At 40.7% G+C, this 72,089-nt stretch overlaps 1 protein-coding gene across 1 annotated transcript; it reads left to right on the forward strand.

Annotated features, from left to right (window-relative positions):
* The first annotated feature begins 13,087 nt into the window (after window positions 1-13,087).
* Window positions 13,088-50,160, forward strand: LOC142104317 (receptor-interacting serine/threonine-protein kinase 2-like). The gene is made up of 12 exons (XM_075188911.1): window positions 13,088-13,126; window positions 20,203-20,456; window positions 25,959-26,112; window positions 34,506-34,661; window positions 36,169-36,302; window positions 37,289-37,338; window positions 38,606-38,776; window positions 39,810-39,892; window positions 44,215-44,274; window positions 45,370-45,475; window positions 46,286-46,387; window positions 48,450-50,160. The coding sequence occupies exons 2-12, from the start codon at window positions 20,311-20,313 to the stop codon at window positions 48,752-48,754; spliced, it is 1,467 nt and encodes a 488-aa protein (XP_075045012.1). The 5' UTR covers window positions 13,088-13,126; window positions 20,203-20,310; the 3' UTR covers window positions 48,755-50,160.
* Window positions 50,161-72,089: the final 21,929 nt, after the last annotated feature.

A 72,089-nucleotide genomic window follows, 5' to 3' on the forward strand; every position in this document is an offset into this window, starting at 1 on the left:
GGCTTATAGTAAGCATACATCCAAAAGGGGTGCTGTATACATAAGGAGACACGGGTGATTCATGGTGTGACCATTGTGTGAAATATGGGACTATACATTTGATGTTTTCACTGTTTGCATTAGTGTCAATATTTGTATCAAACATGCTACACCATTAGAAGTTTTTTATTGTAGGCCAGCTATGTCTTATGTTCCCAGAAAGATCGCCTACAAGGTCCCTACAATGCATAAGAAGTAAGCGCCATAAAGTATGTAATATTTCCATTTGCATTATTGTTATCACAAGCACAGGTGGTTGCTTGTATTTACATACTAGGCTGCATACCTAGTAGAGCGCCGTTGTGACAATTTATTTAGTAACTGTATTCCACAATAGTGAATAATATCTAGCGTGAATCACGGTATTGGGTGGATGATTGATGGGTAACCTTGAATGGTGCACAGTGTGCCCTATTTATAAGTGATAAGTAGTATTAAATGGTACAGTGTAACATTGTATGACACAGTTGTGAGCAATTAATAAGACAATGCAAGATATGCTTTGAGGAAAAAATGCACATAAGTATGGAAGAACGTGGTGTTGGGAGAGGAGGATGGTTGTGTTAATGTCCGTGCCCGTTAGAGAACAGAAATGAGCACGGGTATTGTCTCTATTAGTTCTATTTATTCTATTGGTTCTTCTCCGGGAACTTGAATAGTGCAGTCAGGGATGTGTTCAATATGATGTATAGATAACTCGTTCAGATGTGACAATCATGTGCAATTACCTTCTTAAACGAGGTCCTGGTGTGGTAGGTCGACGTGGTGTTGATGTGTCTGATCTGCGCGTTGATGATTTCATGAGTCTGATCTCCGTGTGTGTACTCCGATATAGGTGGTGAGATCAGGTGGGTATTGCTGGCTTGTCCCGGCGGCTTACACGTCGGCGCTAGGCGTTATTTGTTCCACTGCTGACAGTCCCGATCTGTGTGCTGGACCACGCATGCGCGGGTGGTAGCGCTCGGGGAAATCCATTGCTTACCTGTACATTAAGATTTTCTGAATCTATACTCTCATGAATGAGACAGCATAGGGGTATTATATTTGCAGAGAGCCCAGACACGGCTCTCTGCACCGCACAGGTGCAGAGAGTGTTACCGCCGATATCGCTAGTCAGGTGTTCCACGTAAGCTCCGCCCTAACAGCGGAGGGTGGATAGTCCGGCTGCCCGGCAGGCCAGTCCAAGGCTGCCCACAGATATTTTAGCTGCAAATGGTTAGGTCACATTAATGCACGTCAGCACAATAGGCACTGGATTGGTGTTGATGGACCCATTCACCTCCCTAATTTGAGGGAGGTGCCCAAAGTACAAACAGATAATTAAACCTTTGTAGTTTTCGTGTACTGGTACTTAAAGTTCAACATCTGCTAGGGAGCAATGACATGCATAGATATATACATTCACTAGCATGAATTTCCCAGAAAGTGCAGAAATAGCAGATATTACTCTGGTTTAACCTGGTTGTTGAAAAAAAATAATTGTGAACATTTTTTGGGATTTTTTTTTTAAATGCAAATTGTACACAATTTCATATTAACCTCAGTCTGAGGAATTCCTTTGCATACATATAAATGTTATAAAGCCAAAGGCAACTATAACAGATGGTCTAGTATATAGCTGACATCTAATTTGTAGATTGGGACTTTCCATTAGTCATACTGCACCTTTTTCAGTGTTGAGTGAATCTAAACATTACTCCACACAGTCATGGGGTTTATAGGTTCATAATAAGCTACTTTCTACTCCTTAAAAATAGAGTGCTACTGCTTACTGTAGGAAAGATATCCTTTTATGAAATGGCCAAACCTTGGTGTAACAGACGTGTCCCCAGCGTGCTGGGATGAGATCATTAAGGAGAAGGAATGCTATAAGACAGGTCTGGCCAACCTGTGGCTCTCCACATGTTGGGGATACTACAAGTCCCAGCATGCTTTGCCAGTAGATAGCCAGCCAGACAATCATATTACCTGGAGAGCCATAGGTTGGCCAGGCCTGCTATAAGTCAACCTCACCGGTTCATTAAGCAAAGTCATGTTTCAGGCTGACATATCTGCCAATAGTCCCACATGTCCCAAAATAATTCTAGAATTTTATGATCTGAAATATCTGATATATATATATATATATATATATATATATATATATATATATTATACTTTCTTTTGGGGGGGTGATACCATTTGTTTTAATATCGGTGAAAAAACAGTGTCATTTTATCTCACAATTCCGTTGCACTGTATTGAAAAGAAAATTCAGTTTTTAAAATGTGTGCCTGCTCCTGTCTGTCAATATGCTTCTGGGGGGTAAATGTATGAACCTCCGATTTCTGCAAGTCGCCGGAAATCGGCGACTCTGCAGAGAAAATTGAAAGCGGCGATGGCTTGTACAGACAATCGTGCCTTTACAAGCCATCACCACTTTGAATTTTCCCTGCAAAGTCGTCGATTTACGGCGACTTGCAGAAATCGGAGGTTCATACATTTACCCCCTGGTCTTGCTCTACAAGTCAGCCTGTAGAATAATGAGCCGAGACAGAATGGCTAATGTGTAGCATATGTGCCTCCATTGTCTACGTATATTGGGCCTGATTCATCTACGGACATAAGTCCCTTTGTGTGCAGTATCTTGTGTGAAACTGCTCTCAACATGCTCAGAAATGGACTTTACATCAATAAACACACTTGTATCTAATTAATGTCTGAACGCAAAAGACACGACTGCCTACGTCTTGTAGGGTAGAACAGAGGAAGGAAGAGGCGGATGAATGTAGGCAATAAGGACATTTTATCCATATCATTTGCACCAGCTACAATGCAGGTGTAAGTGCCAGCTGATAGTTATGACTGACTGTGACGCATCATCTTTGTATTACAAGCTACACGTATGCATGTCACTAGATAGCACAGAACATGTGAATGCAAGTAAGCAAAACTGTAAAATTGGATTGAATGTGCAGCAAGCGAAAATGTGTCTTGAGATCCACTTGGATTTGAATGTGGGCACAACATACGCTAAGTTTCATGCTCGCTCTAAAAACGCTACTTGCGTTCACATCACGTTCGAAGATGAATTAGGCTGGTAAGGTCTACTGTGTGCATTGCAGGATTATTTAAGGTCCTCACAAGACAAATGCCATAGCCTGGACCAGGAAAATAAAGGTTAAATTGAAACCATAGGAAGTCCTCCGATGTAGGCAGTAGACTTTTCAGAGCAGATCAAGAAAACAGAGAGCGGCAACACATAGCCAGCTTAATATAGCTTATGGCGTAAAGAGAAACACAGAATGGGTAACAACACTCAAGGTGATGATGATGATGACTAACATCTCTCTGCCACATGATACGCTAAAAGCGTATCATACATTTTAAGTATATGTTATGCTTTAAACGTACATAATGTGACGCATGACACAATCTACGCCCCTCAGACATAGCTACTAAAAGCATGTATTCATTTTATTAAAGAAATTCAAACTTAATAAACTCCTATTTTTTTTTATAATATGCTAAGACGCTGATTCATTACAGCATGTACTAGCGTGTAACATTATATTATGAGATGTATTTTTGGGCAGACGATGACTTTGTCACAAAGATTTTATTCAGATATCTGTGTCTTCTATACAGGAAATAATTGTTGCATGGTACATTAGATGGCACTAATCTATTAGTGTTATCTACACATGATGGTTAAGAGGTCTTTTACTTTTTAAAAATACCAAGCATTCCTAGTAGTGATAATAGCAGATTGAAACACGTTGATGTCTATTTCACTACCTTGGGCAACTAAGAAAAAATATTTCTGGTTATTGACGTAAGTAAACTGGATTTCCCAGACACTGTCCCTCCCAGCAAGTGTTAAACACAAGTTTCCCTTTTTACAGTACCGTTACATAATAAAGGTCAGTCATACACTACAATGGTAGGTTAGTTTCAGGTAAATATTTTAAATGTTCAGGAGTGTCTAATAAAAACAATCAGGCGAATATGGAATTCAGCCTAAGAGACACAGCGCCCCAACTTAGCTGCTGTTGTTTTAGCATACAAAAAATGAGAATTACTTTCTTATTCCTTGATCTAGATGATTTCATTCCTTGAGGTTTCAAGTAGCTCAATGTCCTTTCATCCAACATGGTGCTAGCTTAAGTGTTAGGCATCTGAGGCAGATGCCTTAGGCCCCCAAACCAGCAAGGACCCAACTAATGAGCATTATACACACTGGACCTAATTCATTAAGAAAAGGAAAGCTGCCCTGCTACACTATCAGGAGCCTCGCGCCCCACTAAATCAGAGGTCTGTCCCTCTCTACACCTCTGGGCCGGCGCACTGATGTCAGTTGGCGTCGCCGCGAGCTCTGATTGGCTTGCCGTGTCGTCAACAATTCAAATGGCTGGAGGCGAGCCAGGATTGGCTCACCTATCCGGCCGCCGATTGGCCAGCACCGGAAGGTTAGCCCTGATTGGCTCACTTGCCCTCTGCTGGAGAAGAAGAGAAGTACTCACCGATGGAACGCAGGGCCGGTGAGTAATTTCCAAACTCCTCTCTTCACGCTTTTCACAGGCACTTCCTCGGGGCACCTCTTCTTCGCCCTCTACCTGGGCACGGCAGCTGCAGGGCACATCTCCACACACATAAGGAAAATACTGGCTGTTTTTTTCATATAGGATGCAAATACTTGATAGCTTTATTTTTACACTGACATTAAAAGTTGATCTAGGTTATGCCCTACCCCAACTATAAATCTTCCATCACATTTTAAATTTACCTTGCCAAGGTTCAATGTTACTCATTTTTTTGCCTTACTTTCCTTAATGAATCAGGCCCACTGTGTACATAAAATGTGATGTTATGTGTTGCGTGAGTAAACAGGAGGTGGTGTATGCTCGTGGTTCAGCGGTCCTCATATACAAAGTGCAAAAACTCCAAGGCCAAGTTCACCTTGGTAGTCCTTTGTGCCTTAAAGCGCATATTTAAAAGTTAGCAGAATTTACGGAGGAATGAATGCACTGACTGAGGATTTGGGCAGAGTGAGGGTGTTCCTTGCAAATTATTCTAAGGAATAGTGGCACCCAAAGCTGTAGCAATAACCATAGCAATAGCATAGTGAATGCTATGGGGCCCAGAAAGACAAAGGGTACTGTGCCAGGGCAAAAATGTGCTTCAAAGTACACACTTAATGTGGCTTCATGAAAAATGTATCCAGGCAATTATGTCAATTGGAAAATAATGATGATAAAATGGCTGTATATATAATTTAGAAGAAGGTGCCAGATTGCTACTAATGCAGTTAGCACTCTGCCTTACTGGACACTGACGGGGAATGGAGCAGACGTGCTGGTGGTATGGCTTTGTGATGATGTGTCGAATGTCCTACCATAATATTGCTATTTGCAGTAACGACCTTGGGCACATTGCTGGGCAGTACAAAAATGAGGTTTCAGATTGCAGAGCAAGATAAGTGAAATGAGTGATATGTTGGAACAGCTGTTTCACCTGTACAAAGGACTTCATTTCTGCACTGTCTGCCCACTGTGTGAAGGTTGGGTCTTGTCCTATACTTTGAATTGAATTAATTTCTGTGCTTGCCTCACACTTTCTCCTGCCAGGTGCAGTTTGGCACAGAAGTGCATGTCTAGGTTCACTTTGTAAAACAAAGGTTTAAACACGGAAAAGTACCACATGTAGTAAAGACAGTCACGATGTCCCCCCACACAATTAATGTAAGCCATAAATGATGGTAAATCTGACATTATTTTCAATATGGAAAGACTTTATTTAATCAAAGGGGTCGTCCTAAAGTGGTAGGACATTGGACATTGAATGTTGTTGAGCCATCCCTGCCCTCAAAGAGGGTCTGATGGATTTGGGGTGGTTACGGAAGCTGGCTTGGGAAAAGAAAGGGTCTCCAAATGCTTGATAAATCCAGAAAACAGCTTATTCCATTTTTGTCCCCTCCTGCGGTTCTGGAAGGTGCAGTGAGTAGATGCAATGTGTTCCTTAATAGATTACTAGAAGCTGCGTTTAACATTTTGTTAACATACTTCAAAATAACTTGAACCAATATACAACCTCCTGTGAGTACATACACTTACTGTGATTACACAGGAACCTTGCACAGCAGTCAGTCACTGATATCTCTTGCTCCATTCACTCAGTTAGGCTGGGTACACACTACAGGAAATGTGTCCTGGTGCAATATCATTAACTATTTTACCAATGACTGGAAGCCCCGATCAGCATGCTGATTCATGTGTACACTACACGATTTATAAGATTTACCTTCAGATCTGTGGTCTTCATCTGTCATAACCATCTGCAAAAAAGATTTGACTCTGTAAACTCTATGGAGATCTGCCTAGATTGCTGGTCTTGAGGGCATCCAGACTGCAGATTTTCCCTGACATCATTCTATCATTTCAAGAGTTTTTTAGTCCATTTATAAAATCAAATCAAACCATACAATGTGCTTTGGAATGATAAAACATTATCGCTGGAGCCCACACACGAACGGTCTCTTATCATGTTATTGGCCCTATAATCAGGTGACAAATCTCTAGTGTATACCCAGCCTTACCATGGCTCATGTTGCTATAAACCACACTGAGTTGCAAAATGTGACCACACAACACAATTGGCATGATCTCTTCTGCTGTCATGTCATGATATCATGAGACAAATAAGACTGGAATGACCTTTATTTATGAGAAAGAAATGATACCCTGTAATTTATTAAGGAGGAGCTCCAAGAGGGAAATTTGGCAAGACATTGAAGAGGCGTTTTTCCGTCATACACACTCAAATATCACATCTTTGAAGGCTCTTTAAAAAGAGTCGGCAAGTACCACACACAACTATTACAAACACTGTATTTTATATTTTCCACTGAAGAAACGCGTCAGCTGGTTGGGATACTGGTCAGACTGATGCACAGGAGTTCTCTCAGAACTCATCTATACAGATGATTTATTTCCTCCTAAGCTGGAAACCAGAAAGCAGGATTGATCCTTCATCATTGAGTATTATACCAGCACCTGAAGAGTCTACAGTAGGTTCCTGAGGATAAAAAAACATTGGCAATCTGTCGGCTGGCTCCAAATCTGGGGGCCCAATTTAGAGAAGGAGAGATGGAAGATAGGTATAGAAGTTTATTTGCTAGTGTGTGTTTTCATTTTGCTACTGAAGCGGAATATATGCTGCTACTATGATGTTATATCTTACCATTTATTTTGTCAACAAAGTGCCGGCACTACACTATAGTCTTTGTTACTAGATTTCAGACAGTCCCCAGGTTTTATATTTTTATTCCCACAAGTTAAGAGGTTTATAATCTTTGCCTAAATAAAATGAATACATCCGCTTTAAGGAAATATGAACTCATGAAGTTTTATGACTTATTATAAGATACGGAAGATGATTGATAGTATTATATTATCACCATTAATTTTGGTGACGTGAGAATTTATCTGTCTCTGTGTAGTCAATCTGACATGATATGAACAGTGAGTTAATATTTATTGTGTGTTTTAATAAAGTTGTATGGTACTGAGACTTCCATGGAAATATTTTTAGCATATGACAAATAAGAAAGAATTTTAAAAGTGATCACTCCACTCAATGTGCTGACGCAAAGTGAAATGAAGGACTATCACTCCACCCAACTTCCAAACCATATACACAACATATATATTATAATATCCCAACAGGCGCTACAAAGTATCACATACATATCAAATCCAATAAATGTGGGTCCAGAACACTTGTGATTTTGCTTTGTTCGAGACCTCCTGTTAGTATGTATCAACAATATGTGTATTACACATTAAATAATATAATACTGTATATAATCTCATACAGATACACGTGCCACCACCAAATACTGGTTATAATAAAAACAAAATTAGAAAATTCAGTGAGCCACCTTATTATAGTGAGGTGAACCACCAAGAACACTATTGCAGATCTGATGATCCTTTCACTGGTCCTTTAATAAATCAGTTTATAGTTACCATTTATTTAGTACAATCTACAAAATGACAATCTGATTGGTTGCTATAGGCAACATCTCCACTTTTTCAAACCCGCAGTTTAGTAGATACGGCATTTTGTGTAGTTTATAAATAATGCTTACTGACGGCTATTTTGCCATCATACAGCTACCTCTTGTTTGCACAGTTAATTTGTAGTTGGTTAGAATTCTACGAATTCTCCATAAATATCCCCAAAACTGTGCTGTTACCACTCTTATGTTATACTTAAAAATAACAGTAACCACTTTTACTAGCGTTTAGTTACATTTGATATGTGACTAAAGGGAAGTTGGCACTTTGACAACTTTAACACAAAATCCAACCAGCAAAGGGAACAAAAATGTTTGCATTTCCCTATTAACTACTGTGGTGGAGACACATCAGTAGTCAATTTTGTAGAATGACAGTGACAATGACAAGGGCCGGTATACGGTAGTATGCCATACGGCCACTTCTCCTATGGCCTTCATTGTAAAACTATCTGCCATTTAAATTTCCATATGGCCACTTAAAAAATTCCACTTTGAGCACTGTAAGTGATCATAACAATAGTGTTATTATATAATAGCATAACATAAAAATCTAAACAAAATAAATATATTTATCAAACGCAGTCCTTCAGCTGATATTACAGCAAGTAGATTAAGAGACATTTAAAATATCTAATATTTTAAAGCTATACCTTTTTTTCAATTCTACTGTAACCCCCGAACCCACACACAGAGAATTATATCATAGTCCACCAGAGGAGTGGACATTGGCACCACAGGGAGAGGAGGAACAGAGGAGTGCAGCAGAAGAGGAGGGGACGGGTGACATACCCTGAAGAGTCACCAGGGCTGGATTAAGGGAATGGAGGTACTGTGAGGCCCCCCCCATGTGAGCCACCACCCCCCCCCCCCCTACTTACCTCCTATTCCTGATCTGTCCTGGCTGCAGGCGTTCTTCCACTCCCTGTAGTGCTTCCGCGGCGCGCAGTAGTCTCCTTACTGAGGAGATCTCGTGAGAGTGATACTATGACTCAGTCTCACTCTCATGAGGTCTTCTTAGTAAGGAGATTACTGCGCTCCGCGGAAGGACTACTGTGACAGCATAATATTTGCTGTTAGCTACCTGCCATTGTCTGTGACCAGCTGACAGTCGGAGCCGGACAGATGAATAAGTCCGTCGGCCGCGCTACAACTGAGCAGCTCTAAAGAAAAAAACAAATAACCAAACACTTTCAAGGGCCCCCTAGCTCTAGCCCAGGTAGACCTCGGGTTAATCCGGCCCTGAGAGTCACAGAAGGATAAGATTTTACACTGGTTAAAACTTTGGAAGCAAGTTCCTCAAAGCCAGGCAGAGAAGCGGAGGGAGTTCACTGCATAGAGAAACTGTCGGAGATGAGAAGGGTTACCTATCTTTTAGAAAGAGCTGCAAGTCTCTCAGAGGAAGCTGAATCTATAAAAGAAAAAACTGACAACCTTACAGGGATAAATGACAGTGTGGTTCACCTACTGCTGAAATCATAACACCTTGATTAATACTCATCAACTCATTTGGGTGTTGTTAGTAAACACTTGCAATGATCCATATGTTTATCCAAAGAGTTCCCAGTCTATCAGGAAAAGCTGCCCGATTGCTAGAGCTAGCTGCTAGAGGGAACTTGCAATCTCAGTGGGGAGTCTGTTACTGCCAAACAGTAAGCTGCCGGGGATCCTGTACATGCTGCCAGTTTAGTTTTAGTCTGTCTCGCATTTTACTTTTTACACCACCAATTTTCAATTATAACTAAATTGTGACTTTTTTGCCAAATTCATAACGTTGTCTGTGTGTTATTTTCAATGTTAGAGTTTGTTTTAAGAGGTTTATTGTGCAGAAGAGAGAAGCATCAACATTATGCAGTTCAAGATTTTCCTACATATTTATATTGCTTCACTTGCAACATGCACAAAGCACATACATGGGCTGCCAAACACACACACACAGCCATTGTACAATATAAAGGACCAAATATTTGTACTTTATTAAATGCACAAATATCAATAATCTGTGTGAAAACCCCACACTGCAGGGCATCTGGACCCCCAAAATGCCCTGCATAGGAATGTTCATCAGGGCTGCAGGAAAATATGGTCAGCTAATGATTGCATTATGCAAGTGTGTGTGGTTGTTGATCAATCCCACTAACTGGCATAGGCGTGATTGCCAGTTCTCAATGCAGAAGTGAATTTGCCCAATTTGATGTAATGCGCTCTCCCCTCTGGCTTTGTTATTCACACCTCCCAGTGACTGAATATGTAACCCCAGCACTAGGACCCAGAGGAGACGCACTAGGAACAGTTTCTTAGAACATAAGGCTGGTATGAGCTGTGTGGTGAGCGAGTGACAGCCAGGGACTCTCATGGCAAATTTGGGAGCTGCTGCGTGGACTGTTGCCACAAAGGGTCAAAGTATTTCATGACTGAGAGAATATAAGTGAGGGGAAGAGAGGAGGGAGTCCCCAAGTTCAGAGAGCCACAAGATGGGGGAGGAGTCCCCATAATAATAACAAAGATCATCTGAGAGGAAAAAAAAGAGGGACCCCAATATACAAGCGGGGGGATCACTGCCAAAGCAGTGTGGCTGTAGTGAATAAGGCATACTTGCCAACTCTCCCGGCTTGTCCGGGAGACTCCCGCATTTTGCGAGAGTCTCCCGGACGAGTGTGGCAATCTCCCTGATAGGAAGTGGGAAAAATTCAGTTTAAACGCCGCGATTCACCCGGAATCGCGGTGTTTAGCCCCGCCCCCACTGTAAAATGACGCGATTTGCGTCATTCAGTCACGGGGGCGGGGCCAAAATGACGCGATTTCGCCGCCCGCCCCCTGCACGCCCACGTCCCAGCCGGCATCTCCCGGAAAAAGAAAAAGAAATGTTGGCAAGTATGGAATAAGGGGAGAGAGACCCATTTAGAGAGAATCCCAAGAAAGAGGCGATGTAGCAGTATGACTGCATTAAAGAAACCTGTCCTGAGTGAGGATAGATCATACTTGCCTACTTTCAGGCAGTGAAGTCTGGGAGAGGGACGTGACAAGAGGGCCGGAGGGGAGGGGCACTGACAATTGCATCATTTTGGCCCCACCCCCTGCGACGCAAATTATGTTTTGTCGCCAGGGCCAAAGCGATTCACCACGAAACGCGTCATTTTGGCCAGGGAATTGCGAGATGAAGGAGACTTGCCTGCTCTCCCAGGAGTCTCCTGGAAGAGCCAGGAGAGTTGGCAAGTATGGGATAGATCTGGGAGACCATATGGAGAGGGAAGCAGAGGAGCAGTATTTAATGTGTCCCAGAAGGGCAAAGAGGATATGAGAGAGGGTGTTATAAACTGAGGGCGATTAACTGTGCTGGCGTGAGAAAGGAGATGTACATATTTATTTTAGTTATTTGCAACTCAAGTATTGTGCTGCAGTGAAGAGGAGTGTAAACAAAGAGTTTATTTTTATAGAGATGGTCTGGCGCCCAAATCATTGTGACTTATGTTTGCACTTCACCCTAAGTTACATCACCTGTGTCCCAACACCTTTAAAGAGACTTTGTTGAAACCTGCATGTGCGGGGATCACCCTCCCGTATAACTGAGAGAGCGATTTAGTAAAATGGGACGTTAATGGTAATCTTCTATCACCTATGACCCCAATTTACTATTAAAATATCTCCCATAGCTGAGTATCGGCTTTACTGACCTGGAGCGGAAAGGGTTAGCTAACCGCTGCTCCTGGGCCAATCTCAGGGCATCCGCCACATCTGTGACCCGGCTAAACTTTCAGCTCAGTTAGTCACTTAGTAAAAAACAATTAGTTAAAAATAGATTTAAATGGTTAAAATAAAATAAAATAAAAATACATTTAAAGTATTCCCAATTGAAAAAAAACAACTTTATTTAACAAATCATTTATTTTGCTCTGTTATGGCCATATTTGTACCACCACAATCCTGGTTAAATAGGCTGCCCATGTTTTACAAGGGCAAGCTTTTGGTGGTGAAATCCAGTGAATATTACCACCAGTGGTGACCCCTTGATGTATAGGGAGATGTCCTATTTCTGGAATTTGGGCATTTAATAAATACAGCCCTAAATTGGATACAGATCAGATTGTTCGGCACTGAATACTGTGCTAAAATAAATACTAAGCTATGATTGTCTATTTACATTTTTAAAGTTACATATTTAAACAGGTGCAGGAAACAATATAAATATTTGATAACTGATCTGAGTAAGCAGGGTCGCCAAGAGGAATTTCGGGCCCTGGTACAACTTTTTGGGGCCCCTTCCATGGCCACAGATTGGGCTCTGGTCATAACAGGGCGGTGACTTCTCCCACTACACTGGCAGACCTTGGCCCCAGTACTTCTGATCGCCTCTGGGGGTAAGTGACCAACCTGGGACAGATTTTCACAACAATGTGGCAGTGTGGAAGCCTCAGTGATGGTTGTCACAAGATAAGTTCATACTTGCCAACTTATGGCAAGTATGATACGGGAGCCTGCTGGGGAAGGTGGGTGTGCAGGGTGTGGGGCTCCGAAAATCGCGTAATTTTGGCCCCACCCCCGTGACATAATGATGCAACGCGGGGGGCGGGGCCAAATTATTCACCGGGAATCGCTGTGTTTTGGACGTAATTCTATTGCCACACTCTCCCGGGAGTCCCTCTCGCTAAATGCGGGAGTCTCCCGGACATTCCAGGAGAGTTGCCAAGTATGGATAAGTTTTGTTTTAATTTATGAAAAAGCTTCTACTATTTAGAAAACATTATAACTCCTAGACCAAAGGGGACAGATTAATATTACAAATATAGGATATCTGGTGAGGTCACACAAACCATAATTTTTTTTTTTCTCTCAAAAACTGATGTGACACCCGCAAAACACAGAGGGTTTGGGAGTGTCTGATTTTCTTCTGGTCATTGTACTTCACTTTTCGACACTGCGTCTTTAATAAAGAAAAAATGTTAGGGGAATTTTGCTTCCAGCAGGCGTGGGTGTGTTCAGTAGCTTCTGTATCTCAGCCAGATACTGCAGACTGCTGGCTGTTCTCTCTGGGTAAGACCTCAAATACTTCTCTCTAACTTCTGCTAGGTGTTCATATAATCTCAGCTGTAGAACAGAGATTGTAGAGTTGTTTCAATAAGGGAGCAGAGTAATTAAAAAATAAGATTTTCTTCAGCTAAAGACACAGGAGGGTTTTGAATCCCTTGCTGCATTCCCTGCTTGGAACACTCTTGACGATGCCATAATTTAATTATGCTTCAGTAAAGCAGAAATGAAGACTTGCCTCCCTTTAGAGGAAAGAATTACTTCCACTTTCTGTACTTCTGCCATTTACAGAGTGTATACAGCTTAGCAGTGAAAAACGCAGGGTTTTTGTGTACACCGTGTTTGTTTATGTTATATATTTGTATACAAAACATATATCTGACTGTAAGCACTTGCAAACTGGGTCCATGACACAAACATCCTGTCAGTGACCATTTCTCTGAACAACGTGCTATGTATATAAAATATATTTTCCCCTGGGGGATTGAATTTCTTTCATGGAATTTAGGTATGTAATATGTGTCTAAAAGTGTTTGCTAGAAAATATATTGTATGCTAAGTAAAGGTGAATATTTACACAAATGTATAAGTTGGAAATTTAATACATTTGTGGTGGTGGTGGTGGGGGGGATAATGTAGAGTTAGACTATGCGTGGATCTCCAGCTATGGTGGAACTACAAGTCCCAACCATGGGCTGGCAGTGTATGGTGGAACTTGTAATTTCACCAAGGTGAAGAAAATGATGTGTCCGTCTCTAGAGCATATAGATCAGTGATGGCTAACCCTGTGACACTCCAGGTGTTGTGAAACTACAATCCCCAGTATGCTTTGCCAGTAGATAACTAGCTGTTAGCTGGCAGAGCATGCTGGGACTTGTAGTTTCACAACACCTGGAGTGTCACAGGTTAGCCATCACTGATATAGATGCACATTCAGCTTTTCAGTAACTGCTCTACACAAGCCCCCCACTAACCCAGGGTCTGAGCCTGGGTTATAGGAAAGAATAAGTGCATGATGTCACCCGTGTTCTTGCAGGTTGGTAAATGACCTGACTGCTGCTGGTTTTAATAGTGTGCAGTAAAACCATATAAGCTGACCACACATGCAGTGATATTGGTAAATGTGATTACCATGTATGTGTCCCCAAAACAAGTACAATGCAGGAGAAAGCTCCAGTTAGGTCATCATAGGGCATGTCTGTAAATGTTGTTGGCAGATGACCGCTGTTGACCTGTGTTTAGACACCGACTGCCCCCATGTCCCATGTTTGCCCCATGCCAATGTAGCCAAACTGGCGGATCTGTCTAATTTCACCACCCTTGTGTGTGTGTGGTCATGGAAAGCGTGTGACCAGCTTCACTTTTTTCTTCAATGTTAGGAAAGATGCGTTTACAGATTGAATAATTTGCTTATTGGATGCTGCCATGATTTAATCAAACTTGTTGTACCTTATTATTGTGAATATAGACAGATCAAACTATTACCAATATAATACACAAGTAACATATATATATATATATATATATATATATATATATCTCTATATGATCTGTAGAACATTTCCTTATGTTTGGTGAGTGATGATGTCACTCATGGTGACTATAACTTATAATTGGAGAGAAGTGGCATCACCTGCATTACATGACTCATTGTGACAGTGTTCACTACTGGAATGTGAAGGTAAAACAAACCTGAATAGGGAAATCCACATATAAAATATAATTTTTTTACTGAAATTGAAACTTGTATATTGTAAGGAACTAGCAGATCAGACCCATTTCTTAAACTCGCAAATGTAGATAGAAATATTACATTGCATTGCCTTTTATGATGCCGCAATGGACATAACCCCCCCACCAGTCACACTGCATAAAGATAACATGTCATAACCTTACAGATAAAAAATGTGTAACGCTCAAGACTATATCCACAGTATTTCTCAACCACTAACAGCATTATGTGTAAAATAATAAACTGATGCCTGCTGTTAACTGCCGGTGAGGGGCAGAATACTTGTCACTCACATTCCCTGCCCCATTGGATCTCACAGTCTAAATTCCCTAACACAAACTCACTATGGTTCATTTTGTCAGTAGCCAATTAACCTACTAGCATGTTTTTGGAGTGTGGGTGGAAACCAGAGCATTCAAATATGGGGAGAACATACTGATAATTCTGTGGTCGGAAATCAAACTCATGGCCCCACCTCTGTGAGGTGCTTTGTCGGTTGTGTTGGTTTAGGTAATGCTTTAGTTTTGCACCGGTTTGCCGGGATGGCCCGCCCATACCATATAATGCTGCACAGCCACTAAGTCTTGTCTTAGAATTGTGCCTAAGGATGCAGAGAGGCAGATAAATCTCCATAGGTGCACTGGCCAATTAAAGACCACCAGTTCTGACCTGGTGCAAAATTTAAGTCCTTATGCAGAGTGGGACGCCCTCAAAATATGCCCTCTCCACCCTCTCATCTCATTTTAATAATCTTGATTCACAAAAGAAAAACATATTTCTGCATTGTTCATCAAAACACGATGCACCTCTATGCCTACACTGTACGTATGTTGGAATACCTTCACTCCACCTAACTCCTACATCCCCCGGGCAAACTTCTGCTACTCCATAGATGTGCCACTCTTGCTCCATAAACCCATGCACTTCAGTAGTAATCTAGTCACACTTGCCCAAATCGAGGCACGCGGTGAGTCAGAGCTGCTTTTGTACATTGCAGCGAATATCTTGTGCTTTGTAAATGACCTCCTCTGTGTTTGCTCAGTCATACTCCACGGACATGAGGTCTTTTTATGGGAATGTTTGTTCCTGAACTGGAATGCTGCTTGAAATGTGATTGCATCTTTGCCATCTAGCAGTTATGCCAACATTTGCAAATGCAGGGTACTGTGTGACACCCATTACGGTGCCACAGTTACGGTTTAACTAACTGAGCTGCTCTTTTTCCTTAGCAGTGCCCTGGGGACTGCACACTAGATAAGATTTTCCTGGGGCTTCTACATTTTTGTGGCATACCTGTGTCTTTTTTGTTCTCCCCTCCGGTAGATCCCATAGGGGAGGTCCATGTGGCAAGTGTGGGGATTGCGGCGACACAATTCTATTCATAGCTAATTGCGTCATTGAGGGCCCCGCTCCCTTCTCTAGGGGTTTGGAAGTCTCCCGGATGTTCCAGGAGAGTTGGCAAGTATATTCTGTGGCTCCCGACTTATTTAAGTGTTAACCCGCTGAATGTGTTTGTCAGCTGGGTGCCTAAGCATGCGGGCCAATAGGAAAATAAAAGCTTTCTGCTCACAGTTTCCTATTGGTCTGTGCCGTCACCAGGGCCGCCATCAGGGAGGTACGGGGGATACTGGTGTATGGGGCCCGGGCTCACCAGGGGCCCCACTGACCACCAATGAGCTGTTCATCACTGCTGTGTCCTCCCCAGAGTCCCTGCTGCTGTGAGCCCAGCAGTGACCGTCAGTTGTCAAACGCAATCTTTCATCTCCGATCCACGTGTGACAGCTGTCTGTCACTGCCAGGCTCACAGCAGCAGGGACGCTGGGGAGGACACAGCAGTGATGGGAACTGCAGGGGAAAGTTGGCTCCGCCCATTGAAACATGTGATCAGCCCCCTCTTCCTATCAGATGATGGCGTGAACTCATGTCTCGCAGAGGGGCTGCAGCAATCAACTTCTTTTTCATTGTGGACGGTCAACAAGCACGGTGTGGGAAGAAGGAGGGGGAGGGGGAGGACTGAGATAGAGTAAACTGTGTGTGTAGGTCTGTAAGGAAACACTTATTATGTACTGTGTCCACCATAACAGAGAAAGTAAAATAACAAAATACTGTGCATAGAAAACCCTTGTCCACCACACACATCACCACAGCTCATTACATAAATTCCAATGCCCCCCATATACAGCTCTATGGCCCACATAAAAGCCTCATGCCCACCACAGCCCTAACATGCCCAACATAATCCTCAACAGCATAAAAGGCTCTTGGTCACCATAAATGTGCCACATCACTCTTTAACAATGACATTAAGACAACCAACTCCAAGGGGTAAATGTATCAAGCTAAGTTTTCCGGCGGGTTTAAAAAGTGGAGATGTTGTCTACAACAACCAATCAGATTCTAGCTGTCATTTTGTAGAATGTACTAAATAAATGATAGCTAGAATCTTATTGTTTTTTCAAACCTGCCGGAAAACTCTCAGCTTGATACATTTATCCCCCCTGAGTCAACTTGCAAACCACCTTATTCTATAAATTTCTACTATACCTCATTTAATAACAGCACACTTGAACTTGCAGCTGTTGCAATTTACTTGATGTATCTCTCAAACTATTTTATGATCAGATTGTCATCTTAAAATATACAATGTTTTTAAAAAAAAAAAAAAATTACAGCAAAAACAAAATATAAAGAAAGACAGCAGACTGCAATATGTATGTTTCATCAGATATAAATAATTGTAAAAACTGGAAAACATACTTACCATATGGCCGATTCAAGCATCTTAATTAAAGTGTACTAACATCTTAGATTTTGAAACATCGGCAGCTACCATGAAACATCAATTATAGAGAAAATATAGGTGACTAGTGGAAGAGTCTATCTAAAAAGTGAAGACAACTTTTTGTTGGTGCAGAAAAAAAAGACTTTAAAAACTACGTCTTCGCAGCATGGCCGCAACTTGGGCTGTGCGATAGAGGCGACCGTCAAGGACACAACGCTGAAGGAAGGGGGGGGGCGCGCAGGAGTTTGAGCATTTTTACATTTGCCTCCAAAAACATAAGCTAGGGGGGTGTGGGGAGTTCCTGCGATTCATAAGTACTGGGCCCCACAATTTCCGATGGCAGCCCTGTCTGTCACTCTGACATGTGCGAGGATTAAGTAATAGACATCATCATCATCATCATCATCACCATTTATTTATATAGTGCCACTGATTCCGCAGCGCTGTACAGAGAACTCATTCACATTAGTCTAAATTTCCTAACACAGACAGACACAGACTAGGGTCAATTTCTTAACGGCCAATTAACCTACTAGTATGTTTATGGAGTGTGGGAGGAAACCGGAGCACCCGGAGGAAACCCACGCAAACACGGGGAGAACATACAAACTCCTCACAGATAAGGCCATGGTTCGGGAATTGGACTCATGACCCCAGTGCTGTGAGGCAGAAGTGCTAACCACTGAGCCACTGTGCTACATGAGGCACAAATTAGCTCCCTCTAGTGTGTGTTCATTAGATTGGAAACTAGACTACAACAATAGGTTATTCCACCTCCCCCTAGTGGGGCTTTTCTGGGAAGGCGTGAGCTTTTTTTGGAATTCAACATAACTTTAACCCCTTTTTCTCACCTGCAGGCAGAGATAGCTGAGAGAACATAGGAAGGAATGTTTTGTTTCCAAATGAGGTCATAAGGTTGTGCTGCAGATTTTCCTGTTCTTTCAGTTTTTGTTTTCTTACTGTGCAGCCACAAAGTCTAAAAGCAGAGGAGTAAAAGTCACAAGGCGCTGAGCACAACGCTGGTGACTAACATGTCTCTCTTATAATGGAGCAATGTGCAGAACTGATACTGGTTGAATGGACGGCTATGGCTATAACTATACCCTTAATGATAAATATCTTACTTTTAACCTACTTTCTCTTCTGGATAAGTTTTGAATTGTAAAAAATGCTGTCAGTTTATTTTATGAGCATTTTATATCAGCAAAAGTAGATTGAGCTGTGTAGTGTTAATTTGATTGTTTATTATTTTGTACATTTCTTTTTCTTATCTTTAAAGCACCTTTTGTGTCTCGTGGTATTTTGAGTAGTTTGTGATTTGTCTAGGCTTTGCTTTTGTCATGTACTTTTCAGGATTTCTCCCGTGTTGTCCCCCTTCTCTCTCCCTCGTTCTATCAGGCTATCCCCTAGCCAGCAAAACTTCAAATACTCCCTTAAATCCCATCTGTTCAGGAAAGCCCACTATATCTAACCTCTCCCCTGCCCTCCTCTTCTCCTCTTCACAATCCTTCTTCAGTAGCCACCCTCATTTCTCCTCCATTCCTCTGACCACCCGCTCTTGTTCATATCTCCTCTCTGATTTCTAGTACCCACACCCTGACTCCTCACTTGTCAGTCTGCCCCTCCCCTTTAGATTGTAAGCTCCCTTGAGCAGGGCTCTCTATCCTCTTGCCCTCCTCCTCCTGTTCACCTTGACTTCGGCTCCGCAGCCCCATTTTGGCATCTTGGCCCTTGACCCCTGCCCTTGGTTCTCCTTTTCTCCCTTACCTTTACACCTCCATCCTAGTCCTGATCCTGCTAGTTGCGCCCACATTGCTGGGCACATATTCAGCCTGCTTCAGTTCACCCCCCACCTCTCTTCCATCTCCTTTCGTATTTTCTCTTTATTCTGTAATTCATCTATACCCCTTTGCCCTGCACACCTGTATTGATTTTAATTGCATGTAGTTTCTGTTGTTTGTACTCTGCTGTATGCCGAGTTCTCTTTTACCCCGCCACCACTATAAAAAGCCGGAATTCACAGCATTGAGTGGAGGGGGCGGAACCCTCCATTCAATGCCGTGAATTTCGGCAAATGCGGGAGCTTTGTCTACTCTTCCGGGAGTCTGTGAGGACTCCCCGAAATTCCGGAGCCTCCCAGGAATTCTGGGAGAGTAGGCAAGTGTGGTTTTACCTGTGCTCTATGTACAGCACTGCAGAGCCTTTGTGGCACGTTATAAATAAAAGATAATAATAATAAAAATTAGGATATTTCAGATAGTCGTAGAAATGACCTGGCTATAGAATCCAATAACGCTGGGTGTATCTGTTGTAGTCATTGTCATGTAGCATCCAGACATATTCTGGGCACATTGAGAGAGATGGTCATGGTTTGTAGTCGGCAAACACTGCACCTGTGGAGGTGATGAAAAGATATGTCTAGGAAACAAATAGGTCTATTTTAATTTGTCTCTTAATAGTTTTGCCATACTCTTTGTGAGCATTATGTTATAAATGCTCTGAAAATATTCCATTGCATTTCTCTCACTATTCTCACTTCACCTAATGAGTTATTGGTCCTTTCCTTAGGTGCTTGGTTTCAGTCCTCTAACAGTGTTGTGCTGCAGGATATCCATGTAGAAGAAGATGTTTTAAACAGACTTGTATGCTGGGGATTTGTAAGAGCTGTGTACAGAAATGAATCTGCCTGTGATTAAACCAAGAGACCTGAACGCTTACCAGAGAGTGAAGACAAGTACAGAACACGTCTATAAATCCACTTATGAACCCACCGGCACCTGCGTATTCATAAAACTCTTGTCTTGGATTGGCCGAAGTGAAAGGTAAGCTGAAGTTGTATAAAAAAAGAATGTGTTTTATTATTACTTATTATTGTTACAAGCTCACCATTAGCTATCCTGTGTATGTATATACACTATTCGGACGCTTGACCATTACACCAACAGGGACTGTAATGACATTGTATTCAAATACATATACTTTAATATGGAGCTGGGGTTGAGGTCGGGGCTCTGTACAGGGCAGGCAAGTTCTTCCACACCAAACTCATCAAACCAAGTCTATGTAGTCCTAACTTTGTGCACTGGGGCACAGTCATGTTGGAATAGAAAAGGGCCTTCCCCAAACTGTTGCCACAAAGTTGGAAGCATAGCATTGTCCAAAATGACTTGGTATGCTGAGGCATTAAGATTGTCCTTCACTGGAGATAAGGGGCCTAGCCCAAACCTTGAAAAACAGCTCCATACCATTATCCCTCCTCCACCAAACTTCACAGTTGGCATAATGCAGTCAGGCAGGTAATGTTCTCCCGGGATCTGCCCAACCCAAACTCGCCCATCTGACTGCCAAACAGAGAAGCATGGTTTGTCACTCCACAGAATACATTTACACTGCTCCACAGTCCAGTGTCGGTGTGCTTTATACCACTCCATCCAATGCTTGGCATTGGTCTTGGCGATGTGAGGATTGCATGCAGCTGGAAACCCATTCCATTAAGCCCCCGACACACAGTGTTTGTGCTTACATTAATGCCGGTGGAAGTTCGGAACTCTTCAGCAGAACGTTGGTGACTTTTACGCACCATGCGCCTTAGCAGTTGTTGACCCCTCTCTGTGATTTTACGTGATCTTCCACTTTGTCGCTGAGTTGCTGTTGTTCCTAAACACTTAAACTGTCTAATAATATCACAGTTGAACGTGGAATAACCAGCAGGGATAAAATTTCAGGAACTGTCTTATTGCAAAGACGGCATCCTATCACAGTACCAATGAAACACCTCAATTCAATAATTAACAGGTGTGGCCAAATACTTTTGTTCATATAATGCATATATGTGTATGTATATATATATATATATATATATATATATATATATATATAGATATAGATATAGATATAGATATAGATATATATATATATATATATATATATATATATATATATATATATATTCCTTATGTCTTGGTTCATGGCAGAAAATTGTATTTTTATGAGAGGGACATAGGAACATTAATTTCTTAACCATTTCAGTGCCAACAATGTAGGATTTATGTTAAAACCTCTCCCAGACATGTAAAATAAGTAATAGGCATACTGTCCCATAATGACCTAAGTTGCAGGCGTTGGCACCCAGCACCCTTCTAAGTAACAGTCAGTCTTTGCCCTGGACACCTAATCACTAATTAGACACATGGGGGAGAGAGAGAGGACTACATCCATGCACACCGGGTGACATGCAGAAAACATCAGATGTGATCACAAGTGTTTGCTGCATGAAGGGGAGCCTGCAGTCTAGAATGGCCCACATGACAATCGTATCTGTGCTGTGTATCTGTGCTTCCGGCTGGAACTAGTTAGACTGCATAAGTGTGTAGTCTGCAAAATCTTTTGAATAACCTGGAAAGTTTTTCCCGTTACGTTGCTACATTTTATTAATCACATGAATAAAGAGCAGGCATAAATGGTGACAGTAAAGGCTAACTATCTGTATATTCCCTCGGTGTGTCTCCCCCTTCCCTTTAGGATGTGAGCAGGGCCCTCTTTCCTTGTGTGCTCCTTCTACTACTCCGTCACCCTCTGTACCTCATGGCCTCCTTCGCTAGCCCTGTTTTCTTAAGCTTTGGCCTTCTTCTCGCTGATTTCTACCATCCCTTTCACTATCTCATCCAGAAATAATCTGATTTGCTTTATTTACCCTGTCACCTATGTTTGTATATATTTTTGTATCATGTTGTGTCTTGTGTCTCTGTTTTCTGTATATGTAATGTACGGCGCTGCGGACCCTTTGTGGCGCCTTATAAGTCAAAGATAATAATAACAATAACAGCAGAAGGCACTCTGTCTTCGAATCTGCCGTCCCTTAAATCACAATGAACAAGTAATGCCGCTCTCGGTGGTAAATACGTTGAACAAGTGGACTATGGTCTAGAGTTTCCCCGAGTGTCAGGCACTTGGCACAACTTATCTAGCAAGATCTGTCCTTTGAATTACAGTCCGAATCCAGTCTTAGATTAATATTACCGTCTTCAACAACAAAGCGACAGACAAGTGCACGAAGATGAAGTGTATTGCAGATAAAATTTACAACATTTCCTGATGCGCTATTGCAGTATTAGGCAACATCATGAGAGGAATAGTTGCATTGCCAGACATGCACATATAAATACACGCGCTGGTGAAGTCACAGAAGAATAAAATAAGGTGTATCTTTTATGGGTGCAGTTCATTTTGAAGGGAAGAGACGTGAAAAAATAAATATATATAAGAAAAAATAAAGTCCCCCTGTATAATGCTCTTAACTTAAATTTATGTTAACGTAACTAAGGTATCAAATGAAAGCTTTAGCTATCCTCCCCAAAAAACATAAAATTCACTTTGGTAAAGTTACTCCTGACTAAACCAACGCAGCACGCAAATGTGAAAAAATGGTGCGGCCTCCTGAAATGTAATTTTGGAACAGATCCCTGGCAGCAAAATGGATAAAGTTTTTGAAAAAAAAAATTATATACCACTTTCTCCTCAGGAAGTTCACTAGGAGCCAGTGTTTAAGCGATGTCCCTAATTCCTAGTGAATTGATAAAGCTGCGTTCTTATAAATATTGTCTACAAAAATGTCTGCCTTCAATGCATGTAGTAAACAGATGCTCTTTAATGCCTAACCAGTTCTAAAACTGAATTCAGGATATTTCCCTAGACTTTGTACATACCATACTTATCTACTTTTTGGACTTCCCCTCAGGAAGATCTTGTAGGTCGAATGGTCAAGTGTGGGGTTGTGACAATGTGATTTGAGCCTTCACAGCCCCACCCCCTGATGCTCAATGATGCGCATTGGGGACAGCGCCAGGATGATGCAAATTGCTTCAACGTAAGAACCAATCTGGAAAGGGCTGATGACGCGAATCGTGTCAGCAAGTCCTCACCCGCTTTACAAGAAGGAGAAGAGGAATCCGGAAGGGTGACCTACTCTCACGGGAGTCTAGGAGGATTCCCCAAATTTCATGAGTCTTCTAGACATTCCGCGAGAGTTGTTAGTATGGTATATAGTGATAAACTAAGTGCAGCCATACCAGAATATTTGCTGTTCACAATCTATGTTAATAAGTGTCTAGGCCTCAGGCAGGGCTTACTCCTCTACTAGAATGACACCACAGTGCATATGGAAAGAAATGTCACACAACTAAGGGTGTGCACCGGCCACTTTTAGTGTTTTGGGTTTTGGGTTCTGATTAGCTTGAGGTTTTGGGTTCTGATTTGTTTTGCCAAAACATCCGACGAAAGGTTTTGGTTCTGATTTATTTTTAAAAAAGCATAAAAAGTGCTAAAAACCAGTTTTGTGGGGGTTTTTTTTCACTCCTACGCTATTATTAACCTCAATAACATTCAATAACAATCATTTCCACTAATTTCCAGTCTATTCTGAACACCTCACAATATTGTTTTTAGGCCAAAAGGTTGCACCGAGGTAGCTTGAGCACATAATGCCAAAAAAAGAGGTACAAGATGGAATTGTTCTGGGCCCTCCCTCCCACCCCTCGCGAGACTTGGACGACAGAGCCTCGTTTTCAATTTTTTGCCCGCCGGAAATATCCGAACAGTGCTCGGATCCCGTTCGGATCCGCACTGTTCGGGTGGGCTCGGATTAGCGGAATCCGAGCCTGCTCATCTCTACACACAACCTGAAAATATTGAACTTTCAGCTTAAGGATAATAACTCTGTGTGTGGTTCAATACTACCAGTCTTCATTCAGCCTTAAGGAGTATTCTCTTCAGTGGGAATGCTTTTGTTCTGTACACGTAGATAGGCCCAGATGTAACCTTTTTATTTCCTAGATTCTTGATACCCCACAACTTCCTTCCTATCACCGTAGAGCTCTTGGTTTCAACCTCCCCCAGGTAGCGTTTAGGTCAGGGAGCAGGGGTAAATTACCCCAAATGGGGTAAAAATGAAATTCCTGGGGGTAATGCTGCCGATTCACATGCTGTCAGTTGGATTGTAGACCCCTTTAAATGTGAAATTGCTGTTGTACCAGAAGAACCTCAAGGGTTGGCAGAGGCACTTCTTGAGCTTCGGTGCAATAATGAAGCACGTATTGCATTTGAAAACAAAGCAGATCTGTCATATTTTTGGATGTCAACAGCTGCAAAGGCATTCAAAATTGCACATGAAGAGGCAGTCAAAAAATTGCTGCCTTTTGCAACAACCTACCTTTGCGAACAAGGATTTTCCACTCTAACGAACATAAAAACAAAGCAGAGAAATCGATTGGACGCTGAAGACTGTATCCGAATTGCTCTGACATCAAAATGCCCCAATATTGATGCTCTCGTATCAAAAATGAAGCCACATCATTTCTCCAAAACCTGAAGTTTTGAAGTTGAAGCTTTCAAAGAAATTTTGAATATATTCAGTAAGATTTTGTATTCCAATAATTAATAATATATGATTTCCTTCCTTTCAAATCAAGGGGGTAACGCCGGCAAATCTAAATATATTTGGGGGTAAAAGATAAAAATGTTCCCTGACCCCTGGTCTAGGTGAAATAAATAAGTGTAATATGTGCTGATCACAATCTATTTTAATAAGTGTCTGCACCTCAGGCAGGGCTTGCTCCTGACACCTTACTCCACTACTAGAATGACACCACAATGCATATGGAAAGAAATGTCACACAACCTGAAAATCTTGAACTTTTAGGCTAAGGATAATAACCATAAGTGGAATAAGTAGAAGAAATGAGGCTATTCAAACTGTGATTTTAAGAAAATAAAACATTCTATACTTACTAAAGAATAATCCCACTCAAAAGAAAATGTTTATTTAATATCATTAGGTTGGCTACTACAACATATTTCTGAACTTCTGACACCTCAAATAGGAATTCTGCCTGAAATCGTCTGTTGAAATCTCAGAAATGACACTGTTGCTTCCTAGTCATAGATAGGCTGTAAATAGCTAACCTTGTTTAACAACATCTGTAAGCATGGAAACAAGCAGTGCATAGAAACACATTATATTTCACCTATCAGGAGTTGCAGTAACCAGCATAATGATTTAAATGGCACTCCTAATTAATGCCTAAATAAAATGTAAAACTTGGGACATTATCTACGCTGAAGTTATTCGTTAATATATATTCACCTTTACATAATGTGTCAACAAGCATTTTAGGTTTAGTGGCCCTTTATATTGTTGAATATATGGGAACATACATATGTGTTTGTGAATGTAACATATTAAATTATTCTTGTAGGCTTGTACAGGTTTGCTCTTTGAAATGTATGTGCGCTGCTGAATAATTTGTTTATGCATCTTGTACTTGTAGGGACCGACTAGAAATTCTCAAAGATGTGGAATATATTGGCAGGATCAAAGCAGAGTTCCTGACAGAGACAATTGGAATTTTTAAGACATCAAATACAATTGGTATTGTAACAGAATGGATGGCAAATGAATCACTCAACTCTCTTATTTACCAGGTTGGACTTTTTTTTATAGTTTGAATATTAAAATAATGTACCATGATGGTTTGTTTTTTGGTTACTGAAACATTTTGGACTGTTGTTTTAATATCCATTATATAGTGACAACATATTACATAATGCTGTATAATCACAGGACATTTTCATTGCCCTGGTGGAGCTTAACATCAAATTTCCCTGTCATAGGCACATACAGTATATGGACAAAAGTATTCGGACTCTTGACTATTACACCAACAGGGACTGTAATGACATTGTATTCAAATACATATACTTTAATATGGAGTTGGTCCCCCTTGTGCAGTGATAACAGCTTCCACTCTTCTTGGAAGGCTTTCCACAAGATGTTGGAGTGTTTCTGTGGGAATTTGTGCTCATTCATTCTGTAGAGCATTTATGAAGTCAGTCACTGATGTTGGACGAGACAGCCTGGCTCGCAATCTCCGTTCCAGATCATCCCACAAGTGTTCAATGGGGTTGAGGTCGGGGCTCTGTGTAGGCCAGTCAAGTTCTTCTACACTAAACTCATCAAACCATGTCTTTGTAGTTCTTGCTTTGTGCACTGGGACACAGTCATGTTGGAATAGAAAAGGGCCTTCCCCAAACAATTGCCACAAAGTTGGAAGCATAGCATTGACCAAAATGACTTGGTATGCTGAAGCATTAAGATTGCCCTTCACTGGAGATAAAGGGCCTAGCTCAAACCCTGAAAAACAGTGGTTTCCTCACACAGTTCAAAAACATAGTGGTAGGTTAATTGGCTGCATACAAAAATGGACTCTTGCGCGCGTGTGTGTTTGTGTGTGTTAGAGAATTCAGATTGCAAGCTCTAATGGGACAGGGACTGATGTTAGTTCAATATTCTCTAGAAAGCACGGTGTAATATGGTGGCACTATCCAAATAAACCATAATGATAATACACAAGGGTCAATAGAGCATGTTTATAGATCTGTCTACTTGACCCTCTGTTCAAAAGAAAATGCTTGATAATTAACCCTTTCAGTGCCAGAGGTTGGGGGCACTTTGCTCGTAACGGGGAACAGACTAATTTGTACTGTGTTGCTAAATAAAAATCTACGGATAATTAGTTCATACACATTCCATTTTACATCTTACATATAAATATATATTATTGTTTTCAAGACAAGTTCAGCTAGCCATTGATAAATCATTTGACCTGGAATTGACACCTTGGGATGAGTTATACCGTTATGGACACACAGAAAGGAATATAGCACAAAGGAAAACAAGTACCATAGTCAAATCTGTTAGAAATGATGTTGGGAATTGGCACATTTAATAAGTGACCATATGAGATAGCTGGAAGGCTATAAACAATAGTCTGTCAGATCTCAAATTGTAACCTATCTACGAATCCAACATTAGTTACCAAAAATGAAGAGTGAGCTAGAATCTTTTGAATACAACTGGTGTTAGTTTATTGACATTACAGGGTACAGGGTGAATGCTCACGCTGACAGTATTAGGAGACTGTTAAAATAAGACCTGTGCTGACACTCTAGGCTGAAATCTTTGTCTATAAATCTTAGGTTAGTTCTGTCCTTCCCTCTCTGACTTTTATTGTAAAGATTGTCATCATCTCAACCTCTTAGTCCTTGAAAATGTTCTGGTTCATCGTTCACTCTGTTTAGTGAGAAAAGCAGCCAACAAGCATAGCTGATAGTATCCATGATGTGCCATCTCTATTCAGGCTAAAGCTGGGTACACACTACACAGTTTTCATCCAATAATCGGCTAAATCAGCCGACATACGACCGCTCGTTCAAAAGTCGGGTCAGTGTGTACAGTGACACGATGGTCGAAAGTCTGCCCAAATGGACGATTGTCGCCTCATTTGGTTGGTCGTACCGTTTAATATTTTCGTTCCAATCTCGTTTCCGTTGTGTAGTGTGTATAAACTTCCGACCGATCCACAACAGTGAGTATGAAATTACAGTCATTGCTCACGACAACATGGCTGTAAAAAGTCGCTAAAGGGACGTCCGCTCTTCCCTTTATCGTCCTAAACAAGGCTAGTGTGTATGCAGTCCATGGACCGAGCGATCGGACCATCGATCGCATGTAAAATCGCTCAGCATAAAAAGTTGGTCGAAATTTCTGTAGTGTGTACCCAGCCTAACTCCACTACACTACTTAAAAGAATATCTATGGCTGTTTCTGGGTGTGATGTCTTATTACAGTAGAGTATAATCATCAACATAATCATCATTTATTTATATAGCGCCAGGAAATTAATCTGTATATATATTATACAAAAATGCTCTCTGCAAACACATAATTAATGCTGTCCTAACTACTTTTCTATATTAAAAACAGGGAATGTTAGTTTCACATATTGCAATATATGTTAAGCTGACCAACTCACACCAAAGTCTTCACATTTTGTCCAGTCCTAACGTGATTAAATGCTATGCTTTTTTATCTGGGCTTAAGGCTTACCTGCACACAGCTTTTAAAGGCAAGTCTTTCCCAAGCACTAGCAGCCATGGGAGACCTGAGACTCATCTGATACAAGTTGGAATTAATATAAAGAATGGGGTGCAAGAGTGATGGGACTTACATTGTATAAACTAAAAAAGACGTAGATCGTCTGCACATACTGGGGTGTAAGAGGGGGTTGCCCACATTGTATAGACAAAAACTGGGTTACTCTGCACTCTTCAGACGCATTAATGCTATATATATATATATATATATATTATTGCAGTGAGGCTGACCACTGTAGAGAACTATTAACCATCTAGGCAGAGAGATTTCAATAAAGGGGATATCCACAGGATTTACTAATAGAGGCTATGGAAAAAAAACAGACAAATTAACCAGATAAGATGTTATAACATATACAAAAAATGAGCCTAAGAGTAGTGATATTCCTTTTATCACTACTTATAATAGTGGTGAGAACAATATTAGATCGGTCATTTCAAAACAGTGGGGAATTTTGAGAAGGGACCCTGTTTTGAATGGCATTCATCCCGAAAAACCAGGTGTCATTTTCTATTAAAGGACTTATGAATTGTATGTCAACTTCTGTAATATATCTTTTGGAATGCACATGTGGCTTAAAGTATGTGGTGGGAAAAAAGATAACTAAAAATACGCATCCAAGAACATATAAGGAACATCAAACATAAAGTGGTGAGTCACTCGGTTTCTAGACACTTTATGGAAAAACATCAAGCTGACCCACAATTTTGGAAATTTATGGCTATAGAACATGTAGAATTAGGCCCAAGAGGAGGGAATTTACAAAAAAGGCTTTGACAGTGTGAGATGTTCTGGATATATGAGTTGGCCACTCTAACTCCACAAGGTTTGAATGAAGGATATGATATGATTATAACATAACCTTGCTTCCATTAGCCTCATATATTTGTGATACTGTTTTTTAATATTTATGTATTTTTATGATTAGGTATTTTTATGATATAATGAATATTGTGATATGTGTTTCATAGGTTTTTAAGTAATAAATGTTTTATGATTGTGATTAGATGATTATTTTATTATATGAATAATTTATTATATGAACATTTTGTACAATGACCAAGAGCACTGTGAGACATGATGAAGGATAATTATGCCGGCAGCTCCGGTCATGTGACCGCATTGTTGATTCGGCTACCATCAGCTGATATTTAGATCATGTGATCTTCTGTTTGCATTCTCTGTTGGGTTAATGCGGGCGCAATCCCATATTGAGGGATTGATCGAGGTACGTTTGACTTCAGTCATGTGACCACTGTTATCCAATCATTCTCCTACACACGCGGAAATTGGTTTCTCTGCGCACGTGTGTAAGACCGGTAGTGCGCAGGCGCAAAATGGCGGACACTTCTTATAAAGATACGATTATTGAGAAGCTGCTTATTCATTTCCTCCTGATGAAGTCTGTATTTCTAACAGACGAAACGCGTTGAGGTGCTTTATACATCTTTGGAATATATGGGATATCTGTTTGGGAGCACTTTCTATATACTGTGAGCTTACTGGTGTATTTCACCATCTCTGTCAGGACTCCATATGCAGCAATACAGATAAGCTTATCCCTTTTTTATACCATTTGAGTGCAATACATATTGTTGTTATGTACATTAAACTGTGAACTAAAAATACTACACTATATGGGTCCTTTTTTCTGATGTTTCATGTCCACAAGTGACACTCAATATATGAGGACTGCAGAACTACTACAGATAAGCTATAAAGTTTTTATTTCTGGTACGCATATTCACCTATGGGTTCGGTGCATGGTGTTAGCACGAAGGTCTCCGTTTTAACTCCCTTTAATGTTTTGAACATTTTCTATCCTACCTCTTATGGTGCTATGACATTGGGATCTGTATGGACTATGGTGCATGTGCTTTTGATCCACTTGTGGCACATATAAATTGATAAAAATTTGTTATTATCTTAACAATATTACACTATTTTGGTGCCCTATTCCTATATATATATATATATATATATATATATATATATATATATATATATATATACACAAGTTAACCCGTGCATGATACTCATGCATTCTAGTCAAATCAAGCTACTTAAGGTGTTAAAAAGGTTCTTGTCATGCATTTGGGCCTAGCCCAGGCCTCCTCAGGGGAAGAGCGTTACTTCCCGACGCAAGCGCTCCTTTTTTAACGTGGTTTTGTCCACATGTCACCACCTCATCATTTTTCTCCATCACCTCATCCTTCATCTTCATCGCCACATCCTTCATCAAGCTACTTAAGGTGTTAAAAACTCCCCACTGTCACCCCCGGCAACCACCAACCACTCCCAACTGTCACTTCTCCTTCAAGAAATATATAGGTCAGTGTATAACTCTGCCCAGCAGGTGGTGCTGCAGCTTGGGTTTTTTTTCCCCACACACGCCACTAGGCATTTATATAGTAGATTATATATATATATATATATATATATATATATATATATATATATTGGTCAAACAACTGTATAAATACAAAAGAGCTCAAGATCTATATCTTAAATACAATATGTAAATACAGAATTTAGTACAATGTAGATCAAACACTATAAAAACAACCGCCACATTTCAGCTCAATGTGTATAATGTGACTACAATCAAAGTACTAGATACATAAAAATCATGGAATAATAAACATAGTTTCAATAAGCATGAATCATCCTCCTATAACAATATTTGTTCAGAACTCCAGTACATATGGTCAGTCTGCAGAAGTGATTGGATATCACCAGAGACATGAATAGACAGCCTCCAAGGGGGGAATTCAATTCCGCCGAAGTACCGCCGCGTTATAGATATTACCGTTATTACGGTAATATTAAGAGCAAAACGCCAGCGTTTAGAACTAACGAAATAACGGTAATAGTGTTAGCGCAGCGGTACTTTGGGGGGGAATTCAATTTCCCCCCAAAGATCCATACAATGCAAACCTAAGAAAAGATATAAAATGATAGTCACACTTGTGGAACGTGATTGTTCATGGATTACTAATACACAGTGTATAATATGCAAACACTGATTGTCTGATGAAAACCTCTTTGGATACAGTCTGCATATAGAATGGATTCCTAAAGCTAATACTCAGAAATAGAGGAATGCTGTCCAAGATAATTAATTGGGTGTAGCTCAATTCACGCTGTAGATCTTAATCAGTGCTCCATGGTTCAGCATAAGTGATGTTTAATAGGAGGAAGAAAGGTGCTCTCCCCATATGGAAAAGTACTTTTGTATTCAACTCAATCGTAAATCACTGGAATAGGTCCAGGCCCTTGTTATCAGAGCTGCACCGTGCAGGGAAAAAGAAAAGTTTGTGGACGGTGTGTTGCCTTTATTTTCCGAAACCGTGTAGAGTTTTTAAATAGCTCTTGGGCTATCTGGTCAGAGGTTGCAAGCTGGTAATAGTCTCAGTTGTAATCACACCATAAAAAATGGAAATATTGTAGACAGAATTTGTTTGTCCAAAGTCAGGTGGTTAAGCAAACAATTGAGACATGGCTTACGCGTTTCATTGCGATCGTGCAATTCATAAGAGACATATATATTTTGTGACCGGGTAGAGGGGCCCGGTACCATCTCCAGGGGTGGATAGTGTTTATAGCAGCCAAGAGATTTCACACAAGTCCAAAGGTTTCGTGCAACTGGCCTCAGACAATTTTATTCAGTAAGAGAACTAAATAACCACCTTGCCGTCCGGTTCTTACTAAACACTGGTCGCTCCTGACTAACACTAAAAATGAGACAAAAGAAAACTAAGTTTTTGCAGTGTAACTTAAAGGCAGATATCAGGCTTTTTCTCATAGAGACTCTGCAGCCCCTGTCCCCAGGCAGGGAGAGACTGACGGAGCTGAGCTGCAGCCTTTTACTAGCGCCTCTCAGGTGCAACTTCTGATTACCAACGAATCACTGGTAACTTGGAAGACCTGGTTAATGGGCCTATTGGGTGGAGCCCAGCCTCTCTCTCCATCCATAAACCCCAGGACCCTTTTCCGGGGTTTATCAACAGGCCTATAGCCCTTCAACAGGTCACAGACAAGAACATATTCATGGGGTTTTAAAACAAGCCGGTTTAACAACATTAAAACCACCTGCTTAATATTGTGTAGGTCCCCTTCATGCCCCCAAAACAGCTCTTACCTGTCGAGGCATGGACTCCACAAGACCTCTGAAGATGTCTTCTGGTATCTGGCACCAAGATGTTTGTAGCAGATCCGTAAAGTCCTGTAAGTTGTGAGCTGGGGCCTCCATGGCTTGGATTTGTTTTTCCAGCATATCCCACAGATGGGTCGATCGGCTTGAGATCTGATGAATTTGGAGGCCAAATCAACACCTTGAGCTCTTTGTCATGTTCCTCAAACCAATCCTGAACAGTTTTTGCAGTGTGGCAGCTTTATTATTCTGTTGAAAGAGGCCACTGACATCAGGAAAAATCATTACCAAGAAGGGGCGTGCTTGGTCTGCAACCATGTTTAGGTAGGTGGTAAGTGTCAAAGTAACATTCACATGAATGTCAGGATCAAAGGTATCCCAGCAGAATATTGCCCAGAGCATCACACTGCCTCTGCCTTCTTCCCGCAGTGCATCCTGGTGCCATTTCTTCCCTAAGTAAATGACACACATGCACCCGGCCGTCCACATGATGTAAAAGAAAATGTGATTCATCAGACCAGACCACCATCTTACATTGCTCCGTAGTCTATTTCTGGTTCTCACGTGCCCATTTTAGGCACTTTCAGAGGTAGACAGTGGTCAGCATCGGCACTTTGACCGGTCTGCAGCTATGCACCCCATACACAGCAAGCTACGATGCACTGTGCTCTTTGACACCTTTCTATCGTAGCCAGCAGTAATTTTCTCAGAAATTTGTGCTACAGTAGCTCTTCTGTTGGATTAGACCAGAAGGACTTGCCTTAACTCCCCACACGCATCAATGAGCCTTGGTTGCCCATGACCCTATCGCCAGTTCACCAGTTGTCCTTCCTTGGACCACTTTTGGTAGGTACTAAACACTGCATACTGCGAACACCCCACAAGACCTGCCGTTTTGGAGATGCTCTGACCCAGTTCTCTAGTCATCACAATTTGGCATTTGTCTCACATCCTTACGCTTGCCCATTTTTCCTGCTTCCAACGCAAGAAGCAGCGGTGGGAGACTCCCTTCTGGATGTTCTGTGGGGATAGGCTAGATTGATAGATAGGTAGATGGATAGATAGGTAGATATCCAGATATTTCTGGATTATTTTTTTATTAGAATCTTTTGAGAGCTTCTAGTTTTTTCCAGGTTGTTGTAGACTTCCAATTTATTGACCATATTACCACCTATTTGTGTTTCCATTGCAGCAGAAATAAGCAAAAACTGTTTTATTTATATGAAAATGTATTGATTTTGACTAAGATACTAATGATCTTATAAGTTTGTGCATATGTGATATCCATTGTGTTACGTTTACAATTTCACTTGCAGAGAGGAATATGTTGGTGTTTTATGAGTAATTAATACTGAGCTTAGTGTGATACCCAGTGGTCGAAGTGGGAATTTAGAAGTGGTGGCGCGAAAATTATAAGTCAATGGAATTTGATAGTTTTACAGTCAAAGCAGTAAGGGAAGTGGCAGTATGACATACCACCGGATACCAGTCCACTTTGACTACTGGTGAAACCACAAGTGATCTGTATTTCGAAAGGCACAATTTTAAGAACAATTCTGTAAATGAAAGCTGGAATTTACATTCTGCATTTTTCAAATTGCGATTTGTATCAAGTTTAAACAAAATAGAGAATATTGAGCTCTGGTGAACAAATTCTTATTCTCTTGCACTGAAGGTATTCAATTTAATTTATTTATTTATTTAATCAATTCTTCTGTCTGATTTCAGCATGATCTATATCCTGTGCTTCCACTGAATATTTGTATCCGAATCCTGACAGACGTTGCTAAGGGTTTAACTTTTTTACACAACTTAAACCCTCCCGTAAAACACCAACACCTGAAGCCCTGCAATATTCTTTTGGATGCCCAATACCGAGCAAAGGTAGGAAAAAAACACAGACTAGTATTTTTAAGGCCTTCTAAACTCTTCCCAAACATTGGCAGCTGTTGTTTGCATCCTTTGATGAATAGGGGGATTCCAATGCAGTTTTGTAAAATATAATGTTATCCCTGTGTTTGTGTGGGTTTCCTCCGGGTGCTCTGGTTTTTTCCCACACTCCAAAAACATACTAGTAGATTATTTGACTGCTATTAAATTGACCTTAGTCTCTCTCGGTCTGTGTATGTTACGGAAAATAGACTGTAAGCTCCAATGGGGCGGGGACTGATGTGAGTGAGTTCTCTGTACAGCGCAGCGGAATTAGTGGTGCTATATAAATAAATAAATGACGATGATGATGATTATTTGCCAAGCCTGCCAAATTCCCAGAAAGCTTTGGAAGGAAGTCATGAAATGTGTTCTGGATAGAAGTAAAATAGTTTTCAGCATTTGCATTATTTGGTGAGAATGTGTCCTAATTAAAGAGGTAAGAGAAGAGTAAAAATGTTGACATAGAGGACCAAGAGACAAAGGCGAATCTGTGGTCTGCTGGGCACTCAAGTAATGCAAGGCTTAGCACTTGGTCTCTGGACCTTTGGCCCCTCTTCTATGTCGATACTCTAAAGCTGGGTACACATTGTATGTTTTTCATCCAATCATCGTGCCGATCACATGATAAAGTACCGTTATGTAAGATATCGCATCAGTGAGTACCCACCCACGACGATGTTTTATTGTACCAAAGTACATGGTTTCGTTTTATTTGGTTTTATAAACTTCCTAAAAATCACGATCAACATTGGAACGATGTAGAGAAAATGTGGGAATGTGCAGAGCTCTATAGAAATACATTGCCAGTGCTAGTAAGCTGATATGTAGAGGAGGGGGGCCTAGGAAGGTGCTCTGTTCAGTACATTTATTGGCATACAGGGTGTATATAATGACCATTTGCTTGGCACACAATCAGATGGGGACCATGGTTTTTTTCCCAGAAACCTTCTATTAGTTTATATTGGAAAGACGATTAATTAAAAAATATCTTAACCTGGTAACAAATTATCTTTAAGTTTTTTGCTCCTGCCTAGTACTCCCTTCCCACATTGTCCTCCCCAGCAGGGTGAAGGTGTGTGTAGGCATTGGCCTTACTCAATCATTTTGTCCAGTCTACTGGTTTCGCCAGATCCATCCAAACATTAGTATTTTTACTAATAAAATAAAACAATTAGATCAATAAGGTTCTAAGGAAGTTTAAATCAGAATTCACAAATGTAAATGGGGAACACCCTGTTTATCTAAAGCAATACCTTTTTCTTTTTAATAGTGATTGCTGACATTGTATAGTGAGTATGAGTGGGTGTCATACCATTATGGAGTATGTACTATATATGGTCCACTGATCCCCTTCACTTCTGCTGTCGTGTACATGCTTCTGACATTTTTCAAATTCCCCATTCTAATCCTGTTGATGGCTATTTCTAGTGTCCCTATTAATTCTAAGTCATTCTTTCAGCTGTCAGATTTCTGGTTATCAGAATTGCAAAAAGTTCCATTTACCTCAGTCCAGGACGATAACACTTCATTAGTGTATCTCTCGCCTCAAAGACTGCAGAAATATAGATCGACCACAGCAGATGATATTTACAGGTTAGTAAAGACAATTGGGGCACTGTTAGTAAATTATATATGGGTCATCTTCTGCTTCTCTTGTGTACACTCCATTCTACTCCAAAAGATCTTGGGTTGCAACTTTTGTATATTTAGCAATAGCACAAAGTAGACCTGTCCCCGGAGGGTATAGGGACTTCTATTTATATTCAAGTATGGGGGAGGGGGATGTTTCTTTTAGTAAGAATACAAATAAATGACAAAACTCTCCCATATCTAGCTGGCACCTGTGTGTTTCATAAGCTTAAGAAACCAGGGGCGGATCTAGACTTTTTTCCTACTCGGTCCGGTCAGCAGTGGCAGTGTGCTGTCCCGCTGCTCTGATTGTGTTTAAAACACAATCAGAGCAGCCGGGCAGCACTTTGGGGCCCCCCCCGGATCCGCCACTGTAAGAAACCACACTACAAAGACACATTAAATCCCTAAATGCACAACCCCCAATCCAATCCAAGCATAATCCAGCACGGTGGCTAAGTGGTTAGCACTTCTGTCTCAGTGCTGGGGTCATGAGTTCAATTCCCGACCATGGCCTTATCTGTGTGGAGTTTGTATATTCTCCCCGTGTTTGCGTGGGTTTCCTCAGGGAGCTCTGGTTTCCTCCCACACTCCAAAAAAAACCCATACTAGTAGGTTAAGTGGCTACTATCAAAATTGACCCTAGTCTCTCTCTGTCTGTCTGTCTGTATGTATGTTAGGGAATTTAGACTGTAAGCTCCAATGGGGCAGGGACTGATGTGAATGAGTTCTCTGTACAGCGCTGCGGAATCAGTGGCGCTATATAAATAAATGATGATGATGATGATGATAAAATCTGGTAGTAAAACTTAACACTAACATATCATTTTTATTATCGTTTCCATATATTTGCTCTCAGCACTTCTGTTGAATATAACCAAGATTTATTCATTTATTTCGTGTAAACGGCTGTTCTGTTTACATCAAACACTTGTTTATTTTGTCTGCAGTTTCGGGATCCTTTTGCATGAAACCCTAAGCAGAAAACGACCATTCCATGGTAAGCAGTGCCCAGTTTATTTCATGCTACAGAGCATAAGGAACTCCTCAGTCTACTGCACAAACACTGTCAATGAAGAGGGTCGGCGACCTTTCTGTGACCTCTTGTCTTAACCCTTTAGCAACCAGTAATGTGTCTCAAAGTCAAATTTGAAATAAAAGAGCTCATTAACCATAATATAATGTCTGCGTGCAATTAAAAATAGAACATGGAAATGGATCCGCCAAAAAGATGCTTTTAAAGCACATCAGGATACAATGTAAACATTCCATGACGTCACATGATTAATATATATATATTGTATATTATATATAATGTATATAATTATGATATCAATGTGATGATGATGAATGGTGTTTTAATGTGTTAAAAAAATATATAAATATTATTATATATAACATATATATTAATATAATATTTATATTATATTATATATTAAATATTTATTATTTTTAAATGGCGTGCCCCAGAGGCAGGCTGGGTTGTTCACACTATAACAGGGAAACCCACTTGGCAGACAAATGGCTACAGGCAAGGTGACCACACACAGTTTGGCCTGTTTGTACCAGACTGAAATCAAAGCATATGTGGGCCAAAAAATATCAGAGACCAAGAGATCCAGTGACCGCGTTGTCAGCTGTGTCCTGACATCTGTGATGGGCCCACTTGCAATCTGAGCATTCAACCTGAGCCCTAAACTAATATCTGTCCAATTTGGTCATCGGTCTGTGTGGTCCAGCCATTTGGCTACAGAGTGCAGTCACATCACTAGTTGTGTGGTCAGTGTTACATACAAAGCACTTAAAGATCATGCCAACTAGTGTTAGTATATGTGTGTCTACATAGCACTGCAGAAAGGTTGTCTTCCAATTACCTATAGGTTACAGGGAATGTCAAATAAAATTCTCAATGAGAAAAGTATATGGGTGTTCCATACATAAATTTACAAAGTATATTATACAATTCACTTATTAGACACACATAACTGTGTGCAAAGCTGGTGCTACCATTGTCATCCTTAATAATGCCCTTAGATCAGAGTCTTAGTGTGGGGCCAGCCAACAAATATAGATCAACCAGCCATAAATCTAAATAGATGCAACTTGTGCACACCGATATCGAAACTGTGATGCACAAAGCTGCTTTACAGTCACAATGCCTTCAAAGAGGACATCCCACCACTTGATTCGTTGTACTTTAATGCTGTTATGAAAGGTCCAAGACCTTTTGCCCTGCTTCTGTTAATATTGTTTAACCTCTGTCACAGAAAACAATCCTATGAAGCTGGAAACCGAAATCATAAGAGGTGTCAGACCACAACCAAACATGGACGTTATCTTAAAAGATACAGGTCTCTCGCAGGCTCAGCGTAGACTCCTGAGTCGGCTGATCAACTTGTGTTGGCATTCAGAACCCAGCATGAGACCGACTGCGGCTGGTAAGTTCAAAGTTTGCCTTCTATGTAGCTGTATAGACCTTTACCCAGCACTAACTCCAGAAAATTACTGATTCAGCACTAGGGGTCTGATTCATTAAGGATCTTAACTTAAGAAACTTCTTATTTCAGTCTCCTGGACAAAACCATGTTACAATGCAAGGGGTGCAAATTAGTATTCTGTTTTGCACATAAGTTAAATACTGACTGTTTTTTCATGTAGCACACAAATATCAACTTTAAATGTCAGTGTACAAATATTATTTCAATCTTTAAAACTGTACTTCATTTTACAACTCTCTCATATATACAGGGATGCCACCTGTCAAAACTGTACTTTTCATTTTTTTACAAACCCATCAATTTACATCACAAAAGAGCACCCTAGGGTATTGCTTACATTATCTTTGATTTATTTAGGTTAGGTTGTACCCAATGATTTTATAATCATTTATGAATCTTCCTTGTCATGTACTGTTAATTATGGTTTAGCTAAAAATGATTTCATAGATTTAACCTATCATTTTTATTTAGGTTTTTGTGGTTAAATTAGCGCTGTTTTACACCCTAGGCTTATACTCCAGTCAATAAGTTTTCCCAGTTTTATGTGGTAAAATTAGGTGCCTCGGCTTATATTCGGTTCGACTTATACTCGAGTATATACGGTATGTGCAAAACAGAAAACTAATTTGCACCCCTTGCATTGTAACATGGTTTGGTCCAGGAGACTCAAATAAGAAGTTTCTTAAGATAAGATCCTTAATGAATCAGACCCTAGGTTCTGTTATAATAATAACAATATGGCAACCTTAAATCACAGGCTGCTGTAGTTATTACCATGACAAGAGATGGGGATAGGTAGAAGGTAGGAAACGTGCGGCTCTCCTGATGTCATGGCATGCTGGAACTTTTAGTTCTACAACAAGTTGCCTAAGCATGCAGTAGAGTATGGCCTGTTTAGAGCTCACACTTCCATACTTGGGCTTTACGTCTATACAGAAGACTAATTTATTATGTGTTCATATTGCATCTACAGAATGTTTGTCCTGCCTGCAGACCATCCAACAGACGTTTTCTAATGAGATTGAATGCGGAATTCATACCCTCCATAAAAATAAGGTGAGATATGTCCTTTTGTTTTATTTACTTTCAACTATGTCCTCTCACGTGATATAAATTTATAGAAGACGAACATTCCAAACATATCGGAGGAACAATGGGATGGCGTATCAATAGTGTGATAATTCATATAACTGCTATATCTTGTAATCAAAGTTGAATTCATAAATATTGTTCATGTAGATGACAGAAGAAAACCATAGCTAGAGGGATTTTCCACCTTCAGAATACTTTTCATTGATCGGCTTTCGCAACTTTTACTAAATACATTGCTTTATCTTTCAGGCTTAATTTGGCTTTTCTCAGTTTTTTATTTTTATAGTCAGGAAGAGTTAATTTTGTTGCCCTTGGAGTTGTGTTTGCACTTGGAAACAATCACTTTCTATGCACTAAATTTACTGGAAAATCAGGATTCAGGTTGGGCTCGCCAAATCGTAATGTTTTGGCTAAACCAAAATCTTATATTTTTCCTGAACTGAATTCTACATTTGGTGCACTCAGAATTTAAAATGCAACATGTTATGTAAATTTAAGTATAAGTTAAAATTTGTAATATATTTCATTATAAAAAAATAATTTTAGTGATGATATTATGATTACATCCTCTTTAACCACATCATATAGATTAGTCTGTATTTGTATAACGACCTCGGGGGAGGGGGGTTATACCAGTTTGTCTGAGACTCAATTCTTCTAAAAATGAAAACTTAAAGGGGTGATATATATAAAAAACACAATTTATAACCACACTGGCTACTTTTCTTATCAAGTTCATTACTGTGCTGTAAAGTGGCACATTAACTGTAGGGTGATTTGAGGCTATGTTAAATGGCAAACAATGTATGATGGATGCAAAACAGCTAAACTTTAGTTCAAACATGCTGTTTGAGCCATCTTGCCATTCAGAACATAAGACCATTGACTTATGAATTATGGGGGCAATTGCTGTTTATTGATTATGGTGACAAGTTTAAATTATAATTATCTTTTGGGGCAAATTTTTATTTTTTATTATGTTAAGGTGGCATTATTATTGTATTATATTATGGGTGCAATATGAATATATAATTATATTAAGGGGGCAATGTTATTTGATTGCTTTAGGGGGCAATTATTATTTATGATGGGGGCAACACTTATTATTTCATGATGGGAGCACCATTTCTACTGCATGCATGTGGCATTACAAGTCCGTTGCCTTAGACCTGGTATGTGTGTCTAGATCTGCCTTCATGACTCCTGTCCCTCCCCAGTGCCTGGGAGAAGTCACTGCTTCCCTCCTATTGTGATACTAAATGCACTGTAACAGTGAGTGACAGAGTGGAGGTGGTGGGGGGCGTGGGAGCCCAGGTGGCACTGGTATGTGGAAAGTCCCTGGGTTAATCCACGGTAAGCAATTTCCTTGTCTCAAAAAACGCTGATTATTTATAAAATATCTATTGGATAAATGCAATGTAGGGCTCTCCCCTGTGCTCTTTAATAGCCTAAATTTTAGGACATTTTTTTTTATCTAAATGCAGTTCAAACAATTAAAAACAGCACTTGGATGTGTCTAGAACCCTTTAAAGCGTTTATCCTATGCAAACAAGGAAGTTTCTACTGCAAGCCATTGCTATGGAAGCAGATAATTACTAACTTTCGTTCCATGGGCTCTCATATTTCAGTGTTTAACACCATGGAAACTTTGCAAGGCTTCTTAACCATTGTTTGGCTCTTATGAATTGATTGAGCTCAAATATCTTGTAACCGTGCATCAACCAATCAGAAAGTAGCTTTTAAGGGACTTTTGAAAAGTAAGATCCGATTGCTCGCTATAGGTTATGTGAAACTTTCCTTTTCTGTTTTGTGTATTGTATATCTAAAAGTCATAGTTGTAAAACAAGGTAGCGTCATAGAATAGTTAGTTAGATTAGGAGAAGGTGGGCTACTACAGAGACTGTATACCAGATCAAGAACCCATTAAGTATCATGTGGTCCAATAATATGTATTGCATGTATTTCACTACGTTGATGTACTTGTAGCTACGTATACTGCTTACGTGCTACTTACACCTTTATAATAAATTGGACTTAGTTTTTATATATATATATTTTTTTTTGAGGCTAGTTCGTCAGTATTAAAAGTTCTAGAGCTTCCTGTAATCTCAAACCTCCCTTCAAATATAAGAACTCCCCATAACGACCGCTGCATTTTAATATCATTGTGTAAAATGAAATCTTGATTTAAAAATCTCCTGTGTCTTTTGAATGTGCACACATGGCGGCTCTGTAAAGTAGAAATACATGCATTATATACATAAACACCCTGACCTTTCTGCCTGCACATATCAATCTTGTTTTCACTGGGAAATTCATTAAACTAAAATAAGGTTCAAATTGGAAAGGGTAAGAGGAGCTTCCTGTAGTTGAAGTTACTCATTTTGTAATATATAAATGTATATACCTAGACTAGTATTTGTATGACACCATGGGGGAAATTCAGACATCGCATCGCACACATTGAGGGTAATTATGGTAGAAATCTCCGCTTGTTTCCAAGGAAAATTGAGCAGAGATTTTTGTCAAATCTCTGCCGCAGATGTTCCTGAGACACTTTGTAGCTAATTGAATTCCCCCCTATACTTACGATAACCATGTCTGTGCTTGTGTTGGTGTATAAAGATTATAAATATAAGTAAATAAATATGTATACACAAAGGATGCTTGTGTGCATTTAATAGTGGTTATAAAAGATGATCATGTCTTCCGCCCCTACCTTTTTCTACTTTGGTGACATAAGTAGCATAGGCAATAGTAAGGAATGGAAGCTATTTATTATCTTTTAGAACGGCTATTAACAAAGCCATAATACTATATGTAATACTATATGTGCGCTCCAGAATCCCTCTAAGTAGACTGCAGTATAGCCTTCCTACTAGTACACCAATCTCGATTGGTCAAGGGATTGCCAAATTAGAACATTAGCCGATCTAAAACAATATAAGAACACAATTTGGGAGATTACTGACACCAAGAGCGTCAATGATGGTTAGCTATTGAAATGGACAGACCTTTATAAACCGGTTTTGCCCCCCATGAGTGCCATGACCATACATTATAACATAAATGTATAAACATGTTAATATATGTAAAAAAAATTATTTCTAGTGGTCATATACTGTTGTCAGGTGTAGTGTCCTATGTTTGTGCCAATTGTATTAGAATTGTACTATGATCATATTCAGGGGTCAGGTTATGTAGCATAGGTGTATTGTTCTATGTCTGTATGCAGTGTAATAGAGTAATAATATAATCATGCCCAGTGGTCAGGTCATGTTGGAGGTGTATTGTCCTATGTCTGTATACAGTGTAATAGAGTAATATTATAATCATGTCTAGCAGTCAGGTCATGTAGCTTAGATGTTTTTTCCTATGTCTGTATGCAATGTAATAGAGTAATATTATTATTATGTCCAGTAATCAGGTTATGTTGGGGGTGTAGTGTACGATGTCTGTATACACTCAGTGTAATAGAATTGTATTATGGTCTTGTCCAGTGGTCAGGTTATGCTTAGCAAGTGTAACATTCTATGTCTGTATAGAGTGTCGGAAAATGTTATTATGATTATGTCCAGTGGTCATGTCATGCTGGGTAGATGTAGTGTCCTAAAGCTGGGTACACACTACAGAAATTTCGAACAACTTTTTATGCCGAGCGATTTTACATGCGATCGATGTACCGATCGCTCGGTCCATGGACTGCATACACACTAGCCTTGTTTAGGACGATAAAGGGAAGAGCGGACGTCCCTTTAGCGACTTTTTACAGCCATGTTGTCGTGAGCAATGACTGTAATTTCATACTCACTGTTGTGGATCGGTCAGAAGTTTATACACACTACACAGCGGAAACGAGATTGGAACGAAAATATTAAACGGTAGGATCAACCAAATGAGGAGATAATCGTCCATTTGGGCAGACTTTCGACCAACGTGTCACTGCACACACTGACCCGACTTTTGAACGAGCGGTCGTATGTCGGCTGTTTGAGCCGATTATTGGTGTATACCCAGCTTAAGTCTATGTAGAGTTTAATGGAAATGTCTTAGATCAATTAGTCGGGTCATGCTGGTTAGGAATAATGCCCTTTGTCTGTGTAGAATGTAATAGAACTGTATTATTTACATGTCCAGTGTGCAGGGATCATGGTGGGTAGATGTAGTGTTTGTTGACCGATGAAATTGTCTTCAAACATAGGCAAGCATGTCATCTATATATGATTTCACCACATCATAGCAGCAGACGTTTTGCATATACTAATTGCAATGACTCTTTGTTCCAGGAGAGGGCATCACAACACTCCCAGATACGCCAAGTGGAATTTGATATCAGATATTTATATGTAAGTATTTACTTGCTATCCTCTTCTTTCACACTTTGGTTTTATGAGAGGAAGTTAATCCTACTGAAAAAGCTCCTTTTCATTGCAACTTTATATAAAAAGAACTGCTAGTCATATTTTCAAATCTATATGAAAAGCTTTCAGGAATTATAGAGGGAGGACATATACAACTTATTTCAATGTTTTATTTTTTATTTATTTTCTACAATGAAAACAATTTGATTAACACATCGTTTCGAACATCTTGGATTCGATCTTACTAAGAGGAAGGTGTGTCTTATTGTTTATTGTTTGTTATAGGGGAAAAGAAAACAGTTATTTGCTGTGTGATATTTTCTGTAAAAAACGTTTTCCTGGTCAAAGTTGTTACACAAAAAGTCATCTGATTTTTTTGATAATAATAATGTTGTTATTAATATTATTAATAACAATAATAATAATAATAATAATATTATTGTGGTTGTTACAAACAGTTACCATTATTTTGTGTATGTGGTATTTTAGGCCTTGTCTTTGACCCAGCAGGTCATGTGATAATGGACATGTGATAATGGACATGTGATAATGGATTTTATATTTGTAGCTAAAACTCGTTTTCTGAGGTAAACAGCATTAATTATTAATAAGGCAAAAAAAAAATGTCCATTAAAAGCCAAATTTAGTCTATAATACAATCCAGGCATAATGCAAAAGATTATTACCATGTAACACTGATTTTATGGGATTGTATTAAAGAAATTTGACTTTCAAATTAGTTTTTTTGCATTATTAAACATATTATCAGGATAAAACTAATTGAGCACCACACCCCACGTGATACAACTACAATGTGAAGTGTTTTACATAAACGGCTTTTGATATGGCCACCAGAAAACTGTTTTAGCCAACTGCGCAGTAAGATTTTCCTTACAAACCTTTAGCACCATCAGGACCACAATTAACGTAAAGTTAAAGCATAGTCTGGGGGGTAGAAATTACAAGGAACAGGGCTGCATGCAACCCACAAAGCACCAGTCTGACATGCTACAGGCTATAGGTCATCGCCCATAGTTTTTCTATTTGCATCTGGGTGTAAGATTAATTTCTCCATTACAGGAGTCCTGGACAAGTGACAGCATCAGGAGTCGGACGCAGAGCGCCCCTGACGAGACCACTGGAGCAAATTCACTCTGTCCTGAAGCAGTAAAAGACAAAAGGAGCGGTAAGGTCATAAGTCCCGTGAACCAGTCCTGTAGTGCTTACAATAGTGATTCTCTAATTTGGAGAAATTAACCAGTCTCTCATATCACGCATGTTATGACCCTGGGTCACTTTTGTATCACTCAACAATTTAAAGCAGTATGGAACATTTTTTTTGTATATTTGGTCAGCACATTAATGTAAATAGATATTAACATGAACCCGTTGTCCCCACACGGTGGAGGAAGCCATTTTATGAGCTGCATTAGTAATCAGTTCAGTAGAAGTTAGTGATGTTACCAGTTCTTCCTAAATCAGCAAACTGTATTGGTCCAGCCCACAAAATGTCTGCCTCCACTTGGGGTAGGCTATGAGTACACTTTATTGACCATGGGAAATAACAATATAAGTTGCATTCTTATTGGCAGTGGGCGGTTTTTGGACATGGAGCTCTTTTGACTTAGTGGTTAGCACTTCTGCCTCACAGCACTGGCGTCATGAGTTCAATTCCCAACCATGGCCTTATCTGTGAGGAGTTTGTATGTTCTCCCCGTGTTTGCGTGGGTTTCCTCCCACACTCCAAAAACGTACTAGTAGGTTAATTGGCTGCTATTAAATTGCCCTAGTCTCTCTCGGTCTGTCTGTGTGTATGTATGTTAGGGGATTTAGATTGTAAGCTCCAATGGGGCATGGACTGATGTGAGTTCTCTGTACAGCGCTGCGGAATTAGTGGCGCTATATGAATAAATAGATGATGATGATGATATGCTGCGTACATTTATTTACACAAATGGCTCACTGGTATTCTGTTTATTACCTTCTGTTCCCATAGTCAGCCTGCCAGGTCCAAGTCCTCTTAACATGCCAAGCACATGTCATGATCGAGGGACATCCAACAATCATGGGGTCAGATGGACACGCGGGGAGCCAGGAGGTAAGAACATTTCAGGAACAGAGATTGAACATAAGGCGTTGTACTCGTATGTCCTGCATGCTGGTGCAGAAAGATGGAGTTAAGATGAAAGAGATGGCAGAAACATTAGAGACCACAAAGTCATCACCACTTTTAATTCAGGAGAACAGTGACAAATGTATCCTCCAACACAGGGATCATTTTAGAGTATTTTTCAATTTGCTTTTCTTGATTTATTTGTTTGTTTACCTTTAAAATCAATCGTAGATACGTGTCAGCATATTTAGAACAAAGTCTGCCCCCAAATAACTGATTGGGGTCCTCCTTAAAATACCTATACCAGCAGTAGAATAAGCCAGCCAGGGCTGAGCAGGTTATCATTGTTAACTCTGCATGAGGCCCTGAGTATTTAATAGCTATAATCAAGCCAACAGATGATACATGTAGTGTTCAAGACACTGTCTTTAGTAGAACACTGAGACACTTCAAATTCCACCGGAGAGATTGCAAAACAGCCTACTGTCTATATCCCTTATATGTTTCAAACACCATAGGAAAATTATACAGTAGATGGCAGCATTACTCTATCCACACAGAAAATATATGATTACTATATATAACAGTAATTGTCAGCAGCAATGTTTAATAAAAACAGAATATAATGTGTAATAAGAATGGAATATAATGTGTTAAAGCATGTGTTATAGTTATGCCTGCCTCATCACTTAAAACATAATAGTTGTGATACTGCTTTGCAAATGCTTATAGGCAGTTGTGGTCAAAATTATTGGCACCCTTGCATTTGTTTTCTAATAATGCACCATTTTTTTTAAAATATATATATGTATTACTTTGGTTTGCAGTGGAATAAAAAACAAAAAAAGCATAAACATTTACCAAGTCATAGCGTATAGAGAAGAGAGTTTAGTAATGTTTTGAGGGTGCAGTGCTGCCTTTGCCTTGATTGTAAATCATGAAATCTGGAGATTAAAAGACCATTTTGGACCACAGTGGTGAACCCAGTGTTAGAAGGCTGGGTTTCTGCCAAAGGTCATGAGTCTTTGAGCAAAAGCACCCAGAAATGGTTCAAGACAAGACAAAGGGCTCTTCTGAAGTGGCCTACAATAAGTCCATGGGGTAAATGTATCAAGCTGAGAGTTTTCTGGCAGGTTTGAAAAGTGGAGATGTTGCCTATAGCAACCAATCAGATTGTAGCTGTCATTTTGTAGAATGTACTAGAGAAATGATAGTGAGAATCAAACCCGCCAGAAAACTCTCTATCTAAATACCATAGAACACCTCTGGTGAGATCTGAAATCAACAGTTGCGAGAAGACACCTTCAAATCCAGGAGAGCTGGAGCAGTTTGTGCAAGAGAGTGAACCAAACAGAGAGTTGCAGGAAGCTACCACATATTAAGTCTAGGGTGTCAACAATTTGTCTTTTTTTTTCTTCCTGATTTTAAAAGGATATACAATATTAAATTAATAACGAAAAACAAAGGTTCTGTAATATTAACAAAGTTATTTAAAAAAAAAAAGTGCAACTGTGCCGATATTTTTGGCTACAACTGTATATAAACTTGTACATTGTAAAATGTGAACCGCTATGGCCATATACTTTATATAGATTTGTGTGGATTGTTTTGTGCAAGTTTTTCAGCCTTACGTTGAGTAAAAGAAAAAATGCAATAAAAAATTAAACAAATAGTATTTCCTACTCATTAAATTAATTGTTCCTCTTTACTGATGACTTTCTGTGAATGCAGTGGACAGAGTTGGGACAAGAGAGGCAAGGGAGCCATTTTCCATGAGCGCAGTAAATATTTCTGATTATTTAGGGCACACCATCCACCCAACTAAACTTCACCCACATGGGGACACCTACGGTGATTGGGTTCTTGCTTGTGCTTTTGCCTTTAACATTAACCTTGGTGACATCAGTAGATGACCAGCACAGCTGAACATTGACATTGACAGAGCAATAGCTTTTCTCCTAGTACAATTTTAGACTTTTACTTTGCCGGCTTTGTGGTATTTTTATTTCATCTGTCACTTAAAGAGTGTTTGTTTGTTTTCTTGCAGATCATGCCACATGTCCATCTCTAACATCTCGCATAAACCCTGTTGAGACCCTGAGAAGGAACAGGGAAATCATCCTGAAGAGCATGACGCAAGGACACCTCAACCACCTAATCGATATTATGAGGTCCAAATGCGTACTTACCCGAGATGACTCTGAAAATATATGTGCAGAGAAGACTTTAACATGTAAAACAAGGAAATGGCTGGATACCTGCTCTGAAAAAGGAGAAGAGGCATCTCGGGTGGCTTTGGAGAACCTCAGCTCCCGAAACGTCATTTGTATGCATCCTAGGCACCCAGCATGAAAATGAGAAGAACCCACAAAGCTTGTTACTGTGGACTACAATGGATCGATGCTGCCTTTATTGGTGGCCATTTATAATAGATTGCTAGCAGGCTAGGAATCCAGCTGTATCAATCAGTGTAATCAAAGATCACCTAGAACACACAATGCTACAATTATGTATGTGCACCAAGGCTCCCTGGGGTGCCTTGGAGATCTCACATGGGGGGCCTTGGCCAGGGCCACTGATAAGCAAGGCATGGGACTACTTGGTAATTATTTTGGCTTAGGGGTGCCTTGAAAAAATTTTGGAGACCCTAAGGGTGCCTTGAACTGAAAAAGTTTGGAATCCACTGGTGTAACCCATGACTCTGCTTTAACAATGGGACTTTACAAAAGCTAAATGAGTGTCTCCTATGAATCAGACCAAGAATTTGTATGTTGTTTTGGAAAAAGGTATCAAAATTGAGACAGGCCAGTTATGGAATTGCCTTGCTTCTTATCATAGGTTGTAAAACTTAAAGATCGAGACAAAAGTTTTCCACAGCTTAACATTTGAAACAGATCAAATCACTATCTCGCGAATGAGCCAATGCTTTGTTTTATATTGTTACATTATTTATGTTTTCACTATTGCTTTATGGCAATTTTACATTACAATTTCTACCATAGCTATCATTTTTATGGCAGGACTTATACAGCTGATTACAATTAGAGGCACAAATCTATTGTACACAGGTCTACTATTCAAAGGTTTGTTATGAAAATTCTAGTGTTTGGTAATATTCCCTAGCGGGGCGTGGGTACCTTACTCTTAGATGGGGTGTGTATTTCCCATTGCTTTTCGGGAAGGGTCACACTTCACTTAAAGATCAACAACATTTTTATATTTTAATCAGTAACAGAATAACACTGTACAGCTTTTATGTGACATATATATATATATATATATATATATATATATATATATATATATATATACTAAACAAGTAATATTTATGTCTATTAGTGGATTATAGTTCTCGTCTGGTGGTGATCTCCATGTTTTATGGTAGTTTATCACTCAACCTTCACTGAATAAGCAAATAAGTATCTATGTTAGCAGGTTGTAATATCACTAATTAGATTGCAGTGTTAACAATATTTATGTTCATGAGCAAATGTAAATGTAGTTTTACAAGGATGATAATAAAATAATTACAAAATAATTACAAACTCGAAAAAGTTACAAAAAATAAAGAAAGAAAAAGCTAGAGTAACGTTAACTTAATTTTTATCCTGTTAAGATAAATTAGATTATCATACTAAGGGTGTATCACTTTTAAAACATTTATTTTCAAACAACTCTTTTAAATACAACCACAATAAGACCAATGTCTTAGAATAGGGTTTATACCTACAGCTTGAAAATGTCTATATTAAACAGAACATTTACAACAACGGTTTTATTAACATTGAAAGCACTTTTGAGACCCCGGTAACGCTTATCTAACTTTCTAGAATAATCCCCATAGTATTTGGTTTTGTTTGTGCAAAATTGTATTTGAGAAAATGTATAAACTGACTCTTATAGAGGTATCTCTAGTAGAATATTTTGTTCATTGAAACCTTGGAAAATGATATACATTACATTAGTGTTTGCTGTTGTTTTTTTTTTTACATGATATATATTATAATATGCATATGCAATAAAAGATGTCATAATTCCAACCTCTGAGTGGTCCTACAGCCTTGTTTGTATATGTATATATATATATATATATATATATATATATATATATATATATATATATTTATTTATTTAACTAAATGTCTTACTGACTACCACCTGCTTGGTTTCCGGACACGCTCATTTTCTCAGAGCTACCAGCTCCTGTCACAGGCCAACAACCAATCAGGGATTTGCAGGTGGGCTGACTTTGGACTTTGGTAGGTGAGGACGACTTGAATTGTAATTCTCGCTCCCAGTTTGAGAAATCAGATTATCTGACTCATGGTTTTTTTTTCTTTGAACTAACATGATATTCTTCCTCCACCCAGTGGATTTGAATGGACATAACTTTGAGGATTTATTTTAATGTATACAGCAACATTTTTGTAAGGAGTAGAGCAGAGCTGTCCAGATTTTGGCCTAAGGGACAAATGCAGCTTCCGGAGATCCACAGATTCCCCGAGAGCCTCTAGAGAAAAATAAAACGTTATTTTTAATAGGGATGAGCGCGCTCGGATTTCTGAAATCCGAGCCCACCCGAACGTTGCGGATCCGAGTCGGATCCGAGACAGATCCGGGTGTTGGCGCCAAATTCAAAAGTGAAACTGAGGCTCTGACTCATAATCCCGTTGTCGGATCTCGCGATACTCGGATCCTATAAATTCCCCGCTAGTCGCCGCCATCTTCACTCGGGCATTGATCAGGGTAGAGGGAGGGTGTGTTAGGTGGTCCTCTGTGCTGTTTAGTTTTGTGCTGTTTAGTTCTGTGCTGTTTAGTTCTGTGCTGTTTAGTTCTGTGCTGTTTAGTGCTGTGCTGTGCTGTGCTGTGCTGTGCTGTTTAGTGCTGTGCTGTGCTGTTTAGTGCTGTGCTGTGCTGTGCTGTGCTGTGCTGTGCTGTGTTCTGCAGTATCAGTCCAGTGGTGCTGTGTGCTGTGCTCTGTCCTTCTGAGGTCAGTGGTGCTGCTGGGTCCTGTGCTGTGTCCTGTTCAGTCCAGTGGTGCTGTGTCCTGTGCTCTGTGCTTCTAAGGGCATAGTTATTTCCCCAATATTCCCCTGTGTTTAAAAAAATAAAAAAAAGTTTTTTTTATAAAATACCAAAAACTACTTTAATATTTTTTAATTACCACAAAATTTTCACAACCAATCCTGCAGTATAAGCCCATTGGTACTGCAATATTACCAAGTTCACACATTCAGCAGTAAAAGTCCAGTGGTACTGCAATATTACAAAGTTTACACATTCTGCAGTATCAGTCCAGTGGTGCTGTGTCCTGTGCTCTGTCCTGCTGAGTTCCGTAGTGCTGCTGGGTCCTGTGCCGTGTCCTGTTCAGTCCAGTGGTGCTGTGTCCTGTGCTCTGTGCTTCTAAGGGCATAGTTATTTCCCCATTATTCCCAAGTTTGTAAAAAATAAAAAAAAAGTAAAAAAAAATAAAAAATTAAAAAAAAAAAAAAATATATAATAATTATAACCGAATTTGCAAAACCAATCCAGCATTATAAGTCCATTGGTACTGCAATATTACCAAGTTCACACATTCAGCAGTAAAAGTCCAGTGGTACTGCAATATTACAAAGTTTACACATTCTGCAGTATCAGTCCAGTGGTGCTGTGTCCTGTGCTCTGTCCTGCTGAGTTCCGTAGTGCTGCTGGGTCCTGTGCCGTGTCCTGTTCAGTCCAGTGGTGCTGTGTCCTGTGCTCTGTGCTTCTAAGGGCATAGTTATTTCCCCATTATTCCCAAGTTTGTAAAAAATAAAAAAAAAGTAAAAAAAAATAAAAAATTAAAAAAAAAAAAAAATATATAATAATTATAACCAAATTTGCAAAACCAATCCAGCATTATAAGTCCATTGGTACTGCAATATTACCAAGTTCACACATTCAGCAGTAAAAGTCCAGTGGTACTGCAATATTACAAAGTTTACACATTCTGCAGTATCTTGTGCTACATATAATGGAGAACAAAAATTTGGAGGATAAAGTAGGGAAAGATCAAGACCCACTTCCTCCTAATGCTGAAGCTGCTGCCACTAGTCATGACATAGACGATGAAATGCCATCAACGTCGTCTGGCAAGCACGATGCCCAATCTCCTAGTACAGGGCATGTAAAATCCAAAAAGCCCAAGTTCTCAAAAAACAGCAAAAAAAGAAACTTAAAATCATCTGAGGAGAAACGTAAAGTTGGCAATATGCCAATTACGACAAGTAGTGGCAAGGAACGGCTTAGGCCCTGTCCCGTGTTCATGACTAGTGGTCCAACTTCACCCAAGGATCAAAGCCCTCCTCCCCCCCCCTACAACAAATTTAAGAGAGTTATGCTGTCAGCAACAACAACAAAACAGCAAAGAACTCTGCCTTCTAAACAGATGACATCACAAATCCCCAAGGCGAGTCCAAGGGTGTTGTTGGTTGTAAACCCTGACCTTCCCATCACTGTACGGGAAGAGGTGACTCCATCCAGCATTTGCAGCACGCCCTCTGCATATGCTGGAAGGATCACCCACAGTCCAGTTACAGATTTGGCTAATGAAGGTGTGAATGTTGTGCACTGGGAGGAGGATATTGATGTAGCTGGCGCTGAGGAGGATGTTGATGATTATGATGCAGACAGATACCAAATTGCATTTCTCAATTTCTATTTATATTCTAGATTATATAACGGCTGAAAAGTTTTCTGTTTTACTCCTAGTGGAGAGGGGATCTGATGCAGACAGATACCAAACTGCCTTTGTCCATTTCTTTGTATATTTGAATTGCTAGTTCTACAGTCTATGCAGGCTGCTTTATTTATATTCAACTACAAGTGTAGGGCGGGGGGGGGGGGGGCATAGATAGCCACCAAAGTAACGTGGTCCATTTAATTTCACTTTCTAGCTCCACAGTCTGTGCAGCCTGCTTTTTTTTATCTTCAAAGTATTTATATTTACAAGCCTTGCAATCTAAATTAACTAGAGGTAGTGACGTGGTAGAACTCCAAAAGGCAGTTTGGAAGCCCCTGTACAAACTGGCTCTATTTTTTAACTGAGTTGTCCCCCCTCCAGTGTGTACTCGGAAAGAGTTTTTAGTGCAGCGGGGAACCTGGTCAGTGAGCGGCGAAGGAGGTTGCTTCCTCACAACGTTGAAAAAATGATGTTTATAAAAATGAATAATCAATTCCTCAATGAAGTACAGCACTGCCCTCCAGACAGTACAGAGGGACTGTGGTTGTGGAGTCCAGCGGGGACGAATTGATAATGTGTGAGGAGGAGGAAGTACACACTGTAGGGGGAGAGGAATCAGAGGTTGAGGATAAGGACGACATCTTTCCTCAGTAGAGCCTGTTTAGTTTGTACAGGGAGAGATGAATTGTTTTATTGGTGTGGGGGCCCAAACAAACCAATCATTTCAGCCACAGTTGTTTGGTAGGCCCTGTCGCTGAAATGATTGGTTTGTTAAAGTGTGCATGTCCTATTTCAACAACATAAGGGTGGGTGGGAGGGCCCAAGGACAATTCCATCTTGCAACTTTTTTTTTGGCATTATGTGACCATTCAACAGTCGTTTGCCATGTTCAAAAAGTAAAAGAAAATGCCAACAAATTCAATAAATTAAATCAAAAGTTAAATGCCCTGTCATTATTTAAAACAAGAGGTTTTGACGTGCTAGAATTAGTGTAGTGTTAAGATGTTATAAACACTACACTTGGAAATTGGAGGAGGTAATGTGGCCCCGGTATCAAATTGGGTACCGGGGCCACCCCACTATGCAGTCCAGATACTTGTTTGGTGGAATTCCGACACGTGGAGGGTTTTTAAATTATATTGTGGCCTCGGTACCAAATTGTGTACCGGGGCCACCACACTACGCAGTCAAGATACTTGTTTGGTGGAATTCAGACCAGTTGAGGGTTTTATTATTATATTGTGTGGACCACTATCTATACCACACTACAACTCTATACCACTCTATTTCCTACTTTAATTCTATTTAATTCTATTTCCTACTTTAATTCTATTACTAATTAATTACCATAAAGAGGAACAAAAAAAACCAATTTTACCAAAAGTATAATATGACTTAGACTTACAAACACTACACTTGAAAGATCGTGCCTTTAAATGAAAAAGTCAGTCTTCATTGCACGACTATGTGCAAGTGCAACAGGGACATTTTTTTGGGTTTACAAAGTCAAACAATAACACTACGACCCTGTCTGTCTGGGGTCTGTCAATGACGAATTGTCTGGAGCATGTTTTGAGGAGGTATTGTGGCCCCGGTATCAAATTGGGTACCGGGGCCACCCCACTATGCAGTCCAGATACTTGTTTGGTGGAATTCCGACACGTGGAGGGTTTTTTAATTATATTGTGGCCTCGGTACCAAATTGTGTACCGGGGCCACCACACTACGCAGTCAAGATACTTGTTTGGTGGAATTCAGACCAGTTGAGGGTTTTATTATTATATTGTGTGGACCACTCTATCTATACCACACTACAACTCTATACCACTCTATTTCCTACTTTAATTCTATTTAATTCTATTTCCTACTTTAATTCTATTACTAATTAATTACCATAAAGAGGAACAAAAAAAACCAATTTTACCAAAAGTATAATATGACTTAGACTTACAAACACTACACTTGAAAGATCGTGCCTTTAAATGAAAAAGTAAGTCTTCATTGCACGACTATGTGCAACAGGGACAGTTTTTTTCTTTACAAAGTCAACTAATAACACTTGGACCCTGTCTGTCTTTAACATACTTAATGGGATCTCAATGACGAATTGTCTGTAGCATGTTTGGAGGAGGTATTGTGGCCCCGGTATCAAGTTGGGTACCGGGGCCACCCCACTACGCAGTCCAGATACTTGTTTGGTGGAATTCTGACACGTGGAGGGTGTATTTATTTTATTGTGGCCCCGGTATCAAGTTGGGTACCGGGGCCACCCCACTACGCAGTCCAGATACTTGTTTGGTGGAATTCTGACACGTGGAGGGTTTTTTAATTATATTGTGGCCTCGGTACCAAATTGTGTACCGGGGCCACCACACTACGCAGTCAAGATAGATAGATGCGTATCATAGATAAAGTACATTCAGTGGTGTGGGGCAAATTGAAAAATATTCAAAATGCACTGACATTATCAAAAACAAGAGGTTGTCACACGCTAAAACTCCAACATGTATATGATGCAGAGGATGGAGGAGCAGCCGTATGTGTAGTGTAATGCAGACCTGTTGAAGGTTTTTTATATATTTTATTGTGGTGCCCAGTGCCCACTCCTCTACGCAGTCCAGGTACATTTATTGGTGCGATTCATAAAAGTTCAGGGTTTTTAATATATTGTGGTGACCCACTCCTCTACGCAGTCCAGGTACAATTATTGGTGCGAATCATAAAAGTTCAGGGTTTTTAATATATTGTGGTGACCCACTCCTCTACGCAGTCCAGGTACATTTATTGGTGCGAATCAAACAAGTTGATGGTTTTCTTATTATATATATTGTGGTGACCCACTCCTCTACGCAGTCCAGGTACATTTATTGGTGCGATTCATAAAAGTTCAGGGTTTTTAAGATATTGTGGTGACCCACTCCTCTACGCAGTCCAGGTACAATTATTGGTGCGATTCATAAAAGTTCAGGGTTTTTAATATATTGTGGTGACCCACTCCTCTACGCAGTCCAGGTACATTTATTGGTGCGATTCATAAAAGTTCAGGGTTTTTAAGATATTGTGGTGACCCACTCCTCTACGCAGTCCAGGTACAATTATTGGTGCGATTCATAAAAGTTCAGGGTTTTTAATATATTGTGGTGACCCACTCCTCTACGCAGTCCAGGTACATTTATTGGTGCGATTCATAAAAGTTCAGGGTTTTTAATATATTGTGGTGACCCACTCCTCTACGCAGTCCAGGTACATTTATTGGTGCGAATCAAACAAGTTGATGGTTTTCTTATTATATATATTGTGGTGACCCACTCCTCTACGCAGTCCAGGTACATTTATTGGTGCGATTCATAAAAGTTCAGGGTTTTTAAGATATTGTGGTGACCCACTCCTCTACGCAGTCCAGGTACAATTATTGGTGCGATTCATAAAAGTTCAGGGTTTTTAATATATTGTGGTGACCCACTCCTCTACGCAGTCCAGGTACATTTATTGGTGCGATTCATAAAAGTTCAGGGTTTTTAATATATTGTGGTGACCCACTCCTCTACGCAGTCCAGGTACATTTATTGGTGCGAATCAAACAAGTTGATGGTTTTCTTATTATATATATTGTGGTGACCCACTCCTCTACGCAGTCCAGGTACATTTATTGGTGCGATTCATAAAAGTTCAGGGTTTTTAAGATATTGTGGTGACCCACTCCTCTACGCAGTCCAGGTACAATTATTGGTGCGAATCATAAAAGTTCAGGGTTTTTAAGATATTGTGGTGACCCACTCCTCTACGCAGTCCAGAAAGATACCTTTTTGCAACGTTTTGGACTAATAACTATATTGTGAGGTGTTCAGAATACACTGTAAATTAGTGGAAATGCTTGTTATTGAATGTTATTGAGGTTAATAATAGCCTAGGAGTGAAAATAAGCCCAAAAACTTGATTTTTAAACTTTTTATGTTTTTTTCAAAAAAAATCCGAATCCAATACCTTAAATCCGAACCGAGACCTTTCGTCAAGTGTTTTGCGAGACAAATCCGAACCTCAAAAATAACGAAAATCCGGATCCAAAACACAAAACACGAGACCTCAAAAGTCGCCGGTGCACATCCCTAATTTTTAATAGGAATTGGACTATAAACATGTAGCCCTTCTCTTGCCAAATGTGAACAGCACTGACTTAAAGGGACTACCCCTTCCTCTGCTTCCCTCACATAAATTCTGACATCACCATACATGTGTCTAAGTCCTACTCTATAGTGAAGGGGTTAAAAGTAAAAAATAAAAAAAATAAAAAAGTAACAAACATGTTCAACCTTCAGCATCTCCTGCCATAGGAAGTGTAACATAGATTCAAACTCACTCTGGTGTGTCATAGCTGTTAGTCAGTTAATAGCCCTGTGTATTTGCACAATATCCTCAAAAAATCTGTACTTGCTTTTCTTTTCCAATTTTGTTTCAATAGGTCTGCAAGAGGGACGGCGCCAGAAGGGAGCAATTACCCATATCCCTCTTCCCTCCTCCCTAGAATCTTATTTATTCTAGTGAACAGCCAGCTGACATATGTGTTCTGGCACACAGGTGAGCAGGCAGCAAGAGACAAAATACAGCACCAGTTAAACAAGGGAAAGGGGCTTTTAATGTAGTGTGGGATGTAGAAGCTTTTAATGTAAGTGTGTGTGTGTTTGTATAATAAACTAATGTATGTGGACACCCCTTCTAATTATCGTGGCCATTTCATCCACACCCATTGCTTAACAGGTGTGTAAAATCAAGCATACAGCCATGCAATCTCCTTAGTCAAATATTAGCCGTAAAATGGGTGATACTGAAGAACTCGGTGGATCTGATTCATTAAGGAAAGTTAAGCAAAAGTATGTAAGTAAAGCAAAACCATGTTGCATTGGAGGGGGAAGTAAATTTAAAATGTGATGGCAGATTTATATTTGGGGTAGGGCATGTCCTAGATCAAGTGCCAGCAAGCCCTGGCAGCCATGTGTATGCTGACACTTGTAATCAAGCGCCAACATACCCAGCAGCTTAATAGTGGCTCGGGACATGCTGGAACCTGTAGTGCACCACGGACAAAAGGCTTAATGTTTTCTATTTTTCACTATATTAACTCACCCAGCGATCCAGGGATGTGGAATTAGTCCTAGTACTGTTCAGCACGGGCTGGTTAATCCTAGGAGGGAGGCCCAAACCCCTAGGGAAGTCATCCCCACAATGACCGGCCTAGATCTGCTTGGGGCCCCCATGCTGCATGTTTCCCTGCTATAGTACCACCAGGCATAGCCTAGTGCTGGTATTGACAATTTCGCTTTATGTCCTCCCGATCTTGCCAGTGCCAGCCTAGGCTGACAGCACTAGAGCTAGTTATGCTATTCTTGTAATCCTATGCTTTTAATGTAGTATACACTTTAGGCGCACCTTACTAAATGTATGCCTTTTGCCTACCATGCAGAGTTGCAAAAATACACAGTGAGCTACTTTGCAGACAACGTAGGTGCTTCTAAAGAGTTCAGGCTCTTAGACGCCGATTATGATGCCAACTTCTAATTCTCTCCCCATGGCTCTCCCAGCCATGTTATGCCCCCTGTACAGTATTTTTACTGCTGTTCGCGATAGAGGGAACAAGAAATCTCTTAAGATATGGATTACCTCATTTCGTGAGACTAAGAGCTTCATGGCCCACACTCTTCTTGAGTGACAGCGTGACAACAAATTGTAATGCAGCTGTCTCATTCTGATTTGCTGCCGGACTACCATGTGATGGAACGCTCACTGTGGGGGCACATCATTATGGACAGGGCCGGCCAAGAGGAAGCCGTACTGCTGAGCACCTCCCTCCTGCGCCCCCACGCTGGTTAAAAAATAAATAATTTATTAAAAATTCGGCGGGAAAAAATAAAAGACATAAGTGGCCCCAAGAGGCCACCGGCCTACCCGAAAAAGTCCTAGTAAAGGCTGTGGTTAATCCGTTCCGGCCTCCTTATACATCAACAACACTTGGGAGCTTAATCTACCACATAATATAGCTCCTAATCCTGTTGGTGTCATCAAGGCATTGAAAAGAAGATGACAAGAACTAACAGAGCAACACAATCTGCTTGCCAGGAGGGAGGCCCATCACAACAGCCTCATTTAGACAACAACTGGGGGCTTCCTCCCTCTATTCTGCCTCTGGCTTTATAAGACCTAATCCAGCCAAGCTTGTGTGCCAAAATTGGTGAGCGAGTCTATTATATATTTTGTGACATTCTATTCTCGGCACACTTACATCTACCCAGTATGATGAGATAAATTGGGTGTAAAGTGAGCTAGAACTTAATACAGTGTGAATTACAACTATCAAACAAGATTTCTCTTTGCCTTATGTCTGAAAGTACATTCTGATATTAATATTACCCTCCAACACCACTAGAGGGCCCAAAAGGTTTAATTATGCAACACAAAGGGGTATATATATATATATATATATATATATATATATATATATATATATATATATATATATTGACTTCTATTTACTAACATTTTGATGTATTTTTTTCCACACTTCTGGGATATCAACCTCATTGCACAATGTACAAGAAACAAATACCGCAGCCACTAATTGCACAAATTAATAAAAATAATTACCTTAATATAAATATTTAAAGCACAGTGGCCTAGTGGTTAGCACTTCTGCCTCACAGCACTGGGGTCATGAGTTCGATTCCCGACCATAGCCTTATCTGTGTGGAGTTTGTATGTTCTCCCCGTGTTTGCGTGGGTTTCCTCTGGGTGCTCCGGTTTCCTCACACACACACACCAAAAACATACTGGTAGGTTAATTGGCTGCTATCAAAAATTGATACTAGTCTCTCTCTGTCTGTGTGTCTATATTAGGGAATTTAGACTGTAAGCTCCAATGGGGCAGGGACGGATGTGAATGAGTTCTCTGTACAGCGCTGCGGAATTAGTGGCGCTATATAAATAAATGATGATGATGATGATGTATGTTTACAAACATATAGACCCAACCTTCTGTGACCAGATTCATTGTGTACTGAACTCAGTGAGAGTAACCATGATGACAAATTAACACTGAATTGTGATAACAGCCACATTGGTATGCATATATGTATTAAGCAATAAAGAATAGAGAAGCTCCTACAAAAAAGGTGTCATGCTCTTAGGCACACAACAACCATATAATGGCTCTAATAGATATATTAAAAACAGATAAGTTGATCACGCAATATTGCAGTCAATATTGAGTCATTGGACAGATACCACAAAGTGTATTGCCCAAAAACAATCTGTGAGACTTTTTAAAAAGGAGCTAAATTCTGACAGCTAAGTGCAAAGACAGAGAATATTCATCTATACAATCTAGAATGTTAGAAGGAGCTCTCCAAAGCACAGAGCGAATGAGCACAAATATTTACTAGCTCATGCAGACAAATATATTAAATGAACAGAAAGTTTGCAGACTAATCATGGCCATACAATGTCCAAAGTTTTTCTTCCTTTTGAGTAATAATACAATCATAGGAAACTTTGTGGAAAATTTTTCACATAATCACATACGGAAAAAAAAAATATTCTAATTACCGGTAACCTACTGACTAATAGTCACTAAATAGTGAAAAACAGATTCACACATTGTAAATTTAAAAGAACATATCAATGCAGACATTGTGGTAACAGTAATTATATGTTATTAGAATATGTTTTCACCAGTTTGGTAAGTGGTGAAAGGAATTAGCCCACAGGGCCGGTGCCCTAGGAGTTCCGGTGCCCTCCTGCCCGTAGTTCATCATCATCAGCAGCAGCAGCTATTTATATAGCGCCACTAATTTCACAGCGCTGTACAGAGAACTCATTCACATCAGTCCCTGCCCCATTGGAGCTTACAATCTAAATTCCCTAACATACACACAGACAGAGAGAGAGAGAGAGACTAGGGTCAATGTTGATAGCAGCCAATTAACCTACTAGTATGTTTTTGGAGTGTGGGAGGAAACCGGAGCAACCGGGGGAACATACAAACTCCACACAGATAAGGCCATGGCCGGGAATCGAACTTTTGACCCCAGTGCTGTGAGGCAGAAGTGCTAACCACTTAGCCACCGTGCTGCCCATGAGCATGAGTAGTTGGCAAATGCGCCGTGAAGCCCCTTTGGCCCTCCACGATGCATGAGTGGAAGTTGCTTCACTGCCCAGGTGTTGCTATCCCATATGCCATAGCTCATTCTGATATCTGCTCCATTATCCACAGAGCAGGGACTCGGAATTTAGTTTTACAACACCCTTGCTGGAAACAATTATATTCACAACCTCCTGCCCTGCTTACCGCGTTCTGCCGGCCCTGTTAACACATATCGAACACTTTAATATTTAATTTACCAATTTTTTGAAGGCCTACAGTTTGGAAAATCTGTGCCAGTGACTGTCAGTATTCATCAAACCATTAGAGAGGTAGATTATGACATTCTTCTAAAACCAGGAGATTCAGTGGATGTACACTTTACAAGCATAAAATAGATTAATATGGATTATAGTAACACATTTTATTTGCACTAATAAAAATACGTTATACTAAATGGTTTGATTTATTAAATGAATAGATGTCACATGGAATATGAAAATAGACTATTTTTAAACTATCAAGAGTGTTATCATTAAATGTTATTAAATTCAATCTTGATTTTTAAAATGAATACATTTAACTTTATTATGCTCTAATTAAATTATAAAAATGAAGACGTCTATCTAGTTACATGTAACAAGGAATAGACCTGTCAAGTTAAATAAAAACAAAAGGGTAGACCACCACCGCCCATATCAGTTATTTGCATAGGACCCTACCCCTTGGACGGAACTCTGAAACAGTCTAAGGGGCATATTTACTAAACTGCAGGTTTGAAAAGTGGAGATGTTGCCTATAGCAACCAATCAGATTCTAGCTGTCATTTAGTAGACTGTACTAAATAAATGTTAACTAGAATCTGATTGGTTGCTATAGGCAACATCTCCACTTTTTCAAACCCGCAGTTTAGTAAATATACCCCTAAGAGTCATATTTAACTGTTCCATTTGCTTTGTGACGTTTTCTGAAATGATTTTTTAAAATACGTAAATGAGTCATTATTTTGAGTAATACACCCGATTATAGATGCCTTGAAGACACTGTAGCATGTCATTGTAAGTAAACACCCCACTCTCCTTTCCCTCCGAGGAAGTAAGCTGTGATCAACTAAACATATGTTGGAGTAAAGTGTTGGTGTGAAAATCTGGAGAATTACAACAAAGCATGGCTTTATACTAAATTGTACATGTTTATGTGGGGCCCTTGAAATCCTTTCTTCTCATGACTACTCTACCTAAACTGCAGTGAACTGGAGAAAGACATTCTGGGTGTCCAGAGGAATGGAAGACAGACCCAGGTATTAGTGACGGTACAGGTGACAAAGATACGCATCCCAGATGGCCATATAAAGGGTTGTAAATAATTTGCTTGAGAAAGTCTACATGACAGACGAAACGCGTCGCAAATTGTTATTTGAGTGCTGCTTAGTGTCTTACCAACTGACAACCATTGGATGTGAGGATTCTATTAACGGTGACACTTGGAATCGGAACTACCTTTCATGTATTGTTTCTGAGAGGAACTGTTTGTGTAATCACTTGTTACCGGTCCGGATTGAGAAACTGGTGCTCACCACGGAAGAACTCCAGCCTTTATTCCATGAAGAGCCGCTGATGCGGTAAGGAGGCTTGTATAATTTATATCTCCCAAGGCGGGTGAGTGTATGGGATTCTTATTTCATTATCTCGTCGGCTGTGTCTGTGGTTGAGTCTTCGGAGGGGTGTGGATCTCACAACTTCATCCACGCCTGATCCTCCCACTGACATAAGAAGAGTGACAACAGGTCACCGAATATTTCTATATCCTCACTTCATCTCTGTCAGGTGCAGCCAAGCCCAAACGTCCTTGCGGGGGTCCTTGGTGAACACCGGTGGTGTGTTAGACTCCGCGCCTCTCAGGTTAGTAGCGCTAATACCAGTCGGTGATATTCTCTGTGTAAAAGTGTGACAGAATATTCTGGCCATGAGTGGACCGGACGAACCTTCGGCCCGCGACTTATTACTTCACCTGGGTCAGAGAGTGGAACGACAAGAATCCAACCAGGCACAATTATTGCAATGCATTCAGGGAGTCATCTCCCGTCTGGACTCCTTACAAGCATCGCCACCTACCACTTCCTCGGCCGCCACATCCTCTGCTGCATCAGATCCTACTGTCCCTGCTAGGGGTGCTACCGTCAGAGGCCTCCGTCTTCCTCCTCCCGAGAAATACGATGGCGATCCGCTGAAATGCCGCGGCTTCCTCAACCAGTGCTCTATTCAATTCGAATTGGCTCCGGAGAATTTCTCGTCAGAAAGAGCTAAAGTGGCATATTTGATTTCGCTCCTCTCAGGGCAAGCATTGGCCTGGGCTTCCCCTCTCTGGGAATGGGATGACCCTATACTGCAAAATTCTGTGGTCTTCACTGAAAGATTCCGCAAAGTATTTGATGAACCCGGAAGAATCTCTTCGGCCGCCTCCGGTCTCCTAGGATTACGCCAAGGCTCTCTTACAGCTGGACAATATGCGGTGCAATTTCGGACCCTTGCAGCCGAACTCCGATGGAACGATGAAGCTCTCATCGCTACCTTCTGGCAAGATCTTAATGAGCGTATCAAGGATGATTTAGCTTCTCGTGATCTTCCTTCCAATCTGGATGACCTTATATCCCTGTGTATTAAGGTGGACATCCGCCACAGGGAACGTGCTCTCGATCGGGACCGCACTCGCTGGAACCTATGCACATCGTCCGTTCTCGTCTGTCCCCAGAGGATTGTGAGAGACGTATGAAAAACCGCCTCTGTTTGTATTGCGGTGAACCAGGACATCTTCTCTCCGTTTGTCCCAAGAGGCCGGGAAACGCCACCTCCTAGGTGATAATAGGGAGGTCAACCTAGGTCCCCAGTCCTTTTCTCCCTAACTTCGGAAGGAGTCAGAGTTTTTGATGCCAGTAACCTTGGTTTTCCCTAATGGCCCATTTACTACCTGGGCCTTTGTGGACTCGGGGTCCGCAGGGAATTTCATCTCTTCCAAACTTGTGACCGAACTCTGTCTGGATACTATCCCTTTGGCTCAACATTTGATGCTCACTGCTGTGGACAGAAATAGAGTCTCCAATGGCTCAATCTCTCTCTCTACTTCCCCACTCCGGATGGAGATAGGAGCACTTCACTCCGAGAGTATAAGTTTCCTTGTGTTACCCCAATCGGTTAACCCTATCATCCTGGGGCTACCATGGCTGAAGCTCCATTCTCCACAATTCGACTGGCAGCGAGCTCAAGTTATCCGCTGGGGTTCATCCTGCAATAAAAGATGTCTGAGATCCGTTTTCCCATCAAAACCCAAGCTGGCCTGTCTCTGTACTTCTTCCCTGGTGGGCCTTCCTGAAGTCTACTCTGAGTTCGCTGATGTGTTCTCTAAAACCGCTTCCCAAATCCTTCCTCCTCATCGGCCTTGGGATTGCCCCATCGACCTCATCCCTGGAAAGAACATTCCTAGAGGCAGGGTATATCCGCTGTCTTTACCCGAGACACAGGCTATGTCGGAGTATGTTACTGAGAACCTCAGGAGGGGATTCATTAGGAAATCATCTTCTCCAGCAGGGGCAGGCTTCTTTTTTGTAAAGATGAAGGACGGCTCTCTCAGACCGTGCATTGATTACAGGAGACTAAATGCCATCATGATTAAAAATCGTTACCCCCTTCCTTTAATCTCTGAGCTCTTTTCCCGTATTCGAGGGGCACAAATCTTTACTAAGTTGGACCTCAGGGGAGACTACAACCTAATCAGAATTCGCAGAGGAGACGAGTGGAAAATTGCATTTAATACCAGAGACGGCCACTATGAATACTTGGTGATGCCGTTTGGGCTCAGTAACGCCCCAGCCGTCTTTCAAGACTTTGTGAATGAAATATTTAGGGATTTGCTCTACCAATCAGTGGTTATTTATTTGGATGATATCCTAATCTTTTCCCAAGACCTGTCTACTCATCTCATGCATGTCAAAGAGGTGTTTTCTCGTTTACGTGCTAATCTCCTATTCTGCAAGCTCGAGAAATGTCTCTTCAATTGCTCTCAAGTACCCTTCCTAGGATATATTGTATCAGGCTCCGGCCTTCAGATGGATCCAAGCAAATTGGCCTCAACCTTCCGGTCTCAAGGCTACCCAGTGTTTTATTGGCTTTAATAAATATTATCGCCAATTCATTAAAGGGTTTTCTACGTTAATCTCTCCTCACTCGGAGGGGCGGCCAATCCAAGTCTTGGCCCCCAGAGGCTGTACGAACATTTCTAGCCATTAAGGAGGCCTTCTTGTCTGCACCCGTCTTATCTCAACCCGATCAAAATAAACCGTTTTTCCTAGAGGTGGAAGCATCCTCTGTTAGGATTGGAGCAGTACTGTCCCAAAAGAATTCTGTAGGCCTTCCTGTTCCTTGTGGTTTTCTCTACAAAGATTTTTGGCCAGTGAAGCCAACTACGGGATTGGGGACAAGGAACTTCTCGCCATCAAGACCGCCCTGAAGGAATGGTGCTATCTGTTGGAGGGGGCACGCTTTCACATCACAGTGTATACAGATCATAAAAATCTCACCTACTTGCAGTCTGCACAATGTCTGAACCCTCGACAGGCCCGCTGGTCGCTATTTTTTAACAGATTCCAGCTGTTACTAACTTACCGGCCCGGTACCAAGAATTTGCGTGCTGACGCATTATCTCAATTTTTTGACTTCTCCGATGTCTCGTCATCTATGGTTGCCAAACCTATCCTCAATCCTTCCACAATTGTAGCCTTGACCAATTCCTCTTTCAAGACTCCTCCTCCTGGTCGTTCTTTTGTACAGGAACATCTACGCATTAAACTCCTAAGATGGGCTCATAACGCCAAATTCGCTGGTCATGCTGGGGTTAAGAAGACAGTTGCTCTTCTATCTCGCCTTTATTGGTGGCCCTCATTGCCCTCGGATGTCCTGAAATTCATCCGCGCTTGTGAGGTCTGCGCCCAACACAAAATCCCGAGGAGACCTCTCTCCATCCTCTGCCCATTCCGGACCTTCCATGTCTTAGTATCAGCATGGATTTCATTACAGACCTTCCTGCCAGCCTTGGCTTTAACACCATCTAGGTGGTGGTGGACCGCTTTTCGAAATTAGCCCACTTCATTCCCCTCAAGGGATTACCTTCTGCCTCCCAGCTGGCTCTCCTGTTCATCCGAGAGATTTCTCGCCTTCACGGCTACCCGAGGGACATCATTTCTGATCGTGGAGTCCAATTTGTCTCCCAATTCTGGAGATCCTTTTGCAAACAGCTTGGGATCAGCCTAAAATTCTCCTCCGGGTACCACCCGCAAACCAATGGGCAGACTGAACGCACCAATCAGGACCTGGAGTCATTTCTGAGGTGCTACTGTTCGGATCAACAGTCGTCCTGGAGTGAACTTTTACCCTGGGCAGAGTTTACCCATAATAACCACCAACACGAGTCCACAGGTAACTCTCCCTTCTTTACCATCTACGGGAGACATCCCATTCTCCCCACCTTCTCTGATCTTTCGGATTCCTCTGTACTTGCTGCGCAGAATATGGTACACAATTTTTCTCAAATTTGGTCCCAAGTACGTTCCAGATTACTACAAGCTTCTGACCGTTACAAACACTTTTCAGATCGGCATAGAAGGAATCTCCCTGTACTTCGGGTAGGAGACAAAGTCTGGTTAGCTACCCGCAACCTTAGACTCAAGGTTCCCACTATAAAATTAGCTCCACGCTATATTGGACCCTTTTCCATCTCTCATGTGATCAACCCTGTCACCTACAGACTTCATCTACCAGCTTCCCTGCGGATTCATAATACCTTCCATATATCTCTGCTTAAACCACTCATTCTCAACGAATTCTCCAGCAAAACCTCTCCACCTCCTCCTGTCAAGACTATTCGTGGTGAAGAATTTCTGGTAGAACGCATTCTGGAATCTCGTATCTCTAGAGGAAAATGCCAATTTCTCATCCATTGGAAGGGCTACGGCCCAGAGGAGAGATCTTGGATCTATGAAGAGGATATTCATGCTCCACGTCTGCTGGCAAGATTTCTGCGGGATTCCTGCACCACCCGTAAGAAAGAAGGGGAGGATACTGTCAGGTGCCGTCTCCGCGCTCTCCACAGGCGCCGGAGATGGGCACCTTCTCTCCGCAATCCATATCCTGTTGCCTAGCAGCAGAACTCTATCTCTACTCACCTGTCTGCACCCAGCATGTCTAAACCGCCTAAATCTCCCTAACCCAATCAGGAGGCACCTTAGAGTACTTAAAGCAGCCTCTGACACATGTCTAGTGCCAGAGTATTGGTTCTACCCTGCTCCAGCATTTAGTTTGCATTCCTATTCCTGAACTCCTGTGTATAGACTCCTTGGCTTGTTTGACCTCTCTTCCGGATTTCCCTTGTACTTCGCTGCCCGCACTGGTATTGACCTTTGGACCGTCCCTTGGTTTCGACTCGGCCTGTCTGACTACCCTATTCGCTGCACTGGTGACTTCCTGGGAGAACCACCACCTGCACATCGCACGCAGCCAGGCCCAAACCTCCTTGCGGGGGTCCCTGGTGAACACCGGTGGTGTGTTAGATTCCACGCGTCTCAGGTTAGTAGCGCTAATACCAGTCGGTGATATTCTCTGTGTAAAAGTGTGACAATCTCTGGATGTATTGGGTGGTTATATCACCACTGTAATCTATAGACTATTTTTGATGCAAAACATCCAGGATATGCTTTTGGATTTTTCAGCTGGTTACTAATGCAACACTATCTCCTTGACATTATTATAGGGCTCTGTTGCCTATATTGTAGACATTTATATATTGGTTGTCATAATATGGACATTTAAGTGTGTTAGTCAATAAATTGTTTATATATATATTATACTTAGGTACCATATGCGCATTTCTTTTCCTTCTGTAAATAGTATCTAATTCCATATCGGTGGCCGCATGTGCCAGAATTACAGGTGATATCAGCATACTGGGCCCTATATCGCTTCTTGTGTGGCCCCAATAGAGTATAAGTATGATCCAATCAAAATCTGTCAGATCATTTATTGGGGATGCTCATAAATGAGGCTGGCATTGGTACTGGTCTGTGTGTGTAGGCATCTTCAAAAATACACTAACCGCTCCCATATGATCCAGGCACTCGCCCCAAGTACGATGTGTAACAGTACAGGAGCAAACAATGAGAACACTCCATGTTTTGTCTACGTTACGTTAGTTTAATACCTTTAAGTATTTTTTTATTAGTTTTTAAAGGGACACTAACCCTAAATAGTTCAATTGTACCAACCGTGGGGAAATATATTGCTGGTTATACACCCTGCAAATCTGCAGTTGATATTGTGCAAATGGTCCAAAAACAACCCTGATGCCCAACAACGATCCTATCAAAACTATCTGACAGCCCAGAGTGATGGCGGAAGTTATCCAGCTGCAAAGCCCAGGGGGCCAAATGGCCGGATCTGTTCTAATTTAGCCATCTACACGAGAGGCCAAAATGAACATTAATATTATCACACGGCACTAATGCCGAACAGCAAGATTGACCCGTGTGACCAGTTTCTGTTAGGCTATGTGCACACCTAGGACATGGTGTTTGACACCAATATACAGGGCTAGCTATCACTGCCTATGTGTCCATAAAATGTCATATTTGTTTTAATATTCAAGATGGAAATCTGCTGCACTTTAATTTCAGTATTTCTGGGTTAGAGTGGTACAGCATTTAATTTAAGGAATTGGTGTGAACAGATCATTAATGTTAAAAATGATGGGAGAGGGAGAAGAGAGAGGGAAAGGTGAGAGAGAGAGAAGAGAGCGTGAGAAGAGAGTGAGAAAAGAGAGAGTGAGAAGAGAGAGTGAGAAGAGAGAAAAAGAAGAGAGAGAGAGAGAGAGAGAGAGAGAGAGAGAGAAAAAGATAGAGAGAGATGATAGAGTGTGGAGAGAGAGAAGAGACAGTGAGGAGAGAGAGAAGAGAGTGAGGAGAGAGAGAAGAGAGTGAGGAGAGAGAGAAGAGAGAGTGAGGAGAGACAGAAGAGAGAGTGAGGAGGGAGAGAAGAGAGAGTGAAGAGAGAGAAGAGAGAGGGGAAGAGAGAAGAGAGTGAGGAGAGAGAGTAGAGTAAGAGAGATAAAGAGAGAGAAGAGACAGAGAGAGTGAGAAGAGAGAGAGATAGAGAAGAGAGAGAGAAGAGAGGGGGAGAGAGAGGGAAAGGCTCTTTCTTTTAAAATTTCTGCTCTGCAAGACTCCCGGAGAGCAGGCAAGTATCCCGCAAACACCAACTAGCTGTCAAAATGACGCAATTCGCTGTGAATCGCGTCATGATGGCCCCGCCCCCCGTGGCAAAAATGGCATTTTGTCATGGGGGCCAGGGCCAAAATGCCGCCCCTCCTACCCTCCAACCATGCCCCCTGCCCGGGATCTCCCGGAATGAAGTTTTAAAAGGTCGGCAAGTATGATAATAAATACAGCCAAGAGAGAGAGTGAGACAAGTTAGCTTGTAACTTTGCAGGCCTGGCCAACCTGTGGCTCTCCAGCTGTTGTGATACTACAAGCCCCAGCATGCCCTGCCAGCACATAGTTTGTCGATAGCTAGCAAGATATGCTGGGACTTGTAGTTTTACAACACCTGGGCAGCCACAGTTTGACCAGACCTGCTTTAGAGAGAAAGACAGAAAGAAAAAGAATTTAAGTAGCAGTGGGGCCCTCTTAGAGCACTAGCCCCCCCCACATACACACACACACACAGACACACAGACACACGCACTCTGCTTGTAATTATTTGACCACGTGGAGCTCTTAATTGCAGGTTCCCTGCAACACTTTATTCTGTCACTTCTCATTGAAAGCAACATGCTCAATGGGAGAAGAATGAAAGTGAGCTCAGCGTGTGATTGTAACAGGGCCTTCTGTCCACTCTAATTTCATGAAATATTAAAAGAATAACAATGTTTAATTAATCTACACTCAGTAATTTTGAGATTAAGGACCCAATTAAGAATTTTACTTTCTATTACTCTGACCAAATCACCAGCCTGGAAGAAGAGGTCACTTAGCCTGACATATCTGCCCCCAAGGGTAATCCTTGTTTTCCATAGGGGGTACCACTAGACCTTGTTGTGCCTGCAGAGAGATAAGAGATTTGGTCTGGCACTTCTTGGATAAGTTAATAAAGGGTCGAGCAGTTCTTGAACAGCTGACAGTGCAGTATTAGTTTCTTTAAACACTGACTAATACATTTTTTATTATGGTTTAATTCTATAGCACCACCAAATTCCACAGCGCTGTACACAGAATTTTTAATTATTAACATCATTCCCTACCCCATTGGCACTTATAATCTGAGCTCCCCCTACCCTCCACAAACACACACTAGTGATGATAGGAACCAGGAGCACCTACAGGAAACCCATGCAAACAGGTGGAGGACATACAAACTCCACGCATATAGGGCCCTCATCAGAAGTGAACCTATAGCCCCAGTGCTGCCTAACCCCAGCGCTGTGAGACAGCAATGCTTACTATTGTGCCACCATACTGGCGCATTCATTCCATCTATGTACATTGCCTCAAGATAAATATGTTACCCTTTTATTAGAGCACGTCTATGACTGCATTACAGTAATATATACTGCACAGTCTTCTTATGAGATGAGAGTATATATGCTTTGGCTAAAGTGTTGTTCTACCAAACAATATATTTGCCATATAAACCTTTTATAGAAAGAAAAATTAAGAGCAACATCAAGATGATAAGAAAATGACTAAAACAATAAATGTGACAAAAATATTTTTGCAAATTGAAACTATATACACATTATAATTCCAAATTAAGTTACCCCCTGCCATCCCTTACCTGAGTGGTCCCTCCCTTGGAACTCCTTCCACGATGTGCGTATACACCGCAAGTGAAGATCTATGTCACCCCCACCACCAGCTTTGATTACCATGCTAGTTCAAACCAATAATATGGCACTGGGACCTCAAACGTCATTGGCCTAAGTCTGCACAATAATAAGATCATGAGATGCAGCTGACATAAGGATCACCTTGTGGCCTATTCATACATGAAGCCCTACATTGTGGGGATTTGATAGAAACATGGAGACAGAGAAGAGGCCCCCTTAATGCAGGTAGAGGGGATGTGTAAAATTTTCGGAATATCTACTTTAAAGCTGAAATTAGCCTTTAACTTAGTACAAAGTATTAACTAGCACCATGTAGAAAGTACTTGATAGTGATAAATTTATCAAATTGATTGTTTGAGGCCTATAGCAACCAATCAGATTCTAGTTATCATTTATGTAGTACATTCTACAAAATGATAGCTAGAATCTGATTGGCTATAGGCAGCATCTTCGCTTTTCCAAAAAACTTGCAGCTTGATAAATTTACCCCTTATACTCCACAACAAAGGAGAATAGTTTTTAAACACACTCAGTTCCAATGGGGTCTTCTTGCTGAAGGATAAAAAGTCTTCTCTGTACCATTCCCTGGTCCTGTCAGTATGATTGACCTCAAATAGTAACAATTAAGAAGACTGTTTGCGTAACCAGGATCATTGTTCTAGGTAGGTGGTATTCTTGGTGATTCTCCACCTATTAGATGTGGGTGCTGTTTACTCAATGTCTTAAAAGGGGAGTAGAACTGATTTTCCTGTTTTCTGTGAAGGCCGATAAAGGTGTTGTCATACACTACAAATAAGTCATGACTAAAGGCAGAATTAAGTACGTTTAAATAGCTAATCCAGTGGTTCCCAAACTGGGTGCCGCGGCTCCCTGGGGAGCCACAGCATTCTCACAGGGGTGCCGCGGCCAAGACCAGTCGTAAGCAAGATGGGGGA

This window comes from Mixophyes fleayi, chromosome 10 (genome assembly GCF_038048845.1).
Source record: "Mixophyes fleayi isolate aMixFle1 chromosome 10, aMixFle1.hap1, whole genome shotgun sequence".
NCBI classification, from domain to species: domain Eukaryota; kingdom Metazoa; phylum Chordata; class Amphibia; order Anura; family Limnodynastidae; genus Mixophyes; species Mixophyes fleayi.

What these genes read in the sequence shown, in the direction of transcription:
- LOC142104317 (XM_075188911.1), top strand. Translation starts at nt 20,311, where the DNA reads ATGAATCTGCCTGTGATTAAACCAAGAGACCTGAACGCTTACCAGAGA. An exon ending in ACAGCAGATGATATTTACAG is followed by an intron (nt 36,303 to 37,288) that starts GTTAGTAAAGAC and finishes TTTTGTCTGCAG; the next exon opens with TTTCGGGATCCTTTTGCATG. An exon ending in GACACGCGGGGAGCCAGGAG is followed by an intron (nt 46,388 to 48,449) that starts GTAAGAACATTT and finishes GTTTTCTTGCAG; the next exon opens with ATCATGCCACATGTCCATCT.